The following is a 71,778-nucleotide window of genomic DNA, read 5'->3' as shown; positions in this document are numbered from 1 at the left end:
ACACACACACACACACACACTTCCACTGTTAAGAGTACTACAAGAATACCAAGCTACACAACCACAACAGAAGTTAACTTCTTTCCTGTTCATAGTTTGTCTCCTTCTCTACCAGTGACTTGGATAATCAGATGTTCCAAAACCCCTCCATTTTTGGATATGCTGCAGGCCCTTTCAGCCTATGAGGAACTGTTTTAAGGTAAGAGGGCATTAGATGCCATGACCCCCATCATTACTGGGGAGATTAAAAGTGGTAGGTCAGGTTATTTGAGGACCTGATGAATCATCTGCTCGGTCTCTGGAAAAGCTTTGTGAGACATATCAGATATTCACTGCCATATACCCAGAAGTCTCCCCAAAACCAAGCAGGCTGCTAGTGTTAGTTCAAGACAAGGATAAAAGCTCCAGAGATTACACAGATTTGAAGGGATGACTGTTCTCAACTTTTGGAAATTTGTTCAACAAGTTTACAACAGCCAAGAAACAGCCAACGACAGAAAGGGAAGGAAACTTCTGTGAGGTGATTGCTGCCCTTGGGGAAAATAAATAAGAGAAGAAATGGGAGAAACAAACCAGAAGAAGGGGTTCAGAGTCTCATCAGCATTGTTTGATAGAGCCCTGAGTGTAGATCTAATGGAATTTAGACAAAAAGACACACAAAGCACTCTGTTCCAGTGGGTAGATAGCCTCCTCATAGCTCCAACCACTGAGGAAGAATATGCACAGGCAATAGAAGCCTTTTTAGAGATCCTCCAAGTCCTGGGATACTGAGTCTCAGCCAAGAAGGCTCAGTTGTGTATCTCTCTGTTCACATACCTAGACTACAACCTAGAGGAAGGAAAGCAGATCTGTGAACTCATAGATACATACAACTATGTTTCAGTTATTTTGTAATCCCTCCCCCCATTGAAAAAACAAGTGCAGGAATTCCTGAAGGTGGTTGGAGGCTATCAGGTACAGATGGTGGGTTTTACTGATATAGTCATGCCCCTCTATGCCAGCCCTGGAGATACATAGACTTTGAGATGGACTGAGACTGAGCAGAGAGCCTTCAGACTTTGAGAAGGGTCCTGGTGTCTAACTTAGCCCTGATCCTCTCAGACATTACTAAGCCATTCCACTTGTATGTGGATGAGGCCAGAGGTATTGCCTAGAGGTTCTTTACACAAACCCTGGGACCCTGGAAAAGACTGGTGGCAATCTGTTCAATAGCCTTGACCTGGTTGCAGCTGGATGTATAAGAGCTACAGCTGCCACTGCCCTGCTGGCACAAGAAACTGACAAATTGACTTTGGGCATGAAATGTTCCTGACAGCTCCACACTCTGTTGAAGTCCTCTTAAAAGGAGCACAAGAAATGGATGTCTAACTTCCAGGTGACCTGATACCAAGCCCTGCTTCGGGATTGTCTTAGTTAGGGTTTTACTGCTGAGAACAGACACTATGACCAAGGCAACTCTTAAAAGGACAACATTTAATTAGAGCTGACTTACAGGTTCAGAGGTTCAGTCCATTATCATCAAGGTGGGAGCATGGCAGTGTCTAGGCAGGCATGGTGGGTGTAGGAGGAGCTGAAAAGGCAGGCATGATGCAGGAGGAGCTGAAAATTCCACATCTTCATCTGGAGGCTGCTAGCAGAATACTGGCTTCCACGCAGCTAGGATGATGGTCTTAAAGCCCAAACCCACAGTGACACACCTACTCCAACAGGGCCACACCTTCTAACAGTGCCACTCCCTGGGCCAAACTTATAGAAACCATTACAGGGATCAACTCTACATTTGGTCCCACAAGACATCAACCCTCTTAACCCTGCCAGATGATGACTCTGAGGGTCTCTGCATGACTGTCTTGAGCTATCTGAACTGATCCAGTCTATCAGGCCTGAGCTGCTGACATCCGTTGGTGATTCCAGATGAGTCACAGATGAGAGCAGTTTTATCCAAGATGGGATCAGGTATGCAGGGGCAGCAGTAGTGACCAAGATAGTACTACCTGGACACAATCTTTGAGCAGGGGAACCTCAGCTCCTGAGCTTTTAACTTTGAGTTAAGCACGGTCATGGGGGAAAGACAGGCTATCACCATACACACTGATAGCTAATATGTTTTCACAATGGCCCATCTGCTCAATATAGGGAAGGAGGATTGCTAACCTCGGCAGGGAAAGAAATTAAAAATAGAAATCTTGGTTCTATTGGAATCTATCTGGTTACCCAAAAGGGTGGCCACTGTCTATTGCAAAGGACACCAAAAAAGGTGATACCTCAGAAGCCAGAGCCAAAGAGAGGCTGATCTAGCAATCAGAGAAGTGGTCCTAGAAACAATGGATCCTCTCCAGGTCTTGGAAGTCCTGCTGGAGTCTAGTTTACTGAACCACCTGGAGTATAAAGAGTTAGGGTAGGGGATGGAGGGAGGGTGGTGTTTCTCAGGGAGAAACAAGAACTGGCCAAACAGGATAAGAAAGGATGGTGAAGGCTGCCAGATGTACACCCATCCTTCCTGGGAGTCTAGGGAAGGCAATTGGTTTTGGATCTCTACCAAGCCACCCACCTAGGGGCCTCAGAACTTCTGAACTCCTAAGACCACTACAAATTTTGGAAGCCTGCTTAATGACACTTTTAGATGTGCCACCTGGCCTCAGGTAAACCCCAAAGGGCGAAAGAAGACCCCACAAAAGATCTGGGCTTGAGGATATGGGCCTGTGGAACATTGAGAGTTGGACTTTACTGAAATATGACCTAATGTTTTTGGTTATAAATAGTTGCTAGCATTTGTAGACACCTTCTCTTGACAGGTGGAGGCCCACCCCACCCAAAAAGAGACTGCAGTTACTAAGAAACTTCTTCAGGAAATAAGTCTTAGGTTTGAGCTGCTCCTAGCTTTGGGGTACAACAATGGTCTGGCCTTCACGGCCAACATGTCTCAAAAGTTTACTAAGATATTAAATATTAATTAGAAATTACACTGTGCATATAGACCACAGAGCTCAGGTCAGGTAGAAAGGATGAATAGAACTCTTTTTTTTTTTTTTAAAGATTTATTTATTTATTATATGTAAGTACACTGTAGCTGTCTTCAGACACTCCAGAAGAGGGCGCCAGATCTCATTGCGGATGGTTGTGAGCCACCATGTGGTTGCTGGGATTTGAACTCTGGACCTTCGGAGGAGCAGTCGGGTGCTCTTAACCACTGAGCCATCTCACCAGCCCTGAATAGAACTCTTTAAGGAAATTATGATCAACTTGATCCTGAAAACTTGTGAAAAATTGGGTCAACCTCTTTCCTTTGCTCTTCTCAGGGCCCAATGCACTCCTTACTGGGAGGGCTTCCTTCTTTTGAAATTGTGTTTGGGAGAGCACCCCTATCTTGGTCAGTGATCTATCATTGAGAAAAGACACCACAACCATAGCAATTCATAGAAAAGAAAGCATTTAATTGGAGCTTGCTTACATTTTCAGAGGTTTAGTTCATTATCATCAGAGTGGGGAACATGGTAGGATGCAGGCAGATAGAGTGCTGGAGAGTTCTACATCCAGATCCACAGGCAGCAGGAAGACAAGGAAGCCACTGGGCCTGGCTTGGGTTTCTGAAGCCTTAAGGCCCACCCCCAGTGATATACTTCCTGCAACAAGGCCATAAATCCTCTAATCCTTCTAAGTAGTGCTACTCCCTGGTGACTAAGCTTTTAAGATATGAGCCTATGGGGGCTATTTTTATTCAAACCATCAGAACCTCTCATTCCCCTCAAACTGAGATAATTTCCTAAGCAGAAATATGGAACTGAGTCATTGCACTTTACAGAAAGCTCACCAGGCCATTGAAGGGATTCCTGCCATCTCCCACCTCTGAACCCACCCACCAGTTTCAGTGAGGAACTGGTTTAGATAAAAAGAATCTCTGCTTAGACCCTGGAACCTACCCAGGCATCCTCACCACCCTAACTGCTGTAAAAGTAGCTGGTGTCATTGCTTGAAAAAAGGCCAGGGAGGATGACAACAGAGGGATGGTCACGTGGACCCCAGACCCCTTGAAGATAAGAGTGACCAGAGTTTACTAAACTGTGATGTCGAGCCTCAAACCTGGACATGGAAATTCATAAAAGGCAAGGATGGGAAACTCTACTTTTCAGGTGTATCTCTGCTTTCTTATGCCTCCTTCCAGGAGTAGAGCAATATGGGTCTAGATGAGGGTCAGGAAATCAGGTTGTAGAGAAGACTGGCTAGAAAAAGGCCTTCAGAAATGTATGCCAATGGTGAGTCACCCTACCAAGAACAGTGTGCCTGTATCAAGTCCTCAAATTACTTGTTTGTGCTAACAGTTTGACTAAACTGTGCCACCTCCAACTCACTGGAAAGCCTCACACCCACTATATGTATACTGGTTTATGTTATTCCCCAATGTATATGCTCATAAAAGAGAATCAGGGAGAGTCCATATTTGCCTTGACTCTGTTAATGAAGATTGAACAGCTCCCAATTTTTATTTTGATCCTAGGAGGGGCAGGAATTGCCAGTGCAACTGCCATAGGCATCTTAGCCCTGATTGTTGGAAACCAAAACTTTAGAGAACTGAGAATCAGACCCACATCATTTGGAGAATTCTATTTCCAGGCTGGATTGCTAAACTGACTTCCTCTCAGAGGTAGTCCCTGAGGACTACCTGATGAACTGAAGGATGCTGGACATTCTGTTTTTTCAATCAGGGAGAACTTTTATAGCCTTAGGAGAAACTTGCCGTTTCTATGACAACCAATCAGTGGTAATTAGGGGCAATCTTGACATGGTCATAGAAAACCTCAAAGAAAGGAGATGTAAACCAGATCCTTGGTAGCTATTGGGTTTGGTGTGGAAGCTGAGAAAACTCACGTCAGAGACAAAAGATTAAAAATGGAAGCTTTATTTTTTTTTGAGTGCTCAGGAAGGTGGCCAGTTTGGGATCTGAATCACATCCTCAAAGGGGGTTGTACAACTTTTTTAAAGGATGGGAACATAAAGTGGGGCGGGGGGGGGGGTAGAGTTGGGAGGAAGCTGAAGTGTTATCTAATTGTCTTTTGACATTACAGGTTAGGCAGGGGAGTACCCATTGGAGACTGGGCTATATCCAAGGCTTCAAGGTCCTTAATTCAACTTTTTGCAGCCAGGTCCCCTTCTGGACTCTGGACAAGAATTTTAGAATGATAAGGAAACAACGGAGTGGGCAAGTTGCATTTAGTCAATTAAGGCATAATAGTCAACTGGTTATATTTTATAACTTACCCATCTTGGTTTAGATAACAGCACTTTCTATATCCTTTACCAGTTAACAGACAATTAAGAAAAAAAAAACATTTGGAGAAGTGGGATAGGCTTTCATTACTAGGCCTGGGAATATGAACTTGTTTGAAGGTGGCTGGACTCAAACAACTGTCTCCTTATAAGTTGTCTCTGAGATGTCTGGACTCAGACAACTGTTTATAACAGAATCTGCTCAGCTCTAGGGAAGTCCCCAGCTCCTGTTAGGGCCTGGGACTTTGAATTCAATTTCTTTCTACGATTAAATGGAGTCTGAAAATGAAGTGGTATAGTACTTAGAACAAGTTTTTTTCCCTTGTTACCAACAGTATCAGTCTCTGTTTGTCTGGTCCCCAAGGCTGACCACCATACTCTAAATATTAGTGGTACCATTGATTCATATTCTGATCAGGCTAAGAGTGGGACCCTGCATCAACTGCATAGCCAACTACATCAAATAGAGTATAAACTTGGATAAGCTACTAGTCCTTAGAACCAACTATGTCTGCCTAGAAAAAGACAAATCAACAATTTGACTCATGCCTATAGAACATGTGGAGACTGAGACTGGACAAGAGAGTGCAGTGGTACTACCATCTTATACTTTTGCTAAGGACATTTCAGGTTTAACTTGATTTTCTTGATGGAGAATCCCATGGCAAATTACTCAACTCTATTCCAGGAACCCAAGGTTAAGATTTCTGAGCTAACTTAGCTTCTGTTAAACTGCTTGCTTGTGCAAAAACCTCTCCCTGCAGCTTCAAAGTAAGATATGATGATGTGATTTTTACCTTTAAAAGGGCCTTTTGTTCTAAATGGTCAAAGCTACACTTGGGTCCTCGAATACTTGAGTGTAGTCCCAGCCACTGGAATGAAGACATTCATTTGGCTATAGGAACTGTATTTGAGTGGTCATTTCTGGTGTGCTTCCTTTAACACCACCATCAAATTCAATCTCTTGGTTGCTGTGTTCGAGAAACAAAGTCAGCCACTCAGGTGAAACAAGGAAGGGATGTTCAGTCTGGCTATGGGCTGAGGATGTGGCTTAGTGATTCTGCCACTGAGACCAGTGTACGGAAAGGTCCTGGGTTAAAACTCCAGTGATACAGTCTAGGGGTCTTGATCAGGTTCATTTTCTCTGGCAGTTAAACAATTAAAAGCTAGGAAAACATTTCTATTGAGACAGGTAGCAGTGGAGAAATCTAGAACACAGTTGAAGAAGGTGTTTGGTGGGGTTGAGGAAGCAAATCCATGCAGCAGACACAGAGAAAGAATCTCTGCAAATCTGAGGGGGGACTTGGAAAGCTGAAAAAAACTAGTCTCTTCTAGAGAGCTGGGTTTTTAAAAGTCTCTGAAGAGTTTTTCTTCTTGGATTGATTGAAGAAAGATAGGATTGATTAGTCCACAACTCTTGTGAAACAAATTCTGATCAAGCTTGGATCTTGTTGGGTCAGTCCATCAGCAGAAGGCTTGCTGGTAGAAAAAAAGGTCTAAAAGGCCTTCCTTTAAGCTCCAGGCATTTGTCCCAGGTGAGGAGGATGAGGAAGAAGCCTTAAAAGCTCACCATCTTTAATACCTTGTTTTGGCTCTTCTCTCTGTCTAGCAGGGAAATCTGTCTCCTAGTCTCTCACCAGTCCTGAAAAGAAAGAGTACATTTCTGGAAGCTTCTCAGGATGTTTTCTACTACTAGGCAGAATCATGTAATGTGCTCTTGCTTGTACCAAGGGAGGCTAGGTGACTGTAAGCTTTGTTACTGAGGACAAAATCTGGGCTTTGCCTTCAAGAAAGGTGGGGTAGCTGCACAGCTAAGCCACAGAGCACATGGACACTGCCCATCAAGTGTGATGCTAGCAGGGATGTGAGTTGCTTTCATCTTCCTTAAGGTCACTTTACATTAATGCCCATACAGGGAGGAACAGATTTGGTCTATAGAGGGATTCAGCAAATTATTCATTCATTAGCAACTTAACTAGCATTTTCAAACACTTTATGCTTGTCACAGGGAGACCAATGATGGACAAAATAGACATGTTTCCTAGTCCCTGACTTCATACAGATGATCTGGTGTCAGTAAGAAGAAAAATATGACAATGTATCTGCTTCCATCCTGACAGATGAGACAGGTTTTCTTTTTTTCTTTTTAAAGATTTATTTGTTTTATGTAAATACACTGTTGCTGTCTTCAGACATACCAGAAAAGGGCATCAGATTCCATTACAGATGGTTGTGAGCAACCATGTGGTTGCTGGTAATTGAAGTCAGGATCTCTGGAAGAGCAGTCAGTGCTCTTAACCCCTGAGCCAGCCCAGGTTTTCTTTCTTCCTTCCTTCCTTCCTTCCTTCCTTCCTTCCTTCCTTCCTTCCTTCCTTCCTTCCTTCCTTTCTTTCTCTCTCTCTCTCTCTCTCTCTCTCTCTCTTCCTCCCTCCCTCCCTCCCTCCCTCCCTCTCTTCCTTCCTTTCTCCCTTTCTTCTCTTAAGATTTATTTTATCTTCATTTTTAATTGCATGAATATGTGGAGGAAACTGGACTACTCAGGTCCTCTGTAAGAGAGGTACATGCTCTTGATAGCTGAGCCATCTTTCTAGGCCCCAGGGCTAAATTTTTAAAGCATGTATATTCACTTTCTGTTGCAGGATATTTGATCACATTTTGAACCCTGAGATTGTGTTAGTTACAAAACAGAACAAAACAATAACAACAAACCCCAAAAAAACTGTTTCTAGTTGTGGTGTGGCTCAGCCCTTAGTGTATACCTTTAATCCTTAACAATGAAGATAGTGGTAGTTTGCAGAAAAAAGTACCCCATGCTTGAAAAGTGATGTCTAATTGAGTAGCAGACAAGGTGATGAATTAAAGAAAGATTGGGCAGAAGAAGATATGCCCAGCTTTACTTAAGAGAGAGCAGCACAGAGAGAAAAAGGAAGGAGGCAGTTTTACTGGGACAGTTTTACAGAGACAGGTTATAGAGTGCGAACATGTTAGACACAGGTGAAAGAAAGAAGCTAGAGAATGAGAAGAAAGATTAGAACACACAGCCAAAGTTAATATGAGACGAAGCAAAGCAACTCAGGGGAAACTGAGAGAAGTGAGATTGGATCAGTCAGCTAGGACAGTAGTTTGAGCCAGAACAGCTGAGTTGAACCAGCCAGCCAGAGATCAGAAAGAGCTCGGAAAAGGTGATCATGTTCAACATCAAGTCTCAGAGGCAGAAAGCATTCTAGGTCTAGATTAGATTGTACGGAGGCTAGGACTTCTAGGACTAGGCCTAGCAGACAAAGGCAGTAAGCCTCTAGACAACAAATTACATCAGGTGAATAAAAGTTCCTTTTATACCCTTCTCTTCTGGTCATAATACATAAATCACCTTTTTCATATTAATATGGGCTTGCTTTTACAAATCAAGTCAATCTTCAGTAACTCAGCACCTAGAAGACTAATATGAAAGACAATGTCGAACATGTAAATGCCAGTATCAAAGATTGAAGTCGATGCCTTCAGCTCCATGGTGTGTTGTTTAGCTCATTAGCCCTAGCTGGTGGGTGGGGCAAGAGTTACTTCAACAGCAGGGATAATCCTAACACTGGCTGTGATATGACTTTGTCCCTTCACATGTCCCAGGTCAATTAATTGACTAGACTAATGCTAAGGACCCAACAAACACATTTGCTGGTCTGAATTCAAAGTTAGACCTTACTCTGCTAGAATGGTAAGAATCACATAGGAGTTCTTAAGGTCAAGTTGGACAGCTGTTAACCCTGGTCCTTGTATCTAATAGGGCACAGCTATTCTCCAAGGTAGATGTTAAACTCCCTCAGCCCAAATGCCAAGGCATCCTGTCTCACGTGTGGATGTTCACAGCTAAAGATGGTTGTACAGAGAAGTTGGCATCCAAACACTAGAACGTATTTCCTGAGGAGCTTTTACATGACAGATGTGCTGAGAGGCTGAGTTTGTCAGACCTGGGCATCACATCTCATCTTAGAGGGCCACACGAAGCCTAACCTCAACTCTGCATAGCATGGGTGAGCAAGGCTTGCTCTTTATGGCACACAACATAAGGGTTTAAGTTTAATAGTCAGATAGACACAAATCAGTTTACTTTCACAGGAAGCCTCCCTCTGTACAGCTTCTTAAAATGATCCAAACATTTAGTCTATTTAGTTGTTGGTAATGTACAAAATCATATTGTACAAGTCCTTTGCAAAAGGAGACTAAACTAAGCCAACTTTAAGTTTCCCATCAGGACTGCCACCAGAACATGTGGAATATGATTGCTATCCTTCCTATTGGCAGCACAAAGATGTGGACTTAGGCATCATTAGCTGTCTGCTCGTGAACTGCATGCTAGTGCATTCTGTCAGGTGGGAGGAACAGTGCTGGAGGAAGACTGACTGAGACGAGGAGAGTAGATGCTTCTCACTTCAGTTCGGTACTCAGCGTCCTCTATTTTCACTCTGCACTAGAGTGAAATGCACTAGCTTCCGTTCCTCACAGAAATAGCACCAAGTGGGGACCTGAGACCATTGCCTAAGGCTACAAGAGGGCTCGTGGGAAACAAGTCTGATGACCCAAGTTTGATCCCCCAAACCCACATGATGGAGAAAGAAAGCTAACTCCATACCTATGCCCACCCCCAAAACACATGTAATAATAATAATATTTAAATGTTCACAAATAGCTGATTTGTTTGTTTGCTTATTTAATTGAGACATGGTCTCATTGCACAGTTTGGCGTCAGCTCACTATAAAGTTGGGAATGACCTTGAACTTCTGATCCCCATCACCATTTTTGAGTTAGTGGTTTGTTTAATTCACATGCAAAACTGTTTTCGGTCTTCTTAGAGTGTCTTGACTGACTATGGCAGAGATTGTCCTATCTTTTGTAGTTCTGGCGACTGACCCAGTAGGTATTGCTTGAAAAGCAGGACACACGTTGACTTAATACAGGAAACAAACAGGCAAAATATTAACATGAAACAACTCCCAGAGTCTTTAGGAAAAACTTGGGGCCAGTCGCTAAAGCCTGGCTAGGGAAGAGCAGTTTTACCCATCTAACTTTAAAACAGACTTGGGAGAGGCGTTGTGGGCAGGCTTTCAGGGATTCAGTGAAGATACCGCCTATAGCTGTCTCTTGTGAGACAAGGTCGGGGCCTAGCAAACACAGAAGTGGATGCTCACAGTCAGCTATTGGATGGATCACAGGGCCCCCAATGGAGGAGCTAGAGAAAGTACCCAAGGAGCTAAAGGGATCTGCTACCCTATAGGTGGAACAACATTATGAACTAACCAGTACCCCAGAGCTCTTGACTCTAGCTGCATATGTATCAAAAGATGGCCTAGTCGGCCATCACTGGAAAGAGAGGCCCATTGGACTTGCAAACTTTATATGCCCCAGTACAGGGGAACGCCAGGGCCAAAAAGTGGGAGTGGGTGGGTAGGGGAGTGGGGGGGGGAGTGTATTGGGGACTTTTTGGATAGTATTAGAAATGTAAATGAGGAAAATACCTAATTAAAAAAAAAGAAATAACTGGAACATTTACAGTTAATGTGTTCCTCATCATGACTATATTTAAATATATTTTTCTACCTATTATGTATTCTTTTTATCTGTTTTACACTGTACTTAGGATCAACTTAGTAGTTTATGGTTCTAACTTAGATATTTAAGGGATTAATAAATTTTTTTCTTAAAAAAAAAAAAGAAAAAAAAGAAAACTCAGTCCACAAGGTTACTACTTAAGTTGGTACTGGTAAATCAATTTATATTAGGATGCTCAAAATTCTTTTTGTTTAAAAAATGTTGTAATCTTTCTTGGGACATTTATGAGGTCTGGAGTGGTGACTGCCCACTGGGGCTCTGGTTGTATTCATTGCAGGTAGCCTAAAATGACCTATCCCTGAAAGGAAAGCCTGGTGCCAAAGTCCAGAGGAGAGGCTCTGCCAACGGGACACCAGGGTTCACATGGTTTCAGAAGCCCTGAGAGTTATATTTGAAAAACCACTTAAAGCCTATAGCCAAGACAATAGTGGATTAAAATCGTTGTAACATGTCTTTCATGATTAAAAAGTCTGGCGCCAAAACAATTCTAGAGAAACTAACATCAAAAAGGACAGATATGGAGTATGGAGTATCCAGTTGGCACCACAGGGGGTGATGTAAGGGGTGGGGATGAGAAAGGACCGTGTTGACACCATTTGTTGTAAAACCAACAGGCTCTGCTGTAATTGTTATTACAGAAAGACCTGCGTAGCTGTACATACACAACAGCCGCCAGCAACACGGGAACACGTACGAGATGGACCAGAGCATTTATGGTAGGCGCTGTTCAAGAAGTCTTGAATCTCAGCAAGTGATGGTAGAGGCTAGAAGCATGTGAGTTCTAAGCCAGTGTAGGCTAAACTGTCTCAAACAACCAAAAGAGAAAAAAAAATAGCATTGATTAGAGGAAAGCAAGGCATTTTTAATGTACTCAATTCTCTTTCCCAATAATTATCTTTTACATAAATTCCCAATAACTCCACCAGGACAGAAAGCTGGTTTTGGAGAACTGAAGTCTAAAGTATCTGCACACCTACTTTTTTAATCCAGGATAGAGTCCCAACCGCCCTAATCTCTTCAGACCCCGGCCCCAATCGCGCTAAGCCCCGCCCCAGACTCCAGAGGCTCGCTTCGGACCCCGGAGTTTGTTCTAACGAGTAGCCCCGCCCAGATGCGCTAACTCCCGCCCAAGAGGCGTGAGCCCCGCCCAGCCCGGGGAGTCCTGCTTCAGACTGGGGCCTCCGTTTCGATGGGTAGCCCCGCCCGCCTGTGGGGGCGCGCGGCGCGGTAACCCGGAAGTGGCAGTAGCGTGCGGGGGCGGGGCGGCGCGCTGGAGCGGGCCATGGCCGCCGCCGCCGCGGGCTTTGTGTGCCGCGCGCGAGCCCCGGCCGTCCGCACCTCGCCGGGGCTGCGGGGCTGCCGCTGACCCGCCCCGCTCGCCGCGCCGCGCCCGCCTGGCCCCGCCCCTGGCCTCTCCGCCTCCTCGGCCGGCCTCCAGTTCTCGGCGCTCTCCCCCTGCGCTCTCTGCGCTTCCCTCCCGCCCGCGGCGGGCGCCAGGCCGCCCCGATGCCCGAGCCCGGCCCCAGGATGAACGGCTTCTCACTCGGCGAGCTGTGCTGGCTCTTCTGCTGCCCTCCTTGTCCGAGCCGCATCGCCGCCAAGCTGGCCTTCCTGCCGCCCGAACCCACCTACACGGTGCTGGCGCCCGAGCAGCGCGCTCCCGCTCCCGCGGCGACCCCCGCGCCCGCCCCGGCGGCGCAGCCCGCTCCGGCCGAGGAGGGTGCGGGCCCCGGCGCGTGCAGCCTGCACCTGAGCGAGCGCGCCGACTGGCAATACTCGCAGCGCGAACTGGACGCCGTCGAGGTCTTCTTCTCGCGCACGGCCCGCGACAACCGGCTGGGCTGCATGTTCGTGCGCTGCGCGCCCTCCAGCCGCTACACGCTGCTCTTCTCGCACGGCAACGCCGTGGACTTGGGCCAGATGTGTAGCTTCTACATCGGCCTGGGCTCGCGCATCAACTGCAACATCTTCTCTTACGACTACTCGGGCTATGGTGTGAGCTCCGGCAAGCCCTCCGAAAAGAATCTCTACGCTGACATCGACGCCGCGTGGCAGGCACTGCGCACCCGGTGAGCCCCGAGCCACGGTTGGGGTGCGGGCTTGTGCTCCCGGATTGTTGCATTCGCTCGAGATTGCAACAGCCCTCGGGGATGAAGAGCTCAGACTTAAAGGGTCCTGCCTGCTTTTTCACTGGCCCGCGCGGCCTGGAGTCTTTGTGGCTCCGGTTAAACGCACGTGGCCGCTGTGGGGGTGCAGATATACCGGCCAGACCAACTTGGTTGGGCTTGAGTTGTGTCTTGAGCTACGCGCAGACCCCGAAGGTCTGGTAGAAGTGACCTTGGGGTTTTCAGAGCCCTTGACAGCAGGGGAGAGACGATGACCTCTAAAAGACTTTCCAAGTAGAAAGTGTCCCTGGGGCGATGCCTGTGTAGCCCTTAAGGCTGGGTCGGGTCGGGTCGGGTGTGGGGAGGACTTTGCCTCCTGGTCCCGCAGAGTATGTGGCACCAGGAGATCAGGAAGTTAGCTGAAGAACCTTCCCTAAACACCACCAGTAGCGCAGAGTGTTATAGGCGTGAGGAAATCTCTTGACCTTGAGTTAGCGTTCATAAAACTGGAAAGTATTTATTCAGGGTCTTTTACATGCCAAGCACAAATTGTTATATTCTGAGGACAGACCAGGTGGGGGGAAAAACTAGCTTAAGTTTTACTCTGAACTTAGACATTTGCGGGAAAGTCAAGTGACCTGCCCAGTTTTGGTGCTTGTGACCTTCCCATGCAATCCCCATAGCACAGGTGGCAACCGTACCTGAGGTCCTGTGTGTAATGAGCTTGGATTTCGTTAGAGGAATAAGTCCCCAGAATAAGGACAGTAGGCACTGTTCCTTTTAGAGACCTTTGTATCGTTTTTATGAAACGTCTATTTGCTAGGCTAAGTACATGGGCAGTAATAATGACTTTATTTCCATATGTGTTGCACATATGTTCATAAGTTATCCCTTATGCTTCTTGAGAAATGGCTTGTATAACAGAGAAGTACTTAGTATTCACTCTAAGATGCTTGCTCACATTCTTCTGAGGTCTTGGAGGGTTCCTAAATTGGGGTATAGTGTTTGGAGGATGACGTAGGCAGATGAGGCTGGATTCTATCCTGTTGGAGTGGCTGAGGATCCACAAGTAGTCACATGCCACCTGTTCCCAAGAACAGGTTTCAGAAGTATTTGTCAGAAGCGGGGAGTGGAGTGCTGGTGTGGGATATGCTTCAGCACTCTGGAGGGAGGCAGAGGCTAGAGGATTGCACAAAGTTTGAGGCTAGCCTGAGCTACATGGTGAGTTCTATGTTGGCCAGGGCCATAGTAAGACCTTGTCTGGAGAAAAATATGTGGGGTAGGTGGATGGCTGAGTGAGTGAAGGCTGCTTTGTAGGTAGACATGGTGACCAAAATTTCCCCTGTGCAATCCAGAGGTGGAGGGAGAGAGCTGGCTCTCCTCTCCAAGGCTGTCCAGTCACCCCATAATTGTGCCCACACGTGTCGCACAATCTTAAACTACTTAATCTGCCATAGTGTAGGTATTAAAAATAAATTTTATTACTAGATGTCTCTACATTGAAACACAAAAGTCCTACCTTGAGTTGATGATCTGTAAAAATTCCTATAGAACATTGCTCCTATGTGGACCTTTCTCTTTTTCACACTTGAGTGTGTATGTCTGGTTTACCACATATGTGGGGTGGGGTGCGGTCTATTGCGTATAAAAAGCATTGTTGAGGGGGTAAGTTAAAATTTGAATTACCTGGTAATATCTTTAAATTTTGCTTGTGGTTTATTTACTGTTTTACTAGAACTCATATCTAAAATAAGCACGAGTCCTTTGTTGTTGTTGCTTTTAGGTTTTTGGTTTTTTGTTCTTTTTTTAACTGCTTTTGGAGACTGGGCCTTATGGATCAGAGGCTGGTCTCAAACTCACCTTGCAACTGAGACCGAGCATCACCTCCTCCCTCTGCTTCACAAGTGCTGGTGTTACAGGTGTGTGTCATCACTCCTGGTTCCTAGAATCAGACTTTGAAGACACCTACAAAGCCTCTTATTCTGTGCTTTCCCAACCCATTAGATCAACTGCAGCGAGATGCTCATTCTGCACCTTGATCGTGCTTGCACATCACATACATTCATGTGAGGCTGCATGTCTGAACCAAATGTTTCACACACACACACACACACACCCTTTGCATAACAATGCGTTCTGTTTTATTGGACTTAAAAGAAAAAAGCGTGCTGGGTGTGAAGTGTTGAGAGTATTTCCCAGCGCCCATGTGGATGCTGCCTTCATCCGCCCACTCCAGGATAATCTCACAGCCAACCAGCAGGTCTCCTAACTAGGAGTATAGCATTCTCCGGCCCCATATTTGTAGTCATTGGATTTCTTAAAAGGTATGAGTCTGGCTTACCTGATTCTGAGGCTGATTCCTCAACTACCTTCAGCCTAGACTGCTGTCTGTCTTGTCTTAGAGTGTGCGATCCTTCAGTAACATAGTCTGGAGGAAGCTCAGCTCTGCCCCTTCCCAGCTGTATTGAGGTCCTTGCTATTGAGGCACTTCTGATCCCAGTGACAAAATCCTCCTGGCTGGTTCAGCAACCCTCTCCCGAACATGAGGTCTTCTGTGAGTGGTTTCCCCTCCTCTGACTTTCTGGTTAACCATACTGCACAGACTCTGACTAGAGAGCTTGCTGCCTCCTGAGTGGTCTCTGTCCTGGCCCGTAGATTATTCTCTGAGAAATAAGTTGTCTAAGTCAACACTGGGCAGCCCCAACTCCCAAGCACTTCCTGAGCTCCTGTTTGGAGTTTTGAGAATGTCCTTCATGTTAAGAGTATTGATCCGTACTGGATCCTAGTTATATTAGGAGATTGTAGTGCCCCCATCTTGTGGCTCACGGGTTGAAGACTGGGTTCCCCCAGTACAGTGTTCAGAAGTGGAGCTTTGGTAGAAGTGATGGGGTTGTAAAGACCCAACTTCACCCACAGATTAATCCACTGATGATTCTTAGTCAAGTGGGCTTTGGGAAGTGGGGCCTGATTGAAGGAGTTGATTACCATTGTGCTTCTAAAGGTTATGTTGCCCTGGCCTCTGCCTCTCTTATCCCTGCTTCCTGGCTGCCATGGAGTGGTAGTGGGTGGGTAGGAACAACTTTCCTCTATTATGTCTTTCTTCCTTAATAATCAGCCTTGGCACAGTTCTAAAAGCAGCAGAACCAGCTGAACTTGGATAGACTAAAGGCTTTGAAACTGTGAGCTAAACTACATCCACCCCGTATCTGTCTCAGCCATGAAAAGTAACTAACACACTATTGTACCTGTCACTCAGTCCCTTTACTTGTGCTTGTTATGGCATTGCCATAGCTGCCGGTCCTTGTGGGAAGGACCTCTGTCTTATCTATTCCCAGAAACGAGCACTGGGACTTAAAATATAGAACTCTGATTAAATATTTGCTCAGGGTGTTTCGTGTATAGAATGAGTGCGTGCTCTGTTGACCAGTGGCAGTCAGTCAGTGATGCAGAGTTGCAAAAAGTGGCTACAGCCATTCAACAAAAATAGTGGGTGTTCAAATGGCTTGTGGTCTCAGCCACTTTCAAGCTGTCTTATTGGTGTTCTTTTGACATTGTGGTGTCTGTGTTGAACAAAAGAATTATTCTCATTCTTCATTTGTGCTGTTTTTATCCATTACATGTCTGTGCAGCTCCTATGTTATGTTAGTGATTTTAACAGAGCTGGAATCCCCAGCATGCAGACCCCCACTATATAAAGTCAGCCAATCCCTTCAGAAAAGGGTACAGAGGAAAAAGGTGATTTGATATTTGGGAAGTTGGTTATTGCTTTAAGGATGTAAGCATTTTCTGGGGCGGGAGGAGTGCTGAAGAGGAGGTAGGAACTGTGACTTCACGTGGAAGAAGAAAGTTGGCATGTGACATAAGAAATGGCCTCTAAGTCACTTGGAGGGTCCCAGGGCTAGAGGTGCATCCCCTCTGCAGGCTCATAAGCATTGGAGAGGACACTAAATCATGGGGCTTGTTGGAGCCTGTGGGGTTGCTTGAGTTGGGAAGGCGAAGTGGCTGATGTGTGCAGGGCAGGGTGAGGATAGGGACCCAGGTTCTGTGCATGCCCTGTCAGAAGACAGATCTTGTCAAGAGTTGTAGACTGCAAATGTGTGACAGTGACTTAGTGGGGTTGAACCCAAATAAACAAATAATCCCCAAGAATGGTGTGTAAATTAGGCAGAGAATTTTAGCTGAAGTGTTTTCATCTAGATTTCCAGAAGTGGGATGGTGGGGCATTCATTATTTGGTTTGTGAGTGGTCATCTCTGAGCCTTCCATTTGATGTAGGTGGCAAGGACAGTAGAGGAGAAAGGCATTTGGTAACAGAAAGCAGATGCAGAGAGGGGAAGATGAGAAAGAAGCTTTTTTGTGCCTTGGTTCAAAAAGCAATTTAAAGATCCAATATCTTACTCAGTCAGCAAACTGTTTATTAGCCATTGTCTGTCTGTTTCTCTCTCTAATAACTAATTTTAGAAGCTTGTGGATATATATCCACATACTGTTTGGTAACTTTAATGTCTGCCACTCATAGGCCCTGTGATTTGGAGAATCCTGTGACAGACAGTAAAGCTATGGTGACATAGGTGATGGGGGTTGAAAGGCACAGTCTGTTGATTTTGTGATTAGTACTTAAAATTGGCACTCTAGGTATAATCTGCTCAAGTGTAACAAAGCTCTCCTTTTCTGAGCATAGTGAAGTTGGTAGCATACCTCTTTGTTCTCAGAAGGAATACTGTGTACCAGTTAGGGAAAAAGCCTAGGATTTCTGTCTGTCTTTGATAAGTAGTAAGAAGACAAAACCTGTTTTGAGCACTGTTTGATACAAGGAGAAAGCATAGTGGTATTTATAGAAAGGAAATGTACTTGTCTCCTAGTATCCATGGGCGGTCGTTTCCAGGACCCCATGGATAAAAAAATCCACAGCTCAAGTCCTTAGTAGAGAACAGCACAGAATTTGCATATAACCCACATGCGTCCTTTAAATCATGTCTAGATTACTTGTAAGAGCTAATGCAATGTAAATGCTATGTAAATAATTGTTGGATTGAACTATTTAGGGAATAATGACAAGGCAAAGGTCTTGTTTGGTAGAGATGCAGATTGTGTTTTTTTGATACTTTGATGGTGAAGCTGCAGGTGTACAATGTATGGCCATGGAGGGTCAACTGTCAGAGGGTTGGCTGTCAGTGCTAGCTCACAGTTCCAGCAGTGGGAGACTCCTGTGAGGAAGAACATGGCTCTTCTTCAGAGCAAATGTGTCCAGACAAAGCAGCTTGAAAGCAGTCTGTCTGCACAGAGCCCCCCCCTCTGCTCCCTCTTCCTCCCCATCTTGGAGACTAGGCTTACTACTTGGCCCTGCAGGGAGCAGAGTCTGAGTGCCTGCCTTCTCCCAGGGGAACTCGCTGACTAGTTCTGTTCTGATGGACCTTGTACTCCTGCTGTTGTCCAGTTGCAGGGCAGGGCAGGGCACCTGTTGTTTTCTTTGGTAATGTTTAACTTTGTAATGAAGCCTGCTATTCTTGGAGAGTATCCTAAGTACTCATCACTTAACCTTCAGTCTTAAGGCTGGAAGAGCTGTTGCCACAGCCCTGTAAGGCTGGCTGTTTCAGTTACCTTGCCCTGAAGGTCCCTTGCTACCGTCTGCTTCCTCTTCACCCTCCACCACACTTTTTAAATCATTGTTCATCAGTCATAATCCCAGGTAAGACTCTGAAGTCAGGCTTTAGAAATCGATGAGATCTTTTGGTCACACTTTCTTATCTGCACTGGCTTCATACTAATGCTGTAGGTCTGGTCTAATCCCCACCCAAATACACATAGGAGATAGAAAACAATGACTTCTTTTTGGCACAGTGTTTTAAGTAATTGCCTCCTTGATTTTGAAAAGAAGATAGAGACAATAGATAAAAGTTTTGGATTTGGCAGTCAGTTTTAATTCAGAATCACCACTAACTCTGTCTCTCTTTGTCCCTTTGTGCTGTTGTAGCAGCAATACATAATTTATAAAGAAGAGAATTTATTCTTCCTCATTTGCACCCTGTAAAGTCTAAGATCAAGGCACTAGTGGTGTGGTGAGGGCCCTGCCTTAGCTTCCAACAAGGTTCCTGGAATATGGTAGAGGGGCCGAAGGCTCCTCCTCACAGGGGTTAGAGTTGGGCAGGGTTGATGGGGTTTTGTTTTACATCACATTATCTTGTGCTTGCTTACTGTGCCCTTTCTTGTAAGGCTTGATTCTGTACTCTACCCTTACCTTCTACTCCCTGTGGTTTCTCTATCCTATTTAGCAAAGATGGTGTCCTGTTATGATGAGCCCACTCTGACAGAAGGCATTATTTCTTTCAGGAGGGTGGGGCTATCTTGGTCTATCACTTCCTAAAGGTTCCTCCTAAGAATGGTACAGTGGGAATTAAGTTTCAGCATTGGTCTTGGAGAAGGGCTATAGATCAACTTTGTCTGCTCTCTCTCATATCCAGAACTCCACATTTTCTTTCTGTTCCCTGTTAGCTCTGCTTTCCGTTCAGTTCGGGTATGTTGTACAGAATCTTGGCCTTGAAAAATGTACCATGGTTAATTCCTTAAACCAGGTCAGTGGGGCAGTAGATGTATGTTACTGTTCTTTGTGACCTCATGTGTGGGCATCTGATAAAAACCTGGAAGAGATGGTAGAGAGAGAGCAGCCAAGGAAAATGGGGCTCTTCCCTTTGTTCACTTCTTTCCCTACACTTCCCTACAGACATCAGATAACACTGAGGGATGGCGGAAGTGGCCCGTTGTGTAGATGCCATTCCGAACACTCCATAGAGCAGAGAAAGCAGTAAAGGGATGAGGGCGGATGCCACACAGTGCAGTAGGCTTGTATGTGGCTCAGGCTAAAGAGTCCCAACATGAGATGGTCTAATGGTTTATCTCTTCATTTAGGAGATTTACAGCTGGAACTGGTTTTCAGCTTATGTCAGAATAGGCAAGGTTGTTAGAAGGATAGTCCAGAGAAGCACATTCCTGCCTGCTTGAGCTTTCAGATAGTGTGTTTAGTGATTAAGGGAACAGATTTTAGTCCAACAGACTTGGATTTAGGACTTGGCTGGGCCACTAACAAGTTGCTTGGTGCCATTAGCATGCTGCGGCCTTCTCCAGTCTCCATTGAATAGTGTAACTGATAATGTGGTGTAAATGATAATACCTATGCCAGGTCCTGACACAGCACCTCCACATAGTGAGGCATAAGCATGAGATGCCATTGGTGGGGATTGTTGATAGAACTGTTGGAGTTGCTGCACCAGATGCTCAGATGGTACTGGAGACCAGTCCCATCGGTTGCTAATCCCTCCTTCCCCCACTCTCCAGCTGTCTGTAGGGAGATGTCCAAGTGGAGCCTCACTCTGTGGGAGTACGTTTAGTGCCTAGAAGAGAGAAATTCACAGTTGCTGCTTTGGAGAGCAGTGTGTGATAGTGCTGTGTTCCTACTATGGTGTTTATATACTTGCCAAAGAAGTTCTTTCCAGGAGCGGAAGCCTTACTTGTAATCCAATACCTGCAGTAACTTTGCAGGCTGTCCTTTGTATTGCTACAGCCACAAGGGAGCCCTCTCAGGTGCAGCAGGAGGCAGAGGCTCTGTGGGAAAATCAGGACAGGGGTGAAGCCTTCCCTTCTCTGGCCATTCAGAACCTTCTGGCTGTTCTTTGTTAAGAGGACAACCATAAGCTGTCACTTGCCCTTATCCTGAAGTTAGCCAAGGGACCTGAATCATGTTTCCTTTTAAAATATGAATGTTCCATAATGCCTCTCGCACTTCCTATTCAGGGAGTGTTTTCAGGGCTGTGTAACAGAGCTCATTGATAAGTTCCATGATATTGATTCACTGTAGAGCTAAAGGCCGTAGCACCTTGGTGAAACTGGAAGCTTGTTTCCAGGAAGTCTGGATTGCTCAAGTTCGGGGCTCAGGCGACAGTTAGCTGAGTATCAGTTACATACTGAGTAGCTGCGAGAGCCACTGCTGCTCAGCCCTGGAACTTCAAAGAAAAAGGAACACAAAGAACCCCTGCATGCTGCTTCACCTGACATTTTAAATGCTTATAGTGAAGTGTGGGCAGTTGCTTTGGGGGAAGAGTGGAAAGCAGACCTATTCAGAATATATTAACCAGAGAATGTGTTTGCAGATGGGAAGTGTGACTGCTGGCTGCTGCTGTTATAGTGTTAGGGTTAGAACTCAGAAGGGAGTTCCAGCTTTACCCCAATTGACTTAGTGAATGTCCTAGATGCAACCAAACTCTCTGCAGTGATAACAGTACTGACTGTAAAGGTCCATGATGCCAGAACAAGATCAGTTTATGGATGATGATGATGATGATGATGATAATGATGCGTATGTTGGTACATACTAGTGCATGGTATGTGGGTGGATGCCAGGGGACTTCTTGCTTCCATTTTCATGTGGGTTTGGGGAATTGAACTTGGGTAGTAGAGCTTGCAGCAAGCCCTCTGTGTATTGTGGGATCTCTCCCAGCCTCTATTGTTTTAATTTTTATATACCTGTTAGGAAAAAACTGTTCATATGCTAATTTGTTTCTGTGCGTATTTTATATTATAATTAGGCTAGATGAAGTAAGTTAAGAGCTGAGCATGTCATCTTGGAGTTAATGGAAGAAATTAGTTTTTCTACTAGATTAGGAACTTACTGAGCTAAAAATAAGCATACAGAGGGGTAAGAGTTCAGGCTGCCATTGTGTAGAGTAGATGATGAGTTCCAGCAATCTGAAGGTTCACCTTCTCAGGTGGCACTCACTGGCCTTTTCATGGTGTACCTAGGCTGTGTTCTGTAAACAATGTCTACCCTTGTTCTGAGCCTGGAGAGCCCTTTGGCGCCTTCCCTCCTTCAACTGCTCATACCTGAGCAATTGGTCATTTTCCTGATCTACCACCTCTTCCCCATTACAGCCCTGGTCCCTGGTCCACCTTCCTTCGCTGTTCTCTGTAGGTCTCTCTATCCAGTCCTGGATCAGACCTGAATCTGCATGGTTCTCTTGGCTTGCTAGTGCTTCTCACTAGCAATGGAACATTCTGGCATGCTGTTAAGTGTTAGTGATCGCAGGGCCAATCTGAGGGTATATGATCTAAATCTTAGGGACACTGGGCCTTGTAAGCCTGTGAAGTAGGTAGTGGAGAAGTCTGTATGATGACTGGTGTTTAGCTATTACCCTTTCCCTGACATTTGCTGCAGTTCTTCACCTCGAGTGGAGAAGCATGTCACTGTGGTGTAACAGACTTTTCAAGTTTGGTTTGAAGTAAATGTATACTGTTTTGTTGTTTTAAGACAGTCTCTCTGTAGCCAAGGCTGACCAGGAACTCTTTGCATTCCTCAGCTTCTGAGTGTACTCAGCTGATGGATGATAAATGCATACTTCTTGTTTTTAAGCTCTTTTTTGCTTTGGTCTAGCCTGCAGTCCATATGCTTTGATCCTACTCTTAGTCAACCCAGCCTCTGTGTCAGCCTGTACAATTTTAATATTGTGTGATATCTAGGCACTATTCAACAGCCTGCCTTATGATCTCTTTCCCCATATGATTCTCTCTGACTGGACCATTACACAGCTCATGTCTGTGCTCACCCTTGCCCTTTGAAGTTACCTGGACTGAATTGCTGCAAGGATTTTGAGTTCTCAAGCACCTATCTTCTGTGACTCACCTTACGTCCTGTTGGGTCTGCTTACTGACAGATGTGTCAAGTACCTTCTGTGAGCCTGACATCTGACTAAATACAACAAATCCTGGCCTGGTGATGTCTCTGTTCACAAGTGCTGATGATAAACACTGCTCATGATAATGATCATGGAGTAGAGCACAGAAGGTGTTGCAGAAAAACATCTGGAGACACTGCTGGGAGGACTTGAGAATGAATGGCGCAGTGGTTACAGTTGATTATACAGGGGACTAGGATCTGCTTCATCTCAAGATGAAGCAGTGGGGGAAGAGTTGTGTCCCTGGGTTGGAGTGTGCCTAGCCAATGCAGAGCATCAAGGAAGTCAAGATGTTTGCGGCAGGAAAGTCAAGGGTACCAAGGAGGACAGTAGATGAAACTGAGTAATTCAGGGGTCGCTGGGTTTAGGTAGAGATGTGATGTGATTGGATTTAGATGTTAGGTCCTCAGTGCTCTTGATAAGGTTGGGGGTGGGAGCATGGCAAGGGGAGGCTGCTACTCCACTGGAAAAGAAAGACCAGTAAGAATTTGGAGTGTTTTAGATGACGGGATGAAGTAGTGTGCTCAAAAGTTTGGGTGTATTTTAAAGATAAAACCAACAATATTTGCTGATGCAGTGGAGACTGGGAATGTCAGAAATGACAGCAGGAGCCAGATGTGGTACATTCCTATAATTCTGGCTCTTGCTGGCATTCTGCTAGTTCCAGCACATGGAGGCAGAGGCTGGGGAATCACAAGTCCAAGGCCAGCTTAGGCTACATGGGAAGATCCTATCTCAAATAAATAGATGAATAAATGTACAAATAGTTGAGTTGTAGGAAAACTGGTTTTGTTTCTGTTGAGCTGGGTGGCTAGGGATAGGGTGGTAAGACACCTAAGGAGTGTGCTGTTAGGCTTCTGAGTTTGAGGTACCCGATGCACAAGTGTGCGGTTCAGGAGTGAGAGGACTAGAGGTAAGAGAATTAAGAAAGGAATCCATAGAAAACAATATCTGTGCTGGCTAGTCTTACATGAATTCAAGCTAGAGTTATCTGAAAGAAGGAACCTCAATTGAGAAAAATCGTCCATAAGATCTAGCTGTAGGGCATTTTCTTAACTAGTGATTGATGAAAGAGGGTCCAGTCCATTGTGGGTGGTGCCAAACCTGGGCTGGTGGTTCTGGGTTATATAAGAAAGTAGCCTGAGCAAGACATGGGGAGGAGCAAGCCAGTAATAGTATCTCTCCATACTTCTCCGTGGCCTCTGCATCAGCTCCTGTTTCTAGGATCCTGCCCTGTTTGAATTTTTGTCCTGACTTCCTTTGAACAGCAACATGGAAGTATAAACCAAATAAACCCTTTCCTCCCCCAAATTGCTGTGATGTTTCATTGTAGCAATAGAAATTCTTAACTAAGATAGCACATGAAAGAGTTGTTACTTTTGGGCCAGCAAGACAACTCATTGGGTGAGAGTGCATGCTACCAAGGCTGAATGAAACCTTAGATCTGAGCACTGAAACCCACGTAGTGGACAGAGAGAACTGATTTCTACAAAATGCCATGAGTGCCCCTCCCCCCGCCCCCCAAACACACAGAATCAGAATGGATGAATGTAAAAAGTTAGAAGAGTTCCTACTTTTGCCTGAGATCAGTCTGCTTCTGTTACCATCCTTGCCAGGACAGCCCTGCAAGAACTCTGTTCAGTCTCTTTTCTCCTTCCAGGGTCTCTGGTTGGTGTTGGCACAGGCCTACTAGAGCGGGTGCTGAAGGACAGAGCCCTCATGGCTGGCCTCTTTTTCTTTGGGAGAGAATGTTTTGGGATTAGATTGTGTGTTCTGTCTGTCTGGGTAGCCATCCCTGGTTTTCCTTGTACAGTTTGGCCCTCCCAAAGCCCGTAGACGTCTTGTGTCCTCACTTGTATTGTTCACTGCAGTTTTGACAACAGTCTCCATGACTGTATGCTTCCTGACTTCTACTGGATCAATTTTGAAAAGGCCTCCCACTGACCTGGTGTGCTCCTGATCTTTTTGATGTGTGAAATGCCAGAGACCTGTAATTACTTTCACAGGATTAAGGATGGCAAAGGATAACCATTTTAATTTGCTGGATGCTTGTCTGTCTCTCTATCCCCTCTGAACTAAAAGTGGGACAAGTGTTTCTTGGGGACTTTTGCAAACTTCTTAAGTCCATTCTTATTTTTGAGTTATCCTCTCAAATTTACATTTAACAAAGATCTGCAAAGTTAATTAACACCCCAAACAATTGAAATCTATTAATCTTTTAGGAGTTAGTTTTCTCTTCTGTCTTAGCTTTTATGTAGAATAAGAGACTTCTGCTACCCGTATATTTCTGAAAGGGACTCACCCCATCCCAAAGGTGTGGCTTCCTCTCTAGAATCCTCTGGCACTTGGTCCCATGCCACACTTACATGTGCCTTGCCAGCATAGCAGACTTCCCAGTCCACTCTCTTATCACACTGATTTTGTCCCTGCTGGGTCTTGTCCCCTCCCTAGTCCTCTGAGTAGCTTACGTGTCTGCCTTCTGGGAATGTGACCTCCATGAGGAAAGACACAGTCATAGCTAATTGTTCTTAGACTAAGTAGGTGCCCAGAACATTCTTCCTGCAGAGCTAGCCCTACCTGTTCTGATGGCATTAGTGGATGGGCTAGACAGAGTCTGAAGTGCTGGGTTTGTGTTTCGGGCACTTGGCCTTTTCAGATTAAAGGTCCGTAGGTCTTGATCTCCTTAATTCTGGCCACAAAAGCCCCAGTCAGGCCACTGGTTCAGTTTTAGTTTTCAGTGAAGTCCCTCTCCAGGGTTAGTGTGGAAGTATAACCTAGCTCTGGGAGGTACAAGGATCTGGGAAAATTGAGGTCTTCTCTATAGCCTGTAATACAGTTCCTTAAACCAGTCTTAATGAAAGATGAAGCTTTCAAAAAATAATAGCCACCCCCACATATACATTCCAAAAAGGAGGGATGACCAAAGTGCTTAGAGGAGACAGGGTGTGTGTGTGTGTGTGTGTGTGTGTGTGTTGCAAGTCTAGCTACTCTCGGGGAACTAACTACCATCCTTAATATGTGTATGTACAGCCTCCTATTCTGTTCTGTAATACTTGTGATAATGGTTGTGGTTATTACAGATACTGTCAGCTAACAGTGACAAGAATGCCGTCTCACTAACTGCTTGACTGTTGGTTGCCTCATCCCCTCTGGTCTCGGTGAGATCTTGGTGCTCCCCTTTCCCATACCATATTGTTTATGGAAAGCCACTTTATTTGGAAAATCTCAAAATATAAGTAAAGTAAGGAAATGTGGGAATAAACCCAATGACATTAGTATTCCTCTCTGAGCAGTTATTAACATCCTGCCATCCAGCATCCATCTCCACTCACGGCACCAGGCTGTTCTTAGTACTGTGTGTAGGCTGTTCTTTTTCAAAGGAAGAATGTAAAAGCATTGAAACACAGCCATGCTGGCTGTCTGCTTGCTGCCAGGATCCCATTGTCTGGTCTGGCGGTGAGCAGGTGTGGCAGCCCACTTTCCTCAGCATACAGTAGACAGTGCTGGATGGCAGCTGGAGAGTGGGCTTCATGTGTGTGGACTAAAGGGGCTTTCAAGTGCATGTAATACCAGAGAGTTAGAAGAGGGCTGTAGGTTATTGGCTGATTTTTTTTTTTCCTGCATTAGTCATGTAAAGATGATGGGTGGATCAGTGACAGTTGGTCAGAACCCTAGGGGAGCAGTGGCTTCTGGGTGACTACCAAAATACACAGCTGTCAGCTCCTGTCTTTGGGCCTCAGTGCCTCTGTTTTTTGTAATAAGAGTTTTGTGCCCATTCTGCTGAGGCAGTATTTGTGCCGAAAATAACTATTTCATCTATTATACATTTCAGCACACTACATCCATGAAGCAGGGATTTTGGCTGACCCATTTCACAGGTATAGAAACTGAAGACTACAGAAAAATGAATGACTTGATTTGGATCACACTGAATTAAACAGCAAACCAGAGTTTGATCCCAGATGGGCTGACCCTGGAGCCTGTGTTCTACATGGTGTGTGTGTGTGTGTGTGTGTGTGTGTGTGTGTGTGTGTGTTGTGCGGGACAATCACGCCTAAGTATAAGGCAAGATCAGAATTTAGAGTTCTATGTGGGAATTATCATCCTCCCTGTCTGCTTCATTTTGCTGTGCCTTTGGGTGTGCATCAGTTGTGTAGCCTACAGGCTCAGTCTCCTGCTCTCATTTCAAGTTCAAAGGCCAGTACCCTAGGATTTCTTTTCCTGAATTGTAAGATTTGAGCACAACAATAAAATGTTTAGAAATTTCAGTCTTTCAATTTCAACAAATTGAGTACCTGGTGTGTCCCTGTAGGATGTAGACCTAAACGCCAAGTAGGGGTTTACACCGCACATACTTAATATTTAATTGGCATCTGAAAAGATGATTTTGAATACCTTCCATACTATACTGACTTCCACTACCCCTTAGGAACTCAGAATTGTTGGTTGTGTACCAAACAACGTTCTGAAGACAGTACTTTCTGGCTCTGGAAATTGCCTGGAAGAAGGAAGTAGCTTCTCTCAAGAGTGGTTGTTTGGGTTCCTGAGTAGTTTTTGAGCCTTGTGCTTCAGGTTCCTTTTCTATAAAATGGGTTCCTTTTTAAAGAGTTGTTTTTTCCCCTGGTGTTGGCAAAGTTTGGTAAGTTGTTTGGTTTTTGTTTTCTGTTTTTCGACTGAAAAGAAGAGAAATGAGTCACTTCAGTGTATAGCTAGTCCTCAGCAATGTGAAAGATAGAAACCTGGTGTTTCTAAGGGAGTTGCAGTTTTCAAAGTGCTCCAGGTACCTTTGATCCTGAGAACAGTTCTATGGAACAGCAGGAGGGGGGCTGTGCACTTGGGGAGTTAACAAGAGGAAGCCAGCTGGCAGTGGGTTAGCTGAGCCAGGGGCTGAGGAGTGTGTGTCAGCTGTCATCATTTCTCCCAACTTTTAAACAGTCCTATGACCCACCTCACTGAGTCTATTGGTAGTTGCTTCCAAGTAGTGTCTTCCAAGTTGGACCCTTTCCTCCTTTTAGAGCAGTTGAGTGTGCTGCCTCACTTACTGATATTCCTGTTCTTGGTTATGATTAATGGTTAACTCAGTTAACTTGTTTGTTTATTTTGAAATGCTCTGTTGCAGCTAAGGCTTTGAAACTATAGCAAAGCCACTGCTGGAACAATATCATTTAAATAAGGACGGGGTGGAGGGGGTGGTATTTAAAACATCAGTTTGATTTCTTTATGGAACTTAAATTAGCATCTCAAGTCTCTTCCTTCCTGGAGTAAAACGTTTGTCTTCAGCAGCAGTTGCTTGGAAGACAACACTGGGCAGTTCTGGAGTGACTTACTGACCTGAGGACTTGGCTCCCAGTGGGCTTGTTTGGAGACCACAGGAACAAGTAAGACAAGTTCTGTGACCCAGTTGGAGGAGTGATTCATAGCTTGTTAACAGTTGGTACATTGGTCTCAAAGTTTAGACAGTGATGGCCTCATTTGCTCCTAAAGCAAGGGGGGTTCTAGAGACCTGTCCAGACAGAGCCTGAAGAGAGCTGGGCAGGATGGAGCCTCTCCCCCATCCAACTCCCTGATCCCACTCAAGTTTAGTCTTAAATTAGCCAGAGAGATTCAGAGGCGTGGTGAAACAGACTGTACTCTGTAAAGGTCTGTACTCGTCAACAGGCTTTCAGATTTTGGCTCTTCCATTATTAAGAATACCATTGTAACAGTCACATGATCCTTAGTGGGGTGATGAGGATGGTAATGATGTAGTAAACTCCTAATGCCAATGGCCCAAGAAGACATTTTGACTCCATAGCAAAGTAGGAAAGCAGGAAACAAAGACAGCACCAGTTCCTGGAAAGCCAGATGTAGAAATTACCACTTTTCTGCTTTTTATTGTAATAATTGATTGCTGTTTATAAACTTATTAACTCTTTTATTTGGTAAGAAAGGGGCAATTTGGCAAATATAAAATCTAGACATCTAGGCTACACTCATACTGACCTAGGACTTAATTCCTCTCATAAAGTTCTGATGCCAAGTTCAGAATTAGTTTTCATTTCCTCACAATGCTGGAAGTAGACCCTGTGGCCTTGCTTATGTTAGCAGGTGTACCAGGATTGAGTCATACCCCCAACACAAAATTTGGTCAATCAGATGATCAATTGTTGACACTTTGTATGACCCCATCTAGCTATCACCCCATCTAGCTGTCAGTTTATGTTTGTATTTGTTTAAAATGCACTAGGTTTGCCATGAGCAAAGGTAGAGAAGTGGCCATCCATCTCCTGTGGTTCGAATCCTGCTCTTCTCTCCTGCCTCCCCGCACAGTGTGCATCTCTACGAATAGTGAGTCAAGCAGAACTGCAGACAGTGTCGGGGCGGCTTCATTCATTGAGTGCTGAAGACAGGTAGTCTTAGTTATGGCTTGACTTTTAAGGATGGTTTTGTAGCTTCTTATAAGTGTTCCTTAAGTGCCCCCTTTTCTCTTTATACTTGAACATGCACTCTTATCTAGAGGCTAGTGATCGTTTACTGTACGGGCTGTTTGTGTTGGGGGAATCAAAGCTAAATGTGCTGAATTCTTTTTATCTTCACTGTAGTCATTTCAAGCACATGTGCCTTATACCTATTAATTTTATTTAGCACTTTTATCTTTCCATTTGGAGCTAAGGATATAGCTCAGAAGATGGAGCGCTTGCCTACTGTGCACAAAAAAAAAAAAAAAAAGCCCTGGGTTCAGTTTGCAGTACTGCATATGTTGGGCATGGTGGCACACACGTGTGATTCCGGCACTTAAGAGACAGACTATTCAAGGAATTCAAGGCCAGTCTTAGCTACATAGTGAGTCCCAGACTGCTGTGGGCTGCATGGGTCCCTGAAAACCTTATTTGGCGCCTGGCATATTTCTTTCCAAGTAGTGGATATTATACCTAGCAGGATTCCTAGGGGCTCCTAGGAGTTCTGGGACAGCTGTAGCAGATGAGTTCTGGTTCTGCAGGTCAGGTGTGGGGGAAGCAGCTTGCTCTGGGAAGGTGGGGACTCTGCATGTTTAGCAGTGTCATTGTACTTCACACCTGTGGTGAGACCATCCCCAACTGCTTTTCTCCTATAAGAACTCTGGCCAGAACAGGTCCCTAACTTAGTGTTTAATTTTCTAAAACCAGCTTTGAATATTTTTGAAACACTGATATTAAATACTTTCTTTAAGACCAGACATGGTAGCATACATCTTTAATCCAGTACTGGGGAGGCAGAGGTAGGAGGAACTGTGAGCTTAAAACCAGCCTGGTCTACATAGGGAGTTCCAGGCCACCAAGGGGTACACAGTACAACCCTGTCTGCAAAGAAAATAAAAGATAAATAAACATGTTCTTGTAATTTTGAGTGACAAGCTTCTTCCATAATCTTTTGCCATTGATCTTGTTAATGACTCTGTCTTGATTTTTTTGATGAGAAATTGAAATGTAATGTAAATGCATTAGCGTCTGGTGACCTGGGAGCTAAGTGACAGCATTGCAGTGAATAGTTTGCATCTTTTGTCACAGCTTAAGAGACACCTGATTTATGAAGGACAAGGTGTAAGGTAAGAGAGAGAAATAGTCATTTCGGGGACCTGTCTGAACCAAGCCTCTTTAATTTCCCCCTAAAGCAGTGACCAGTGAACCCAGGTAGTGACACCATCCTCAGAATTTTTACCTGAGGACATTCACATAGGTTACGTCTCAGTAACTACAGAATATCTCTAGGTACTACACTGATCAGTCAGTGCACCTGTAGTAAGTGCCAGGAGAACTGAGTGACATTTTGAGGACCAAGTTTCACTAGGAGAATGCATGTATATGATGCCAGCAACAGCACAGAATGCAGTGGGGACCATGGGTGCTCTTAGTTCCCTAACTCCTCCCCGTAGCAGCTTCAGATAGTTACCAGCATTCTGTACAGGAGTTTTAGTATCAGCTCCTGCCAGGCACCCCAGCTTTTGACAATTATTTTTGGGTCTGTGCTTCCTGTGTGGGTGATTTTAACTAGGGGATTTAAACTTATTGTGTGTGCATTTGAGGGGGTCACCTTCCTGCACCCTTACCTCTTGCTTGGCTTCAGTTCAGCTTTTATTACCACAATATGTAGTTTATAAACATTCACATCCTTTCTTGTATTATCCAGCGACTTCTCTTGGGTTTCCTTTTAAAAAAAAATTAAGGGGACTGTTGAGATGGTTCAGTGGGTAAGAACACTAACTGTTCCTCCAAAGGTCCTGAGTTCAAATCCCAGCAACCACATGGTGGCTCACAACCACCCATAATGAGATCTGACACCCTCTTCTGGTGTGTCTGAAGACAGCTACAGTGTGCTTATGTATAATGATAAATCTTTTTTTAAAAATGTGTGTGTGTGTGTGTGTGTGTGTGTGTGTGAGAGAGAGAGAGAGAGAGAGAGAGAGAGAGAGAAGAAGAAGAAGAAGGAGGAGGCGGAGGAGGAGGGACGGGCAGACAGACATGCACTTGTGGAGATCAGAGGATAACTTGCTGGGTATGATTCTTCATGTGGATTCCAGGGTTTGAACCCAGGTCATAAGACTTGGCAGGAAGCCATCTGGCCAGGCTTCTTTTGGCTTTCTGTCATTTGAATTGCATTACAAAAGTCAACAAATACCATTCCCATTGGCATAAAGATGTGGTAGGAAATGTCTTCGTCTTGGGCCTGATGAAATGGCTCAGTAGCTTATGGTGCTTGCTGCCCAGCCTAGTGACCAGAGTTTAGTGTCCAGAACCCACATGGTGGAAATTGAAAACCAAGTCCCACAAGTTGTCCTTTTTAACACATTCATACACATGATACACTAATGACTGTAAAGATGAAGAGGAAGACAGAAACGATGTCTTTTCATTACACATCAGGTTTCTGCGCTTTGGGCCTGTCCAGTGAAGTCACTTTCCTTTATCTTCCTAGATTAGTACATATATCATGTATACTCTCAATGGGAGGTTAACAGTATGCCTGTGTGCTTTTTGAATTTCGGTCTTCAAATAACTTTTCTCCGTGCTGTTTTCTTTTCCTTTCCTCGTACTTTATGATTGCCCTTTTTCTCTCTCCTCATCTAGCCCTCAGATAGCTTTCTGAGATAGGACACGCTCCCTTGTGCATAGAGTGCACAGAGAAGTCAGCCGTTACCATCCCTAGCTCCGGTGAGGTGTCCACACTGGTCCTCCCCTGCCTGTCATGAGCCTTTGTATTTCTCACCACGGCAGTGTATGTCTGAAATGTGAAATACGTACTTGTGGAGAATGTAAGCATCAGATGCTGGTTCTTGTGTGTCCTGTCAGGAGCTAAGCCAGCACCAGCCAGGCATCCTGTATGTGCCACCTGCTCCTCAGAGGATCCTAAAGACAAGGCAGCCTGGCTGACCAAGGACCAAGGCAGGCAACAGGAAAGCTGGCCTCCATGGCCTGGATTCCGATGCATGTTCAAAGGCAGGGGAGGGTGAAAAGCCTTTCCTATAGTCAGACAGCATCCCCAAGTCAGCTGTGGCCAGCTGTTAAAGAATGTGGTTTGCCCAGCCTTGGTAAACATTTGAGTAATGTGGGCTTTCTGTTGGGCTGAAGGGTAGAGTTGCAAAGTCTAGGAGCATTAGACTAGTCCTGGAGTCTAGTTCCAGAACACTGCTGGGGGCAGACACTCATTGCTGAGAAGTGGCCGGGTCCTTCTTAGGGAACTGCAGCCTGGCTTGTACCTTTCATATCTTCGGAGCTGGTGTGTGTCCTTTTCAACTTGAAAATTTAACAGCGATTTGTGATGAAATGGGTCTAAAATACCTTTATGTGCTTCCTCTTCATTCTAAGTAGAAAATGAGTGATACAGTCATTTATCAATGACTCTGGATCATCATTAGGAAACTTGGTTTCACTGTGTAGTTTTTGATTGATTGCTAACTTAATATCTTGTCTCAAGTGAGGTCTATTATACATGGAAATAAATGGCAGTAAGGGGGAAAAACAGAATAAAATGAAGCCAGAAGTGCTCCTGTGATGACCTGAAGTTTGTTGAGTTGATGGGTGTTTCTACATGACAGTGCCTTGGGGTTTGTCTCCTGTCTTCCCATTCTTTCCCCCTTCCTCCTCAGCTAGCCTGCTTGCTTTCTCTCTCTCTCTCTCTCTCTCTCTCTCTCTCTCTCTCTCTCTCTTTCTTTCTTTCTTTCTTTTTCTTTCTGATTTATCAATTTATTATATGTGAGTACACTGTAGCTGCCTTCAGATACCCCAGAAGAGGGCATCAGATGTCATTACGGATGGTTGTGAGCCACCATGTGGTTGCTGGGATTTGAACCCAGCCATCTCTTTCGCTCCCTCCTTAGCTTTCTTATGTCTTCTTTTCTTGAAGGTTGAGCCTTAGTCTCTCAGTTCTTTCTTGGAATCCTTATGGTGAGTTCCCCTGGATGGGAACAAAGTAACATCCCTTTAGTTTGCCAGTTTTTTATTTTTAAGATTTATTTATTTTATGCATATGAGTGCACTATTGCTATCTTCAGACATACTAGAAGAGGGCATCGGATCCCATTACAGATGACTGTGAGCCACCATGTGGTTGCTGGGAATTGAACTCAGGACCTCTGGAAGAGTAGTCAGTGCTCTTAACCAGTGAGCCATCTCTCCAGCCCAAATGATTCTTTTTGTTGTTGTTGTTTTGTTTTTTTGTTTTTGTTTTTGTTTTTTTGAGACAGGGTTTCTCTGTATAGCCCTGACTGTCCTGGAACTCACTTTGTACACCAGGCTGGCCTCGAACTCAGAAATCCACTTGCCTCTGCCTCCCAAGTGCTGGGATTAAAGGTGTGCACCACCACACCCGGCTGCCAGTTTTGATTATGAGTTGCATCATCAGCCTGTACCCAATGTTTCTCTCTGTACTAGTTATATAATCTCCATTTTTATGTTCTTTTGCTCTGGAACTTTACAGTCAACTTATCCAAGAATCTTGGGGAAAGGCCTGGTGGCGTGATTTCATTCAGAGATGTTAGTGTCTGTGAGTCTTATAGGTTGAATTAACCAACAACCACCCATAATGAGATCTCACAGGGATCACAGGGGTGGGGGTGAGGGCAAGAGTAGGACTCAGTTAAATGGTTATCTTAGTCAGCTTGGTCTGTGACTCTGTCTTCTGTGGGTTCTTGGTGGTTACTGATGCAGGAGGCCCACCTTGGATGGGTAATACTGGGCTGTATATGGAAGCTAGATGAGTGGCATAGAAACTAAGCCAGCAAGTTATTGTCCTCCATGGTTTCTGCCTTGAGTCCCTTCCCTGACTCCCCTCAGTGGTTGACCTGCACTTATAAGCCAAACAAACCTCCTCCCCAAGCTGCTTTTGCTTAGAGTGCCTTATCACAGCAGCAGAGAGAAAACTAGAATGATGGGCATTGGGCTCCAGACTGGCAGCCATATCCAGATGAAGACCATTGAACGCATCAAGACTTGTCCCAAATAGTTCTTAATTCAGAATGTTTTAAATTTCTCAGCTATTGCAGACCCTTGTAGTAGAGATAACTTAATGTAGTCTCTGATGTCCTGAGGATGCTGGGCTGCTGCAGGCAGGAGTTGCTGGGAATGCACTTGGCACATGTCACCTTCCCCACAGTCTTTTGTGCACTGAGTTTCATATTATAGTTGAGGGTTGCTGTGAATGGTTTGGTTATGAAGATGGTCAGGGGAATCTTAGTCAGTTACATTGCCTCAGTAGTTGGTGCTCTCATTGTTTTGTATGCTGGCTATCATGTGATTTCTTTTGATTCAGGATTGTTCAGAGAAGGTTTTTGTTGTTGTTGTTGTTGTTGTTGTTTAATCCTGGATTTCCCTTACTATTGGTTAACTACTTCTTTACACTTGTGCTGGGCATTCACACTGCAGTGAGAAAGGGCGCTGTGTTGTTCATTGATTCTTGACCTCAGTTCCTTTCAGCACATGTCTAAGTGGGTTTTTTTCTTACAGTCTGTCCCCATAGTTGTCTGGTGCTAGGAGTTGAAGTAAGTTCAGTCTCAGGTTACAATTAGCTCTCTTCCAGTCTTGCAGAGGAAGAGAGAAATGTTAAATTGAAAATGTAGAAAGAAAATCCATTAGCTCGCTTATAAACACCATTTTGGGCATGAAGCGTTCTTAAGAGCCTTGGCCTTATTGCCTTTATGAAGTCCTTCCTTCCAGGACAGAACTGAATCACTGAATATAGTCTGGTGTGCAGAGTATTTACGCAGAGACTGGGGCAGCCAGCTGCAGGAGGGTGTGTGAAATTATCTGGCTACTTGAGAACTTGAACATGAGAAATTCAAACTATGTGTCTATTTGGCAGGTGGTACCTCCGAGCTCCGCTGCACACGTGATCAAGTACATTCTCTGTGCCCTGCCAGCCTTCTGTGCTGTGAACAGTTCACATTTCTAGAGCCACTCTCAGTCCTTCGGCCAACCATCGCTGTCATAGCATTGCATTCTTTTAAAATTAGAGCACGGCCAGGTTCCCAAAATAGTTGCAGTAGCTGGGAATGCTGGGCAGGAGAAAGGGAGAGTGGCTGTCACTGAGTGCTCCTATGGTCCATGAAGCCAGTGGCCATGCTGCTCTCACAGGCCATGCTTTAACTAAATTGCTCTGTTTAGGGTGGTCTCCTAAGATTTGCATGCACTTCATCCTTAGCATCATGAGTGTGTTGTTATGGCAGAGGCCCAGGTGACCTCCTTATGAAATCCTTGGCTGTTTGCATTCCTGACTTCATATTACTTTGCACTGTGTAGCAAGGCTGCTCACCACAGCCTTTACTGGTCTTTTGTGAAAACCTGTCGCTCTGAACAGAGGCTTGGAGTTTTGGAGGCAGGCACCAGACTTGAACTCAGAACCATTGACCAAACTGGTGAGAGTTGAGTATCTTGGTTTGTATACTGGAGCTGGCAATGCCAGCTTGTTGTTAGGACCAGAGACTAGGTGCATAGAATGGATTCTGCTCTGTGCTGGGCATTTGCTAATGACAGCAAGATCAAGCCACTGTGGTAACACTTTGCCTGCATGAGCACATATCTTCCTTTCAGACAGATACTAGTGACCAACGGTGTGCAGAGATTCTTGCAGAATCAGGCTGTTGTTCACATGAGACCTGAGCTGGAGGTAGTAATGGTACCTGGGCATTGGTCTGTTGCACTTGGTCTGACCTGTACAGGTTGAGCTAGTAGGGGAGCAGTGCCAAGCTATTGTAGCTGAGAGGAGCAGGCATGGGCAGTCAGTGCCTAGGATGTTATTTAGGATTAGTGATTTGTGAGCAACCGGGTCCTGGACATAACTTAGATGTTGATACATCTAAGTCATTGAAGCCCCTTAAGCAAGTGTCGGGGCCTTCCAAGGTTTGAAGAAAACTGAGACTGTTTTTCGGAGATAGAACCTTATCTCCTAGGTGATCAAAGGGATTATCTAAAAGCATACATTTTCCCAAATGCATGCAGCGTAGGTTGACGCCTCTGAGTGGCAGCTCTGGGAAACAAATTGGCCAGACTTAAGAAGTCTTGTGTTCTGGTACTGAGTGCAGGTAACACTCATGATCAGCTCATTGGTCCGATGACCTCCAGGGGCAGTCTCCCTAACCTGTGAGAACTGCCTTTCTCTCAGGTTCCTGAGAGGTTTGGTGGGGAGGGCCAGGGTGCTCCACTCTGGTGTTTGCCTTCCATTCTTATGTTACCTTTCTCATGAATGTTGCTTTGTGCTGGAGCATAGTAGATGTTCTTAAATACTTTAGCCATATATTTCCTCATATTTTTAATCTGAGGAATTCTAATACATTTTGGAAAATATGCTTATTTCAAGATAAGCATGCAAATTTATGGAAAGCATTTGCTCTTGCTTTGTAGATTTTATATTGTTTTGATTTCCCTGACACCCCCCCTCCACTTCTATCTTTAAGACCATATCATAAACACTTTTTCTTCTATGCATTGCTTTTATGGGAGTTCAAACAAACTGGTAAATTAGCAAAGGGGAGCAGTGTGTCAGAAATAATGATGAGGGGACATTCCTAGGTTGGGGATAGATTTAAAAGTTTAATATGTTGCAGTGCCCAGAGGTATCTTGGAGGGGATTTCACCAGGATTTGAAGTCAGGTGGATTTAGAAGGAAGGAGCCAGCAGAGGAAGCCACCAAGTCCCTGAGAGCAGATGCATGGCAGTTACAGATAAGCCTTGCTCAGACACAGTAAATTCTGCGCTCAAAGCAGAGGGAATGGCCAGGGCCACTGTCTCTCTGTCTTGACTCTCCTATGCTATCTATTGTCATCCCGGCCTTTAACTTCTCAAGTCTAGGGTATTGGCCTGAATGTCCCCTGTCTTCATAATCCATGAAACCCACTTATGCTGGCCTGTGCGGTCCTCTTCTGATCCTGTTGGCTGCAGAGATGAGGAGCCACCTCCTGCCCACTTTCCAGGCAACTGAATGTGGATGATAAATGCATCTGTTACAGTCTGAAAGGTTTACAGTGACAGAACAGTTTCATTTCAGAATATGAAGTATGTTTGCATGTGGAGCAGACTGAACATTATTAGCATGTAGCTTGTAGAAGTATCACCATTTATGAAACAACTGAAAACAGGACATAAATAATATTTCATGTCCTGCCAAAGAAGAGCCATCATTACCACGACAGAAAAACGTAATGCACGGGTGTGACCTGCTACCTAAGAGTTTGTGAATGTAGCCAGCATAGTGGTATTTACCTTCACTTCCAGCACTAAGGAGGTAGACGGTCTCTGTGAATTTGAGGATAGCCTGGTCTACATAGTTAAGTCTCAGGACAGCCAGAGCTGCATAGTGAGACCTTGAAAATAGAGAAACAACAACAGGTGATGAATGTCTTATCCTTGAGCATGCAGTGCTGCGTGCTTGTCTTGCTTGCCACAGCAGTCCAGAGCCTGCTACGCCTCTGGGTGGTTGGCATTTACTCCCAAGGAGTGCATTATATTGTGAGTGGTTATGGTGAAGTGTGTGGAATGGAATGTGGTTAGCTGGAAATTTTGAATTATTGATCATGGTACTCGGTGTTCTTAGTGGCCAGGAAAGCCTTCTGTTTATGATAAGTAAGAAGTAGGATTTGCTTCATTACGTTTATACATGGCATAGTATTTTAATTAAAATAGAACATTGCAGTTACCTCAAGACTTTATTTGAGGCTGACTAGGAAGAGGAAATGGAGGGTCTATGAGTTGAGCGTCAGAGTCACAGAGTTGTATCTGCTGTTTGCAGGGTATAGAGATTGGATTTGGCACACAAAATCCTAGAGTCCTTGACAGGAGGGAGAGATGGCACATTAGAATGCAGCCATCCCTGTAACAGCTGCCCTTGAATGTTCAAATATAGAAGTTGGAGTCCTGTTACTGTTTTAGTCAAATGAAATAGACCATTGAGAGAAATGCTTCTGTCCTCCGTGCATTCCCACTTAATGCATAACTTCCTTTTGTGGTTCCCCAGGGAGTCCTTTTACCTCCCAAAAATAGGCATGGTAGACATGTACCTTCTCAAGGAGGAGAGGCGATGGATGCCTTCCTGGCATAGAAGGTAAAGTGATGTTCACATAGCAGTATTTAGGATCTCAGCTTTGGTATCACTCACCACTCAACTTCCCTGAGCCTTTTATGCCTCCAACCCCTAAGTGAGAGAGGAATACTCTTTCTTCCAGATTGGTAAAAGAACATAGCAGGGTCACATATTTTATAATCTTCTCTTTCTCTTGGTTTTGAAACAGTCTTCGCTGTTTTGTCCAGGCTGGGCTGCAGTGATCTTTCTGACTTGTCTTCTCTATCAGAGAATTACAAGGATCACAACTCCTGGCTATAGAGTCCCCCACCCCACCCCCTTTTTTTAATAGTACCAATAAACTTTAATGCCGTTGGATTTACAATAAAAAAGACAGGTTTTTTGTTTGTTTTTTTTTAACTGTGTTTCTGTTTTAGCTATCATTTCTATCCTTACTTTTATAGGAAATTCTCATTTAGATTTGGGGGAACTGGTCTTCCATTGTAGAATCTAAGACAATAAGGAAATAAAATGTTGGTTAGATTTGGGAGGAATGGCCACATTATTTTCTTCTTAAAAGTTGTGGTGTATATATTGTAATCTGATCTTGTTTAAGACAGTCTTAAAATGTAAATCAAGCTGGCCTTGCATTCCGAGCAATCCTTCTGGCTCTGCTTCCTGAATGCTAGGATTACAAGTGTGCACTAGCCCTTAAAATTCATTATTTATCACTTTTAAAGTGTTTTTAAGGAGAGGTGTAGTAGGGGCACACACCTTTAATCCCACCACTTGGGAGGCAGAGGCAGGTAGATCTCTTGAGTTCCAGGTTAGCCTGGTCTGTGGAGTGAGTTCAAGGACAGACAGGACTACACAGAGAAACCTTGTTTTGGAAAAACAACTATTGTTTGTGACACAGGGTATATCTTTGTTTTATCCTGGTTGACCTGAATCTTGCTAGGCTGGCCTTAGATTAAGATGATCCTCTTGTCTCTGCCTCTCTACTGCTGAGCTTCTAGGTATTTACCACCATGCCTGGCTCCAGTTCTAACCACTTTTTTATAGGTGGTCCCCTGGCACTGAGCGCCCTGACATTGTTGTGTAATGTTAACCCCTGTATATCACTAGGACCCTTCCTACCTCCTTTCCTCCCCAGAAAAAGCTAAGACTCTGCTGGTAGATGGACTTATTCTACTGTTGGACCTAGCAGCGCCACCTGGGTATAATGTGCTGCATCTTTTGAGTTGTGGGTGAGTTTATGCTAATGAACAGTGTTGAGCAATCGTCCACCACCTCTTGTAGGGAAGACTCTGGCACACAGCGGGAACTAGAGTTGGAAAGCATAACCCCCAACATGTCAGTGGTGGAGGTGGAATACAAGCAGTTGTTGACCTGTCGAAGCTGTGTTGATACCAGCTCAGTTATTACACCTGCCAGGGAGGTTGTAATTCACAGGATCTGTGGTTCTTTTCCTGCTTAGTTCCAGCTCTGAGTCCCTTAGACATCTGACTTGGTAATCACACTCTCAGTTAACTCGGCACCCTTGCTTAGAACTAGTGTTCCTTATCTGTAGAACACGCTCTTCTGTCTGCAGTCTCTAAGGACCTTACTAAGCTGCCCTGTGGTTTGATTTATTTCTATAATTGATGATGTGAATATTGTATGCTTTTAAGAAAGAGGGAAATGGGCTGGACGTGGTGGCGCACGCCTTTAATCCCAGCACTTGGGAGGCAGAGGCAGGCGAATTTCTGAGTTAGAGGCCAGCCTGAATTCCAGGACAGCCAGGGCTACACAGAGAAACCCTGTCTCGAAAACCAAAATGAAAAAAATAAAAGGAAGAGGGAGATGGAAGATTTTGGAATCAGAAGGAAGAGTGGAGAACAGAAAGAGACAAAGAATAAGGAACACATTTGGAAGTTTGACTTAGGAGGAATGAAGCTGAAAATACCACTGAGGAGAGGCCAGTAGGTAGTGTCTGCACACAAGTGTAGTTGCAGATGTCTGCAGCATAGTAAGGGCAGCTGGGCAAGTGAGCCAGTGTGCTAGCCTCAGCCTGGGTAGTGTTCTGTGCTAACTGGGGCCACAGGAAATCCTAGCTCGGCAAGGGCTGAGATTGGAAACAACACCAGTGTAGAAGGCACATGGGAGGGAGACAGGACTATGAAAAAGCAAGCTTAGAACTTGTTCACTTCTGGGTGTGTAGAAGTTAGTCTTAAGAATCTGGGTAGCCAAGAAGCATATTCACCTCAGTAGTAAGCAAATATGCTTTCACCGTTAATAAATGGTAAAGTTGTAAGTCTAATAAAAATTGTTAAATAACTTTGTGTGTATGTGTNCAAAAAAAAAAAAAAAAAAANAAAAGTCTGGGTTGCCTGCCCTGACCATCTGTGCTTCGTTCACCTCATTTGTCCCTCGCTGCAGACCAGGAGTCATGCTTCTCTGTGGCCTGAGAAGCAGGGTGGTGGAGTCCTCCTGCTGTGGTGCAGTGGAGATCTAGGATGCATTCCTGGGATTACTAGTTCCCAAATGGGTATTGCCTCCTGCTTTGTTCTGCACAACCCACCATGGTCAGGACCACATGTATGTGACTGCTTCCCAGAGTCTGTTGTTCACCCAGCTTCCTCAGTCATGGTCAAAGTACAAGATTGGGTGTGGGTCCTCAAGCTGTGGTGTTAAGAACCAGGTTCACTTGTACTGTTACTTGGCTTTCCTCTTAGTAATTGCCAGGAAGGCTGTGTGGTGACAGAGATGTCCTGCCTTAGTCCAGGACATGATTCAGTTAATAGTGCAGACACCTGAGAGAAACCTGGATGGACCAGTTTTACCCTGAAAACCACCTGTGAGACTACCCTGTCCAGACCCCATTGACCATCCCAGGTGCTGTCTGTACTCTCCAAAGAGAGTAAGTCATAGGTAGCCTCTGTCTTCTCTCTGACCATTCAAGGACTTCCTAGTGGAAACCGTTTTGTTGCAGGAGCTGATGGGACATGTAGCATCCCAATCTTGCTAAGGCAGTGCCACGCAGAAAAGCTTCCCGACACTGAAGGTCTCCCACAGCTATTCTGAGACTGCATAGAGTAAAATCAAGGACTTAGATGTTCTAGTTCTGAGAAGTGACTTTCTACCTTGCCAGTCAAGGGGGCCATGACGTTGTTTTTTGTTTATTTGTTTTTTAAACTTTGTCTTCCCATGGGAGAGCTTTCATGAAATCTGTAAGTTATCATTCATTGGGTTTTCTAAGGTGGACAAAGGTAACACTTAACCACCAGCCTCTGGTCAAGTGCCCATGCTAGGATTTTGCATAAGCCAGCTTCCTAGGCCTCTGTGAACCTAAGGGCAGCTGTGTTCTCACCTGCTTGAAGGTATTTGTGCAGCTGTGGGGGAAGTGGCATTTTTTTCTGGCTATTCCAGCGTGCCAAGAGTCTGATTATCATTGGGATAATTAAATGCTCAATTATATTTAGATGAATTCAAGTGAGTGATTCTATTTTAATTGTAACAGATCCAAAGACAGTTAATTCTATATTCTTTAGAGCTGTAGTTTTCCTCTGAAAGATGGTTTTTAAAATATTAAAATTAAGTCATGTCAGGCTTTATTTATTTTTGCTTTGACAGAGAGTTGGAGCAGGGAACAGTTTTGAATGTCAGAAAAATTGAATTGTCAGAGAACTCTTTCCCTTAGTCTCTATTTAGAAAGAAATTGCAAGCATCTAAGCTAGAAGGGTTCTTTGTAATGGGGGTAGAGCTTTATGAAAGGAAGTACATGCCTCAGAGATAAGCACTGAGAGCAGCCACGTTGATAAGCATTGTACTCCAGTGGGAGCCTTCCTGTAAGTTACAATTTTTTAGAGACTCTGTCTCCTGTGCATTTCATTTTATCATTGCAGATGTGATCTGGGCCACTTGATCCCTCCCAGAGACTCCCAGAGTCTCTGCCGTTAGCAATACTGTGACCAGAACATTCCTTATCCGTGGATTCTGCATGCATGAACTCCACCAACTACAAACTGGGAATATCTGGTGGAGAATTAGTCTATAAAGTTCCTAAAAGCAAAACTTGAATTTGATATTTGTTGAGTAGCATGCTAAAATCCATATGAGTAGAGTAACATGTATGCATCCTGCCTCTTAGGACTCTTTCCTCCAGCCCCCATTGAGCACTGTGGACTGCTGTGGCTAGACTTGTACTGAACATGTAGGCTTTTTTTTTTTTTCTTGTCATTATACCATAAACAATATAGTTAGGTATTATAAACAGTGTAGATATGATTTAAAGTGTGGGGGTATGCATAGGTTGTAGACATGCATTACACTGTTTTTTGTTGTTTTGTTTTTTTGTCTTTTTATGAGAGGCTTGATCATCCTGATACACAGAATGAGCTGAGTTTGTATTCACATGCACCAGGCTGCTTTTCCAGCCAGCCGGCTTCTACATTGTATCAGAAGATAGGATAAGGAGAACTTTGCACTCAAGAATGGTCTTTCTAGCATATACATCAGACAGTGTATAGGAGAAGATTGTTCCTTATAGCTGATCTTGAGAAGTTATATCACTAAAATTCCTGTGTGGGCTGGGGCTAAACAATATCTACCCTTCCTGAGTTCCCAGTGACAAACCAGGTTACAGTCCTACCAGAGTACACTCTGAGTAACCAATGAGTTTATTAGGCTTAGTTACAGAGCCGTGGGTAAGGGGCTATAGGTAGGGGCAAAGGTGGCCTTGAAGCAGCCACACTGGAGAGTTTGTACCCAGCAGCACAGTTGAACTCATCGAGATTGTAGTAGTTTCTCACTTGGAATACCAGCTAGAGTATTCCATAGTTTCCTATCTTCAATATCTTCCCAAACGGAACTTCCTACTGAAGCAAACACAATTATATCTAGATCTAGTGGATCTTCTTTACAACGCCTCAATTTAGCCAGTTTTTTCCAGCCTTCCCTTTAGTGTAATTTGACCCTCCCCCCTTTTTTCCCCACCCTTCTCTGTTCCTTCCTTTCATGTACACAACGATGTAAGCAGCTGATTTCTACCCAGGGCCTTCTCCAGACCACAGCTTACAACCAAGTTCCATATTCTGGGTATCTTGTGCCTGACCCTGAAGTCCTCCCATGCTGCATCTTCACTAATTTCTGGTAGCCCCTTCTACAGCCCCAGGCCCCTGTGTGAGCTCCCCATCTGGGGCCCGGCCCTGCGGGGAGGGGTGTCATTCTAGCCCTGCCTCACCTAATTGGCTTCTAACTGCCTTCTTCCTGGAGCTTTCCCCAACAGCCTCTACCTGTGTTTGGACCAAACCTACCAGCTTTACTGTTCATTTTGCCTTCATTTGTACCTGGGTTTCTATCTTAGCTTGAATCTGTTTACTTTTTATTTCCCCCAAAGACATGTGACTCAAGAGCACATAGTTTACATCCCGCCCTTTGTAACTTGGATCCAACAAGGCTACTTTTCATAGTTTAGGTGGCCTGTTGGATTTTATAACCAGTATAGGGGGAACTTGTGCTTATGTTCCTTTTTGTTTGTTTTGTTTTTCTAGACAGGGTTTTACTGTGTAATCCTGGCTGTCTTGGAATTCGATTTGTGGACCAGGATGCCCTTGAACTTGAGATCTGCCTGCCTCCGAAGTGCTGGGATCAGAGGTGTGCCCCACCATGCCTGGCTGTGCTCACATTCTTAAAGCTTTCAGCAGGGATAGTTTACAAAAAGTAAATGCCCCTTTCAAGTAAATTAACTAAAAGTTAGAAAAGAACTGTAGCTCATGGCAGTGACCTGTAAATCTTTTACTTTCTAAAGTGGCACCATGCAGCCGAGTCTCGAGTGTTTCCTGTTTATCACTGCAGTAAACACCTGGGGACGCCAGCGTGTGAGGCTTTGACAAGTCTCGCTGAAAACCCTCTCAGACATACAGAGGTGCACCTTGAGAAGGGAACTCAGCATGCTTTATGTGGTGGTTGTCTTTTCTCCTCTTCTTCATACTTAAAATATAAAGCTTGTATTGATTGTGCTTTCTGTGCTAAGAAAGCCCCCAGGCAGAGAGAGGACCCACGCTGCCTGTGTCTGGCCAGTTTGTGCACCTGCTTCCCTTGGCTGTTCTTCTGCTCTGCAATTTTGACCTATAGTAGACAAGGGCTTCTTCTTACCCTCAGACCCCATCCTTCAGTTAGCATCCCTGCTACCTTGTCTATTTATCTTCATCCTATGACTTAAGAAATTTCCCCTAGGAATTCTAGCTCTGAAATATTTAAAATGTTGACTTCAAAGTCAGTGGAACTGTGCCAAGCACACTTCTGAAGATAAACGAGGAAGCTTTTGACAAAGGACAAAGTCAAGGTCCATTAACTCACACAGGATGGGGTGTCTCAGGGAGGCTGGGCTTGTGCTCTGTTGTACAGAGAGAAAAAAGCCTTACACTGAAACAAAAACAAATGACTTTAACCTTATAGGGAATGATTCCCATGGGACAGGGCTCCTTGACACACTCAGCCTCTGCAATAGGTCTTCTCGCCGGCCCAACTTCTCTTGATGCAGAGAGGGTCCTGGTGCCTCTGGCTCCAGACCACTCCTGGATTTCATGTAGCTTGGGTTACAGAACTACAGTGGACATTTGGAGTGGCTGAGAGGGTGATGTGCAAGGGTGTGTCTGCACATCATGCTGTTGATTACAGAGAGTGGTACACAGGGCCATGACTCCTCATACGCTGACTCTGAGACTTTGAGCATTGTTTCAAGAAAACTTAACTGTAAGACCAAAGTTCATATGCTTACTGGGTATTAATGTGACTTTTATTCCTGTCCTCTTTGCAAATCAGAGATTCTGCTCCTGTCCAACATGTCCAAGGAGATGTCAGACTTTTCAGTGAGTTTTAGCTCATAGGAATATTTGTATGTGTGGAACTTAGTTTTAAGAAAATAGCCTTTGGGTCTGGAGAAATGGCTTTCTTTGTAGGACCTGAATTTGATCTTTAGAACCCATGTGGAAAAAAACCACCACAGGCATGTTGGTGCACACATGTAATCCCAGAGTGTAGGAGACAGATAGTGATAGGCAGAATCTTGAGGCTTACTACCCAACCAGCTTAGCCTACTTGGCAAGATCCAGGCAAACAAAAAAGGTAGGTAGTGTCTCATTGTCCCCCCACCCCCATCGTGTGTGTGTGAGTGTCTCAGTGAGTGTGAGAGGGGGCGTGTTTGTGTGTGTATTTCTATATCTTGTACAAGTAGCCTTTGGCTATGATCACATTTCGTTCAAAGTTGGAAATGCCTCCAACTGATCCCTGTAACTTAAGGTTGTGGGCTTATACTCTCAAAGCAATTCAGGGCTTGCAGCAGAATGGCTCATCATGTGCCCCTCACCGCACTTCACAAATTAGCACAATGAGTAACTCAGACAAAATGATACTGCAGGTAGACTAGGGGCATTAGGAAAGTGTGGGAAGTAGGTGGAACTGAGGGGAACTTGGAGGGTCTGCAGGGCCCAGTGGTTTGCAGTGATGCAGAGCATCAGGAAGAACGTGTGTATGATCAACGAGAAATTGAGCAGCCCATGACAGAAAGACCACTTGGAGAGAAGAGGTAGGGATAGTTATCTGAGTCAGATGTTATGTACTGAGAACATGAGACACAGACAGGAATGAGCAGTGTGAAGGTCCATGTAGATAGAACTGGGAGAAGGACAGAGCTCTGACGCAGTCACTGGTCAGGTGCAAGTGGTATCCGAGTTCTGCCCTGGGCAGAGGGCAAGGCCAGGGTGGAAGCTGGAAGGCTGGCAGAGTTGTGTATCATTAGCATGAGTCAGTGAAGCAGGGGACTTGAAACTAGGACACCTGCTTCCCCATACTCACGAAATGATTCACAGAACCAGGAAGAATGGGACAGATTAGAAGTCAGCAGTCCAAGCGCCCTGGGGAATGATGGAGACAGTGCCAGTAAGATCTCCAGGATAACCTCTGGGAACAGAACCAGATTCTTGCGACAGAAATGCTCATTACCTTGAAAGCCTCAATTACTCTTGGAAGCACACTTGTCTTATCATGGCGCCCCTGCTTAGTTGCTCACAAGATGCCACCATGTGTACCCACCAGCTCATATAGGCAGTCACTCTGGAAAACATCTCAGGGTTGGGCTTAGTGACTAAGTGTGTGTGCAATAGAAAGGGAAGATAAAAGTAAGAACTTCCCTCTGGATCCCAGCCCATGGGCGAAAGGTATGGGGTTGGAGAGAGAAAAATATTAAGATGAGGAAATCCGTATGAAGGGTCACCCTGGGGAGGTGCCGAGTGTGAGGTGCTGAAAGCTCAGAAGAAAATAGCAGTACAGATCGGGGCGAAAAATCAGGCTGTCTCCTCATCCACCCAGCAAATAGATGTTGCACAGCTGTAATACATCTGCTACCGTTGGAAGCCGACACTGGAGAGTTCTACATGGAAGTAATTATGAAGAGATTCTAGAAGAGGCTGAAAAGAGAGGCTGTAGGATTCCTGAGAGGAAAGAGGCATGAGCAAGAAAGCAGAGGGAAGACCCAGCAGGAAAAAGAAATGTAGCTAGTGTGAAATCCGGTCCCAGGACAGCATTTCCCAGGACAGATGTGGACCCAACAGCAAGTTCTGACTCAGCACCTTCCTCACTGGAGAAGAGGTGTCATTCACCCCTTCCTGACCAATGAACACACAGCTGCACTGAGCCCCTACAGCCCCTAGGTCTCATCTCCATAGAGTGGTGGCTTTCTGAGTTGTTGGCTCTTTTGAGTCCTGAGAACTGTACAACCTGTTACCAGTTTGTTGTGTTGTTGTTGTTTTTTCACAACTCTCATCTTGGTTTACTAGACATTTTCTTCCTTCTCCTTCTCAAACTGATGGTGCCAGATACCTACTTAGCAGATGGATGCCAAGTGGCTTAACCTTTGGATACACTCGTGTGTCTCTAACTGGTGCCAAGGTTTGCTTCTTGTGTTGGAGTTTTGGACCTCTCCTCTCCACACATGCACACTTCCCAGCTCCTCTGCTGACTCTGTGGTACTAGGTGCAGCAGCTGCCTCAGTTTGCCCTGAGCTCCTTCCATTTCCTTCTGTGAGTCTCCCTGCTGGCCTGCAGCATAGTGTTGCCCCTTGACATTTAAACAAAACAAAACAAGCCCTTTTTCTTGAGCTGCATCTTGATTTCTGTGTCCTCGGAGAGAATGGGCTCTGAGTCTTTACTTGTTTCCCAAAAGAAGCACCATAAATTCCCTTCTGTTGCCTGAATGAGGTATGAAAAAAAGGGAAAATCATTGAATTTTACCAAAAGCTGAAAGTACACCATAATTCCCACGTCTCAGTCTGCTCGCTCACAGGGCCCTGTATATTTACGTTTTAAAGGAGCACTGCATTATTTTTGTAGGCTGCTTTTGTTGAACAATCTGTCTGATGTTAGCTTTTCTACAGTCAACTATTTCTCGGCCTCATGTTTCATTAAAACTGACCTTTTTAGAAACTGGAGAGACGGCTCAGTGTTTCAGAATACTGGCTGCTTTTCCAGAGGATCTGGGTACAGTCCCCAGCACCCACATGACTACTAACAACTGTCTAGACTCCAGTTTCAGAGAATCATAAGCTGGCAAATGTCCAGCTTCATGACCAACAGGATGGATACTGTAACAAGACACATCATTGCTGCTCTGCACCCCGTGCAAGGGAGGCTTCTTCCCAGATGAGACCCTTCCCTGCCCCATCATCACTGTCCTTGAGGGATTCAAGTATTTCTTTCTCAGTATCCCATCAAGTTAACAATAACAATGTTGTTGTCAAGTGAATAATATGCAGTAACATTTCATTTTGGTGGGTTTACACACTTTACCCCTGGTATCATTAGTGTGACCAGATAATGTCAGATTGCCAGATTGTTTCTCTAAATTTCTGTAGCAGATTATACTCCTTCAATAAGGTAACACACTCTGCTATTCAGTCTTGTCATCCGTATTCCATTTCTCATTTCTGTGACAAGAGCAGCATGACACCTAGAGGAAGACTGGGATTATGTTGGCTTCCGGTCTGAAGACAGGGAGGTCAAGGAGCGACAGCAAGAGCAGGAGGTGTTGGGTCTCCAGGCAGGAAGGAGCAGAGAGCTGGGTGCTGATTCTCTCTCTTAACGCCTGCCGAGATTCTGGTCTTCCAAGACTCCAACCCATGGAACAGTGCCCTCTTCCCCTAGAACTGCTACAGAACTTGCATGTGGTCGGAGATGCTAGGGTTTCCTAGAGGACTCCAGACTCAGCCAAGATGACAGGGATGATTAAATGGCACACTACCTTGAAGTTGTCAAGTCTATAATTTTCCTCAGTCTTTTGGATATAAAATAATTATTCATTGCTCTCATGTGTATCTTCATGTGCTGTTGTGTGTCTCTCTGTGTCTGCCATGTTGCACATGTGTCAATCAGAGGACAATGTAGGAATAGGTTCTCTCCTTCCATTGTGTGAGTTCTAGGGATAGAAATCAAGTTCTCAGCCTTGAGAATAAGCATTTTTATCCATTGAGCTAGCTCTGTCTGTCCATTGATATTTTTTGTAGGCTAATAAAGGGATGTATTTTGTGTCTGCCTCCTGATTTATTCTACTTCATCGGAGAGTGTAGCATTCTTTCACATCTTCACCTGCCATCACTTCCCACCAGCATGCAGGGAGGGGAGAAAGGAGAGCACACCTTTCGATGCAAAGCTACACCTGCTGCTTGTTCACTAACATCTGCCCTTGGCTGGAGCGGCCAGAAGGCTGCGAGTGCAGTCCTGTTCTACATATGGTATTTACCCAACCAGAACCTTTACAGAGGCACATCAGGAGGCCACTGCTGAGTTGAAATCTTGAAAACATTTAGTCCCAAGAAGAGGCTAAAAAACAATGTGATTGCTTTCAAATTAGCTATCTTTTAGTGAACTGTTCTATGATAAATGACAGTGTCTTTCATATTATTAAAATTTCACTTGAAGAGCTGTTTGCCAAACCTTTTTTTACTTTGACTTCAAAAACATGATTATAAAAAGGAATATCAGGAAATGTAAGGACTGAGTAAAACCTTACCCGAAGCTCATTTGCATTTGTTTAGGTGAGTAGCCAGGGGCAAAGTCATGGCCGTAGTTTTACAAATATGGAAGTCAGATTTGTAGTCATTTAATTCTGAAATAGGCCTCTGTTTGATCTTGTAAAATTAATGTTCACTTTATGCTAAAATATACAAGATAGGTGGTAGCAGTTTTAAGCTAATTCCTGTTGGAGTTTTATGGGCTTGAAGTACCGTTGTGCTCCCCCTACACACACTCGTTAGCTGATGCTGTGTTACCTCTGCTTTCTTTAGGTATGGTGTGAGTCCTGAGAACATCATCCTCTATGGACAGAGCATTGGCACTGTCCCCACTGTGGACCTGGCCTCGCGGTATGAGTGTGCAGCCGTCATCCTCCATTCCCCACTGATGTCTGGTTTGCGTGTTGCTTTTCCAGATACCAGGAAAACATACTGCTTTGATGCTTTCCCCAGGTGAGCTTATAACTGGACAAGTGAGAAGTCGACCAGTGTTCAGAGTCCATGTCTCTATCAACTTCTAAATATTGGTTGCATACCCCTCTGCCAGGCCCCTGGGCATCACTGTAGACGTGAGGCAAATGTAGCACACTGAGACTTCAGACTTCAGGGCTGCTACACATTAGGAAGTCTCCAGATGATGGATAAGGACCTTGAGTGTGCCAGTACCCAGGACTAATTGATTCAGCTGTAACATGCAGCATGTCCTGAAGGAATTTCCAGTTCAGTATTCATTTATTCAGAGGGACCTGAATTGCTCAATTACTGAAGAGCTATATACAAGAGGTGTCAAGAAGCAATTAGCCCTGGTATAGACCCTGAACTAAAAACAAGCACACATGAGAAATTTCTTTTTTTAGTCAGAGAATATGGATGAGGGGAAAGTGACACTGTAATCTTTGTGAGAAGAATAGCAAGGTAGCCCTGGAGATGGTTGAAACAGCCATCCCCTCTTCCTGATCTAATACTTTCAGACTGTCCCTGCAGAGATATCCTGCCCTGGGAGACTCAGTCTTGGTCATCCTAAGACTCTCCTGCTATCTGACCCCTGCTGTTCTCTAGCTCCTCCTAATGGAAGGGAGAACCAATAAATATAAAAGCTGGGAGCAAAGTGTTTGCTTTGCAAGAGCCTTCTTGGCTATTTGTTTTGGGTTTTGCTTTTTAAGAGATAATGTGGGAGGTATTTTTAAAGTATTTGCCCCTAGGCTTTCCCCACAGTGCATTGCAGAAGCCAGCCGGCTTGTATTGCACTTTCCAGGAAGAGCAGCAGCAGGAGTAACGCAGGGTCTGAATGAAGATCTGGGTTGACCTATTAATTGCCACTGTCTGCTCTCGCTGGAAAAGAAACGACAGCATTTCGCTGCATGACGTGGTGTTCCAGTGTCTCATTTCACAGGAAGAGACTTTTGTTAGCATCTTAGCTGATTTTCAACATGTGTAGTTTGTACCAGGCTTCACTGAAACTCTGCTTCCTGGGAAAGGGACACTGCATTTCTGGTGGCGTGGCTGCGAATGCTAAGTAGGGTTGACATGAGAGGCAATTTGTGTAAAGACATGTTTTGCATGTTTGTGGGAAGTTACCCTGGCAACAAAACGGTGAGATTAGCTTATATCTTAAAATGTAGCCATTAAAACTAGTTCCCTTGTAACTAATTGTAATTTATTAATTAGTAACAAACCAACAACAAATGCTGCTTGTCTGATTCACCAGGCACTGAAGGCTGGCCCTGCAGTTAGCCTTCCCAACAGCTTTGAAAAGTTGATCCAGTTACTGTATTCTTTACAGATCAGGCCAAAAGCAGTGACGTCACTGGCTTCGTAAGGTTGGAGACAAAAGGGCCATTGCTCCCTAAATTATTGATGGAATAGATTTCAAGCCATTAATGGCTACACTGGCCTTCATCATTAATTGGATTTGGCAACATTTCCTTTTATGATGTTCCTTGCTGTCAAATGGCAAAATGTTGTCTTTCTCAAAGGGATGGTTCCTTCCTGTGTGTGTGTGTGTGTGTGTGTGTGTGTGTGTGTGTGTGTGNGNGAGAGAGAGAGAGAGAGAGAGAGAGAGAGAGATATTGAGAGATTGAGTCCTGGTCATGCTTCAGTATTGGTTACCCTCTGCCTTTGCAAATAGGGCCAGACAGTGGCTTTCAACTTCAGATGCCCTCCCTCTCCAGACAGTAAGAGATTCCCATAAATGGCAGCATGGGATGTGATCTCAGGCATGTCATAACTGTTGAGTAAATACATTTTTTTTAATTGAGTGCAATTGAAGGCTTATAAAGCAAGGCACTTTAAAATTAAATCCAGGAGAAGTGTAAGTTTTTGGTACGATTCCTGGCCTGCAAAACTGCACATGGCCACAGAGGCTTTGATCTTCACAGGTCCTGTGGCTGCTGGGGTTTCTGGGGTGCCTTTTAGCAGTTGGCAGCTTCCTGAGTTGTTCATAAAGACTGTGTGACAGTCACTTGTAGACCTTTGGAATGTGTAACTGATGTTAGCCTTCTTTATTATCTCCCTGGCCTGGTGCCTGTTATTTTGTAATTTTCGAGCTTCAGTTCCCTCCCTGATTAAACAGAGAAAGCAATTCCTCGTGGGCCCTTTTTCATAAGGATTAAATGAGACTTCATGTGAACTGTGCAAAGTGTTCTGCTATGATGGATGTTAGCTGTTACTTTATCAGAAAGACTCCCACAAATAGCCCCATTTGTGTCCCGCTACAATCCTGACGAGGATCAACTATAAAACGGAGTCGCAGCAAGCAGGTCTTGGGCAGAAGGACAGATGGAAAGAGGTGTTTATTCATGGCTTAAAGGGCCATCACCCCATCAGAGCAGTGGCCCGTTCACCCAGCCTGACACATGCTGACGGCCCTTTCGCTCCTCCGTGGATGTGTTTTCATACCTAAAGCAGAGTCTTTAGAAGACCCATGAGAATTCATCCTGTGAGAGTGGATCTCATTTTTATAAGCAGTTGGGGTAGAATCTAAGCATCACATTAAACTTTTGATGGAGCTGGGTTGTTGTTGTTGCTTTTAATCAAAGAGTCCTCTGCTTTTATGAAATGGGACTTGTTTAAAAATACGGTTTTTTTTTTTAATATGTGTGTGTTTTGCCTGCATGTATGTGTACCACGTGTGGTTGATACCCAAAAAAGCTAGAAGAGGGCATCAGATTCCTTGGAACTGGAGTTACTGATGATTGTGAGCACCATGTGGGTACTGGAAGTCGAACCTGGGTCCTCTACAAGAGCAATAAGCACTATAAACCACCAAGCCATCGGTTCACCTGGATTTGTTTCCTAAGGAAGAGTTCTGAGAATTTGAGGAGTATCCAGTCCCACTTTACAGAGCAAGTGCTTGCTTGTTTATATTTTAAAATCTTCTCAAAATATGAATTAAAAATATTAGTTGCTGTTTTGCTAGTCTGATGGTTTTAGTTGTTTTTAATAAAGCTACTTTTAAAAAAATCACTAAATGCAATATAGTATTCTCCATGGGATGTTCCCATGGAAAGAGACAATTGTGGAAAAACAAGTGAAACCCAACTAGAGGTGGGAGGTTTTAGTTAATAGGAAGTACTAAAGTTGGTTTCTTGGTTTTGACAAATGTATTTGGTAATGGCTGTTGTTAGCCCGATGGGAAATGAGTTAGGAGTTATGGGCATTGGTAATATCTTTCTTTGCCAGAAATCCTAAATAATTCCAAATTTAAAAAACATATATGTGAAAGGAAAAAAATGTTAGAACAACAATGGGAACGGCAGGTGAGCCATTATAGTATGTCAGTGTGAGTTTTAACACCTGTACCTGGGCTTCATTCCTATTGATGAGGGCGGGGCACAGCTCTGTGATGTCCAGCTGTGGATGCTGATGCGCTTGTCTGGACAGCACTTCTCCTGTGAGTGTGACTAAAGGAGTCTTTCTCTCCCCTCCCCTTCTGTTTTGCAGCATTGACAAGATATCTAAAGTCACCTCCCCTGTGTTGGTCATTCATGGTACTGAGGATGAGGTCATCGATTTCTCCCATGGCTTGGCGATGTATGAGCGCTGTCCCCGTGCTGTGGAGCCCCTGTGGGTTGAGGGGGCTGGGCACAATGATATAGAGCTCTATGCACAGTACCTAGAACGACTAAAACAGTTCATATCTCACGAGCTTCCCAACTCCTGAAGACAGCGGCCAACCTTACCTCATTACTGTGAAGCGAGGATCCTTGTTTGCACACGCTTTGACTGGATTTAACAGTGATACCCAATAACCACAGAGAAGGGCCCAGCCTTTGTGTGTTCTTCTTAAAGAGCTAACACAGTCTGTCTTTTGTACCTAATCTCCACCTTCCATTAGGCTGAGCAGCTGGATTCTCAGCTGCAAGACCTTGCAGGAGTGGGAACGAGAGCTGACCATGAGGACTGGTTCCCAGGGCTGTAGACTAAAGTGTGATCAAGTCCGTCTCCCTTGCTGTCTGTCACCTCTGATTCCCCCACCGGTACAGGATCACCTCTCATCCATGTGCCGGTGTTTGACCTGCGGCGCTTTCAGCCCTGGTGCCATGGGTGAGATTCATATGTGAAGCTATGGTAGTGTAACTGGAAACTGTCGTGAGAAATCCTCCATTAACTTGTATTAACACGCCAGTCTTTCCCACACACATGCATTGAAGAATGATTTACTGGAACTATCACTAACAGCTTCATCAACTGTTATCATTTAAATACAACTGGAATATTCTTAAACAACAGGAAACTGGGGTTTTTTTAAGTGTAAATTTATTACTAGCCAAGAGTTTTAATATTTTGATTGTCTGGTCTAATAGAGCCTGGCCGACTTTCCTTCTGTAAAGTCCTCCTTGTCGGCTTTCTTAAAGTCCTGTACATATTTGCAATTACATTGTGCACAGATTCTTAATGGATAGATTTCTTTTGTCAGGCTACAACAACAGACTGCAGATTCCTTGTTTGTATTGTAAATGATTGAATACATTTTGTTAATATGTTTTTATTCCTATGTTTTGCTATTAAAATTTTTATAACATTTCCAAGACAAAAATTCCAAGTTTCTGCTTTGAAGAATTTAGGTAATTAAATTACCCTAAGCTGATCTCTTAGTTTAGGAGTTATTTGGGTTTTGACACTGGAGTTGTGCCAGGTGAACATCAGAAACAAGATGCTTAAATCATTACACTAACTTGTATTGGTTGCGGGGATTGGGTTTGGGGTCGTTTGGTCTTATTTTAGGGTTTTTTTTTTTTTTTCAAATTTAAAAGCCTTAAATGTACTGTAAGCCTCAGATCGTTGTACAACTGGATTGCGTTGGTTGCCAGTTTGTGTGCTGTTGCCTGGATGCGGCACGGTGGTTGGTAATGGAATAAAGGACGCATGGATCAGAACGCATAGGCTTATGTGCTCCTTCCTTCATCTCGCCATCAAAAGAAATAGTAAGACGCACCTTTCATCTCGACTTAAGAGAGCATCCGTGGGGCATCACTGTGGTAAAAGGGCTGAGACACAGAGCAGCAGTAAACATAGATGTACATCCCTAAGTGGGACATGCAGTAGGCCTGCTACAGAGACAAGAGCCGAGAGGACTCTCGTGGCCACTCGGCTGGGAGAAGACAGAGAACCTGTTCTCTGGGAAGGATGAGTCATGGGAATACCATAGGTCCTTTTGGCCTTTTGATCACCTTCCCAGAGAAAGGATACTAGCTTTCACCTCGAAGTATTTCTTGATCGTACTTTAAGAGGCTATAGTGGTTACCCAGCATGGCACATGCTTTAGTTCCAGCACTTGGGGACAGTGAAGGATATGGATGTGCACATCCAGTAACAGGCAAAGTACCAAAGCTGCTGAGAAGTCCAGAGCACTAGATGGAGAAAACACCCCAGAGGCCTCTTTTAGAGAAGCTAACCTAGGGGTTCTAAGCACCTGACTTCTCATCCTGTTTGTTGATGGTGCTTGGATCTTTAATCCTCTTACCTCTCCTTGTTTCACCTACTACACAATTGAATGGAGTTACCAGTTCATCATCTAAATTTCAGCAGTTGTTATTAACAAATAGGAAACTACACAGTGGGCAGGTATCAACTGAGAGGCCTGTTTCTATATTATTGCTTCATATTCATTCAGTGCAACTTTTCCCAGAGCCAATGTGTGTGTGACACAGGAGCATGGCTCGTGAAGGAGTGGAATCTTGAGGGTGAGGGTGGGGGGCATGTCTTGAGCCCCTGAGACTTGGCTAAGCTGACTGTAGGCTCCCTCCTGAGCATGCTCCACCACTGCTCAGATGGGTACCCACCAGATCTGCTGTAGTTGCAGAAGTTTCTCTCTGGGAGACTTAAATTGTCTTTCTCTATAGTTAACAAAAGAAATCAAGAGGCTATGAAAAATCCCTTCATAGACAGGAAATTGAGTGTGTTATTTCTAATATATGAATTTGTGCTTTCCACTTACAAAAACCATCTTAAATCCAAAGATGGGCTTAGAAATCACATTCAGAGTAAGGTACTGTGACCAAGTTCTGATGATGATCATCCCTGAAATCAAGAAGTCAGTTCCTTTTCCATTTCTATGAAGACATAGACTAATCCAGGGAAACTTTAAAAAGCAGATAATTGGGGGCTTACAGTTTCAGAGGGTTAGTCCCTGACCATCAAAGTGGGGAGCAAGACAGCAGGCAGGCACAGTGCTGTAGCTGAGAGCTTACATCTCTTCAACAATCAAAAAGCAGAGAGGGAGTTAACTGGGCCAGAGTGGGCTTTTAAAACCTCAAATCCCACCGTTAGCGACATTCCTCCAGGGCCTTCTGCTAATCCTTTCCAAACACTTCCACTAACTGAGGACCAGGTATTCTGCCATTCAGCTGAGCCTCTGGGCGCTGTTCTCATCCAAACCACCAGTGAGTGAGTGATACAGATTGGGATGAATGTAGGTTTCTCCATAGGAAAAAACCTCAGATCCTAATGTAAAGAACTGTTTTGTCATATTCTTTGTAAGCTGGAGAGTAAGGGTGTTATCGTCTCAGAAAAGGTATCTTCTGCCCAAATGAAATCATTCTTATAACAGTACAGGCTGTGAGAACCATTTGAAGCTTGGAAAGGCTGATGGATTGTCAAGATACCCCTTTGAGGTACAGTTCCCTAACTCTTGGAGTTTAGCAGGGGAGTGGGGAGTCCACAGACTTCTGAGCCTTCAGAGAAGGAACCACAGATGTGTGCTGTGTCAGAGGACAAAGCTAGAAGCATAAGGTTCAACTTGAAAGCCTCTAGGCTACTGGCTTGTCTGCTCCTGAGGACAGTGTCAGGGACCTGGGAACAGCTTTTCTTGCCTGTAACAGGCTGGGGTGCAAAAAGGTCTTTTCATAGCAAAGATACTCAATTGAGATGTAGCTTCCTGAAGAAAATGGGCTAACAGTGGAAGAACTGGTAAAAATGAAAACAAAAAAACAAAAAAAAAAAAAACCTCTCCAAGGCTCAAGCAGTTCACACAGATAGTCTTTCACATTATTAAAAGGAACAATGAATTCATGCAGAGACATACAGAGACCAGAGTAGCGCTCCCATGCAGAAGCAAATGCGGAGAGTGGGACATTAGGCATTCTATCAAGGTAACACAGTGTGTTCAAGCTGTACTTGTTCTGATTACACAATCAAAATGCAAATACTTGTTAATAAGTAAAATCTCAAAAACACAAACAGTAATGGATTGGGAATCAAGCCCAGGATTTTGAACTTAGTAGACAAATGCTCTACTACTGACCTACATCCCAGTCCAGCAATAGTAACTTGAAGTTCACTTTTTAATTGAAATCTTAATAAAGTATATCTTTATTAAGATGATTTCTAAATTTTGACAGTCATATCTAGTAAACCAGGCTGGCCTTAAAATGGCAACCAATTCCTCCTACCTCAGCTGAGACTCAGGTATGCACCACCATGGGGTTTTGTTTGTTTGTTTTGTTTTATGTTTTGGGGTTTTTTTTTGTTTTGTTTTTTTGTTTGTTTGTTTTGGTTTTTTGAGACAGGGTTTCTCTGTATACCTCTGGCTGTCCTGGAACTCACTCTGTAGCCCAGGCTGGCTTCAAACTCAGAAATCCGCCTGCCTCTGCCTCCCAAGTGCTGGGATTAAAGGCGCGCACCACTACCACCCGGCACCACCATGGTTTTTTAATTAATTGAAAAGGAACCAAAACCTTAGGTCTGTGTTGAGCATATATTGGTTATATTCAAGTTGTTTGCTCTGTAGTCAAGGATTAATGTTGCTATCAATGCTACAGTATAATGACAGGAATTCTAACCATGTGTTAAGCCTGGAAATGGGAAGAGACTGCAACAAACTCTAGGGGCAATTGCACAAAGATGTAAGATTCATAAGAATGATGACCTAGGCTTTCTATTTCTGTGATAGAACTCCTTGGACAAAACCAACGTGAAGAGGAAGAAGTTTATTTGGTTTATATGTCTTGAGTCACAGTCCGCTGAGGAGAACCAAGGCAGGAACTTGAAGGCAGGAGCTGATGGAGAGGCCACGAAGGAGTGCTGCTTATTAGCTTGCTCTCCATGGCTTGCTCAATGTGCTTTCTTGCAGAACACAGGACCACCAGGCCAAGGATGGTACTGCCCAGAGTGTCATGAGTTCTCCCACATCAATCACTAATCAAGATAATACCATATAACTTGCTTATGAGCCAATCTTTTAGAACCTTTTTTTTTTAATTAGAACTCCGTGTTCCGATTTATGTCTGGGTTTGTGTCAAGTTAACAAAAATCAATCAGCAAAGGTGACAAATAATAATTGACAAAAAAAAGTTACTACCAGAATTACTAATAATGAGTTAGAAAAAGTACTCATAAGATCCTGTCTTAAGAAACCAAGCCACCCTCCCCACCAAACACACACACACATACACTCACTCACTCACTAATATTGCAGATTTTGAGGATTGTATAAAGGCTGTGGAGGGGTTGATGAGCCTGGATCTACTTTGAAGACTCAATGAGCCCCAGGAGGGTTGTCAGGGCTTTGTGCAGAAAGGAATGAGTGTCTTGAAGTAAGAGAGTTGAGTGAAGAATGCCCAGAGAGCATTAAACAGTTGCTAATTCTGTGTGCAGCAAGCCCGGGTTGGAGTTCTTTCTGCATAGTGAGCTTGTGACCTTAAACAAATCCCTTCCTAGGAATCTCTGAAGTGATGGTAAAATCTGCCACAGTCAAGAAAGGATTGAATGATATTCTGCAAGTAGAAATGCCTAGCAAGAAGAGACGGAAACTTGTACCCATGTTAAATAGAGGTCCAGAGTCTGAGTTTAAAACAAAAACGAAATAAGAGACTGAAAATTCTGCACTGAGTTAATTTGTCTGCCTGTGTCCTCCTGCCCTGCTGCATAATCATTGCTGTGCTCCCTAAGAACTTCCCATCTGACTGCTTCCAGCTTCTTCACAGCTGGCCCTGTCTGCTGTTGTCTGAAAGTATGTGGAGATGGCTCTCAGCTTGCAGACCTACCTGGACAATTAGCTGCTCGAATCCCTCCTGTACCATAGCACTTCCAAGATGGGCTGCTCCAGGCAGGACCTAGCTGTGTGTAGCCCAGGCTTAGCCCATATTCGGAGCTTTCAGTTTTCCTATTTATTCATTCATTTGTTCATTCATTGGACTGTAGATATGTCTTACGGCTTAAGAACACTTGCTGCTCTTCTAGAGACCATAGTTTGATTTCTAGCACCCATGTGGCAACTTACTGTTGTCTGGAACTCCAATTCCAGAAGTTTTGAAGCTCTCTTCTGACCTCCAAGGGCATCAGGCATGGGCTTAGTGCACAGGTATATGTGCAGGCAACACACCCTTACACATAAAATAATATTAAAAAATAATGAAAATAAATTAATCCCTCCCCAATTTCTATTACTGAATTAAGAAATAATTATCTTCAAGACCTTAAAACAAAACAAAACAAAACAAACAGTTTTGTTCCCTTTCTCCTAGGTACATTTCTCTTCCCTCCCATATTCCAGAGGGAACACAATCTCGAATACCCCCCTTTTCATCTGCTCACATTTCTGTGTAGCCAGAACATCGGTGACACATTGGAAATAATGTAAGAAATTCAAGAAATTAGTGGAAATGTTTTTAACATGCCATTCTGCATGTTAAATGGGGCACCAGCATACAGAATTTGGCACCAAGTGGTGCCTTTCCATGTCTGCTGGTTGAAAAAAGTTTGTCTTCCTCTCCCAGGGTCTGGGACTTGACCTTTCCCCAAATTCCCCATTTCATTGGTTTAAGACATAGAACCTTATATAGTGAATAGTTTGGGACGTGAGCCTGCTCCCGTTTTTATTATGAGCCTAGTCACATTACAGACAACTGGTAATTCTCCAGCATTCAGAGCTCTAGCCACCATGTAGGGAAGAGAAGGCCCAGAGCCTCCTGTAACCCTGGCGACACTAAGCACACCTCATATGGAAAATAGACTAGTACAATCTTTCCCTTACTGGCATGTTCAATGCTGTGCTATGCCTGGCCTGCCCGTCTGTATGTGTGTATAACAAATGTCCCCCACAGGCTCGTGGTTGCCTGCTCTATTTCCAGTTGGTGGTGCTAACTTGGGAACCTATGAAACCTTCAGGAGGTGGGGCCCAGATGAAGGACATAGATTCCTGGGGAACAATCCTTGGGGTGTATTATCTGCAGCCACTTCCTGTCTCAGCTTCCTAGTTAGCCATGACATGAACAGCTTTCCTCCACCATTTGCTCCCCACACCCTTATGTCTTCCTCTAAGCACCCAGACCCAGATAGCCAAAGACTGATCTCTTTGAAACCTCTAAGCAATGCCTTGCCTCCCTTTCATGGTCTGTAGGCAAGATGCTTCACAGGCTGCATTGGGACAGATGCTTCCCAGCTGGTGCTGATGTTTTGGGGAGCTACGGAATCCTTAATAGACTCTGAGACTGCTTCCAGCCCAGGCTCCCTGCTTGCTGGCTGATGCCATTACCAAGCAGCTGCCTCCAGCACTGACCGTCTGAGATCAAGCCACATTGGTTGCCATCCTTTCCCTGCTGTGGTGGACAGTATCCCTTAAACTATGAGATAAACCTCTCAGCTCTTAAGCTATTTTGGTCAAGTATTTTGTTTACAGCAACAAAAAGCTAACTAATGAAAGTGGTGATAGTGAACACCTTTGTCTCATTCCTGATTTTAGAAGAAATGTGTTTTTTTTTAAATATTTCCCCATTCATTACAATATTAGCTGTAAGTTTGTCATAGCTAGCCTTTTCTATGTTGCAATGTGAACAAAACATCTTGTCTCAGGTTCTTTGGGATTTCATTATGAAAAGCCATAGACTTTGTCACAGACCTTTTCTGTGTCTTTCAAGATAGTCATGTGATTTTTACTGATGAAAAGTAGCTCGTGGAAGGATGGGTTCCTTTTGACTGAGGGTTGAGGGTTTAGCCCGTCATATCGGGGAGAGTATGGAAGCCCTATGTGTGTTATCCGTGTCTAGGGAGAAGCAGAGAGAAGAACTGGTGCCCAGCTTGCTTTCCCCTTTCTTCCCTACTCCATCCAGTCCAGGATCACACACAACTGTAGGATGATGCCACCCACATTCGAGGGAAGTCTTCCCTCTGCATTGAAACCTCCCTGGAGACACCGTCGAAAGCATGCCAGAGGTGAATTTCCATGCGACTCCAAATCCAGTCAAGCTGACAATAAAGAATGACCGTCATTGGTCTTAGTCAGGGTCCACCACTTTGTATTGATCTTTATTTTGCTTGAACTTGACAATTCCTATAACATTAATATAGTAATTTGATTTTTAGAAGTAAATTAACTTTAATTCTCTAGACCAGTGGTTCTCAACCTGTGGATTGTGACCCCTTTAGGGGATGGTATCAGAAGACCCTTTCACAGGAATCACATATCAAATATCCTGCATATTGGATATTTCTATCACAATTCACAATAGTAGCAAAACTACAGGTATGAAGTAGCAACACAATAATTTCATGGTTGAAAGTCACCACAGCATGAGGAGCTATGGGCTCCTCTACTAAAGGGTTGCAGCATTAGGAAGGTTGAGAGCTACTGCTCTAGACTCTTGACTGCCCTGACCTGTGGAGCCCAAGTAATGGCTAGCCAGGCAAGATGCTTATTGACCACCTAACGTTCTTTAACTCACGACTCACTGGGCACCCTCTAGCAATGCTAGCTGCCGACCAGAAAAGAAAACTCTTCCACTTCCTTCTCCATAAGTGGAAGAGGACTTTGATTCTTACAGGAAGCCCCTTTGTAGACTCACCCCCTTAATACAGACCTTCTCTGTCTCAAGTAGCTTGCTCTCTTGACTGTTTTTCTTTCTTTCTGACTTTTCACCCAGAATGAAAATGCTGTGTGACCTTTTTGAATGATCTTTTAAGGCTTTTTTTTTTTATTTTATTTCAGTTTGCAAGTATATTTTAACAATGTTCGTATTTATAGTGTCTTAGTTAGGGTTTCCATTGCTGTGAAGAAACACCAAGGCAACTCTTATACAAGACATTTAATTGGGGGTTGCTTACAGGTTCAGAGGTTCATTCCATTATCATCAAGGCAGGAAGCACAGCAGCATCCAGGCAGCCATGGTGCTGGAGGAACTGAAAGTTGTACATCTTATTCTAAAGACAAAAAAAAAAAAAAAAAGAAGGCTGGCTCCCACTTGGCTATGAGGAGGGTCTCAAAGCCCACCCCCACAGTAACACACTTCCTCCAACAAGGCCACACCTCCCAAGTGCCACTCCCTATGGGCCAAGCATATTCAAACCACTACATATAGTCATCAAGGAAACTGTTCTATTCTCTCTCTCTCTCTCTCTCTCTCCCCCCCCCTCTCTCTTTGTGTGTGTGTGTATCTATGTCCTTATCTGGTTTGGTTTCAAAGTGATACCAGCTTCCTAGCACAACTTTCAGAGCATACCTTCCACTGCTGTTTTATGGACCTGTTGGAGACATATTGGTATTGATCCTTTGCTGAAGGTCTGTAGCATCCAGAGTGATTCTGCTCAGTTTGGGGCTATCATTTTATTTATTTTATTTTTGTTTGAACACTTTCTATTACTGTGTCAATCTCATTTCTCATTATTAATCTGTTTAGGTTGTTTGTATCTTCTTGACTCAATTTTCATAAATCATTTCTATCTAGAAACTTAGGGGTTTTTTTTCAAAAATTTCAAGTTTATTCAGTGCATGCTTTCAGAATATTCCCCAATGAATCTTTGAATTTCAGTTGTATTTGCTGTGATTGTTCTTCTTCCTCTCATCATATCACAAGTTGTATTAATTTCTCTCTCTCTCTCTCTCTCTCTCTCTCTCTCTCTCTCTCTCTCTCTCTCTCTCTCTCTCTCTCTCTCTCTGTCTCTGTCAGTTTCGCCAAGGGCTTACCAGTCTTGTTAATCTTTTCAAGTAACCAATTCATGTTTCACTGATCCTTGCATTAATTTTTTAGTCACGTTTTATTGTGTGTCAGTTAGCTTTCCATTGCTGTAACAACATCTCAGATAAGCCACCCCAAAAGAGAAATTAATTTTGATTTAGTTATAATTTAGTTTTGATCTAGCTTTGGAGATAACAATCCACATTCATTGGCTCCATGCTTTTTGTTTATGTGGTGTGGAAGATCATTACAGGAGTATGTGACAAATCAGGAAAACAATGAGGAATACAGTGGAGTCTCATAATTCCCTTAGAAGTCACCCTTTAGTGGCCTAATCTCACACTATACACCACCTCTCAAAGGTCTTGAATATGTCCTGGTAGCACCAAGGTGAGGGCCAAGTCATTAACATGAATAGAACTTGAAATGAGATGAACAAGAGCCATTTTTGCAGATACTACTGAAATCCAGGGGATCACTGGGGACTATTCTGTAAGCATACACTGAATAAATTTGAAATTTAGAAGAAATGGCTAAGTTTCTAGACGTAGCACCTGGGCTTTGGGGATGCATTCCAGATCCAGACTGCAGCCCCTGTTAATTCATGTAGCTATAGCACATGAGTATTTGTTGCTATTCTATGAATATATTCCAATTTATGCTATGGATGAACAATGGGCATTTCATTTGAATTTCATGTTTTTCTTATATTTTTGGTTGTGAGCCTAGCCTTTAATGGCTGAGCCATCTCTCCAGTCCCAGGTTTTTTTCTTAACAAACAGGTTTTGCATGTCTCATGATTTAAGACTTCTTCCTGATGGTCCTTAATCTTACTAATGTGTTGACATTCCCAAGCTGCATTTGATTATGTTGGTGCCTGAATCCTCACCCTCACAGATTCTGATTTGGTTGCTGTCTCAGGGTTTACTGCTGTGAACAGACACCATGACTGAGGCAACTCTTGTAAGGACAACATTTAATTGGGGCTGGCTTACAGATTCGGAGGCTCGGTCCATTATCATGGTGGGAACATGGCAGTGTCCAGACAGGCATGGTGCAGGAGGAGCTGAGTGTTCTACATCTTCATCTGAAGGCTGCTAGCAGATACTGACTTCCAGGCAGCTAGGACAGGGCTACTAAAGCCCTCGACCACAGTGACTCACCTACTCCCACATGGCCACACTTCCTAATAGTGCCAAGCATATGCAAACTATCACAGTTGCTCTGGGCATGTGGACTTTTAAGCAAAATACCTCCAGATTCCCAGATAGACATGTAAAAGTGAAAAGGCTGCCCTAAAAAGGGTTCCTCGTCTCCATGTGCACTCCCATTATGCAGATTTTGACTTAGTACATCCATGATGATTTGAGACTACACATTTCATAGAATCTCCCAGATGATATTGGTCCACTGCCAAGAGTGGAGTACAGCTGAGTCTTAGGGATGTGCCTGCAGCCCCACTAGAGCTATGCCAACTCATTTTTGAAAGCCAGGGTGCAATGTCTCCTCTCCACATTGGATTGGAGTTCTAGACTTCACCACTTGTATCTGACTTGGTGAATTTTGTCTAAATATTAAATATTATATCCCTGATCACTCAAGAGAGAAGAATATTTCAAAAATCACACGGGACATTTGACAATTTTCTATTGAGAGGGAAGGTATCCTTTGGGCTCAGAACCCCAAAGACCAAGTTGTCAGACTAAGTTCTCAGTACAAAGGAGATGTCTTTGCCCAGAGGGACAGAGGACAGGGATAAGGGACAAAGACAGGAGGTAGAGGATGAGAGAGAAGGAGAAGGGAACAAGAAAGAGGGATAAGGGGCATTTGTCCTAAAGTGGGTCAAAGGACTGGTTAGAGAAGAGACAGATGTGGTCATTAGGAAAATGCTAGTTTATAAGGGTAAGGGTGCATGGGGAAACCCTGTGTTAGGATGAGGTGTTTGATTCTAATGGCATGTTAACTAGGTGAGCCAAAGGAGACTTTTGATTGCTGGGCTTTAATACTTAAAGAGCTGAACCTTGGTAGTTAGCCTCGGGAGGAGGAAGTGGCCAAATAAGGGAATAGGGATTTTGAGGGCTAACTTCAAGAATGTAATCTTAGGATTTTAGCAAGGGAGAGGGAATCAGGGAGAAGGGCAGCCCTGCCAGAGCTATGCTTGCCACACTCAAGCTGGCTAAAATCCCTTCGTACACAGGGAAATTGTCTGTCTGAGGTCCTTGCCTAGTCACCTGGTAGCTTCTTTTTTCATAGTAATTCCTCATTAATTCTAGGTACAACTCCTTTATTTAGTTTATGTAAATATTCTCACTCAGTTGTCCATCAGAGGAAATGCACTTTGTAAGCTCCATGCCTCAGAGGCGTCTCCATTGGCACACTAGTCCCTGGTTAGGAAGGATCCTCGTGAGGTGCACTTAGACCCCTCCTGTGTCCCAGGTTCTCAAGCAGCTTAAGAAAATCTCAGGCAATGGATAGATTGATGAGACTAAGTGATTACTCTTCAAGCCACATGTTGTCTGCCACTTTAGAGGTGACTTCTGCCCCTTTCAGTAAAAACCCCAGGCTGTTTCTTAGAACCAAGACCATCTGACATATAACTAATGTATAGAAAATGTATAATACGGTCTTTTAAATATTTTTTTATTTTATATGCATGAGTGTTTCTGCCTGCATGTTTGTCTATGCACCATGTGCATATTATTACCTGCCAGAGGTCAGAAGAGGACACCAGAACCTCTAGAACTAGACTTGCAGGTGCTTTGTGAATTGCTATGTGGGCACTGGGATTCAAACCCAGATCCTCTAGAAGAGCAGCCAATGTTCTTAAGCTTTCTCTCCCACTCCATATATAATCTTTTAATCAGATCTTAGAGTGATTGACATACCAGGTTCAGCATTTTGCCTCTCACTCAGAGAACACATTCTGACACTCTTGTTCTGGGGGTTCAGTGATATCTTAGTCAGGGTTTCTATTACTGCGCAAACATCATGACCAAGAAGCAAGTTGGGGAGGAAAGGGTTTATTCAGCTTACACTTCCCATATTGCTGTTCATCTCCAAAGGAAGTCAGGACTGGAACTCAAGTAGGTCAGGAAGCAGGAGCTGATGCAGAGGCCATGGAGGGATGTTACTTACTGGCTTGCTTCCCTGGTTTGCTCAGCTTGCTTTCTTATAGAACCCAGGACAACCAGCCCAGGAATGGCACCACCCACAATGGGCTGGGCCCTCCCATCCTTGATCATTAATTGAGAAAATGCCTTGGCCGGGCATCGTGGCATATGCCTTTAATCCCAGCACTTAGTAGGCAAAGTTCAAGGCCAGCTTGGTTTACAGAGTGAGTTCCAGGACAGCCAGGACTACACAGAGAAACCCTGTCTCAAAACAAACAAACAAAACAAAACAAAACCCAAAACAAAAGAGAAAATGCCTTACAGCTGGATCTCATGGAGGCATTTCCTCAACTGAAGCTCCTTTCTCTGTGATCACTCCAGCTTGTGTCAAGTTGACACAAAACTAGCCAGAACAAGCGATGAACAATTTACACATTCTTTTGGAGCTTATTCTGATAGAAAAATGGCAATAAACAATGGAAAAATCAAAATCCAATGTTGAGTGTGATATGCACAATGAACAGAACACTGGGAAGAGAGGAAGGCATCCCATCTTTTAGCATCTGAGGGTAGAGTAGTGGATTGACAGGCATGTGTGGAGTCTGTTACCTCAATCAGCATTTCAGTCCCCACCCTGCAGCCAGCTGTCTGTGGAAGGCATGCTTTTTAACCTCTCTGTGGTGTTCTTCCTTTGGTAAGCAACTTAGAATAGCACTATCTTCCATCTATCTGAAAGCTAAGAATGTCTTCAGACAGCATCTGGGAGCAGTGGCAGAGAGCTTCTGGCTTTGCTCTAACCCACCTCTTGGATGTTCCTGCCATGGCATTTGAAAAGTATCTTGACTGCAGTTTTGTTTTGTTCTGTAACTATAAAACTACATTACACTCTTTGAACATTAGAACATTAGAATCACTAACGTAGGCAAGTCCTTGGAAGTCCTTGGTCTGGGAATTCCCTAGTATGAATGAGATGGACCACAATTCCAAGAGAGAAGATGGGATGATAAAGAGGACGGAAGGAAGAAGTAACTGCAGCATCCTAGAACCCACTTCTCTGACCACAGTATGTAGATGGAGGATATCACACTGTCACCTCCAGCAGCCTTGCCACCACGGAGTGAAAAGCCCTCCAGAGCCTCACCTCAGGTACTCAGATCCACCTGGTGCCTTGAGAACCCACAGAAAAGAATTTTAGGTCAAGTCAGAGTGAAGCAAAGTCAGCAATTTTGTTGGTTATTAGAAAGGACAGCTGCACTTTCAAGGAGTCCAGGGCTGATGTTGGGAGGAACCTATCTAATAAGTGCTTCCTTCAGAAATGGCTTTTGCAGTTTTGTTGTTTAAAGGAGGTAACATATAATAAAGGCTGATGGAGAGAAAGAATATGTTGATTTGCTTATTTCAGCACAAGAAGGCTTTAAACAAGTATTTTATTTATTTGTCATATGACAGTGAGTATGGAGGTCAGATATCTACTTGCAGGAGTTAGGCTTCTCTTCTCCTTCCACCATGTAGGACTCAAGGATTGAACCAAGACCACCAGCCTTGGCAACAGTTGCTGTTTCCCACTGAACCATTTTTTGAGCCACAGGAATGTTTTGTGTGTGTGTGTGTGTGTGTGTGTGTGTGTGTGTGTGTTATTGTGGGGTGACATAAGAGTAAGCTTCCTGGGCAGGCTTACATATGAAGAAGAAGACTGTAACAAATAAAAGGACATGGATAGATAATTAGAAATTGAACTATTTTTGCTGTACCTAGGTCATGCAGAGGTTAGACCATGGTTCAAGAGCTGTGTAGTATCCTCTAGCCAGCAGGCTACGTAAGCCAGATCTCCACAGGTAGGTGAGTGACCCTTTTCCTGTCTCATGTCCCATCCACCATTCCATGTCATTCTAGCTGTGACTCTGAAATGCATATAAATGCTGTAATAAACCAGGCTGTAATCTTACTTTAAGGTGTCCTTAGATCCACTGGTTACTTACTGTCCGTGTGAATCCTGTCACTGCCCCAGTAGAGATACTCAGACTGAATTCTGGGCCAGCAGCAGCCGCTTCACTGGCACTTGGGAATGCAGAAGGCCAGTTCTTGGCCCCACTCCAGGCCGACTGACTGAGAGAGTCGGGGCTGGACTGGGCGTGTGGGCTCGAGGATGGACTGTGTTTGTTTTCCACTGATTTAATTTCATCCACAGTGAATCTGAGAATCACTAAACCAGATTATTTTCTATCTCATTACAAACGGGGTTCTCTGGAGCATTGATGGCTCTTGAAAGTCTCTGGTGACTATTCTTAGAAAGAAAGACACACTGTTCTCTGGTCATAGAAAGAGGAACGAGAAGAACTGGTTTTTCATTTATCGATTTAAATGATTTACTCTTTGACAATTTTATATGTGTAAATATACATGCTGGTCACACTTGTCACTTCACCCTCTCTTATCTGCCTCCTCTTTGTGTCGTTTTTGCTTTGCTCATATTTTGTGACATCTGGGTTTTACCAGGACCTCCCTGTCTGGTACAAGTGTAGAGCTATCCTCTGGAGAGTACATAGCTCACCAATGGTTGCACTACTGGTGACAAGGACTGACTCTTCCTATCCCTGAAGCCATCAACTGCCAAGAGCTCTCTGGAATGGAGCTTGGCCCCATGAGCCTCTCTCCGACCCAGGACTGAATACTGACAGATGGGATTTTGTGCAGGTAACTAGCCACACCTGTGAGTGCATGAAAGCAATGGCCATGTCATGCTCAGAAAATAGGGTTTCAAGGCCTTCCTCCACACAATCTGGCCCTTATGTTATCTCCTCCCCCTCTTCAGGGATGCTCCCCGAGCCTCGGCAGGGCTAATATGAATGTTCCATTGGGACTGAACGCTCAGAGGGCTTATTCTCAGCACTCATGCATCTTTGCACTAACCACCATCATCAGCTGGTGGTGTAGAGCTGGTGTTTAGAGCTATTTAAACAAATGATAACAAATACTGGTGTGGATTTTGGGCGGTGGTGAACCCTTAAATACTGTATATGGGAGTGCAAATTGGTGCAGGCATTATGAAAAGGAGTGTAGGAGAGATGGTTCAGAGGTTAAAAACACATACTGCTCTCACAGGGAATTCAGGTTCGGTTCTCAGCACCAACATGATGGTTCACAACCTCCCATAATTCCAGTTCCAGTGTCTCAGTGACAGGGAACCTCAGTAGAGGCTCCTGGAAGCCAGCCTATGAGTAGTATCACCCCGTCTATGTTTTCTACAGGTCTGTTATTCCTGAGAACCCTCTCCTAAGAGATTTTCAAGTCTGCATCTGAGCCTAGTACTTTGCTGCTATCCTTAACCCTTCCCTTGCTTAGCTCCAGATGTACAGAACTGGCCTCTTCATAGCATTCCTCATGCCAAAAGCTGGGTTCAGTCCACTTGGGACATCTTGAGATTCACAGGGATTGACAAGTGTCATAAATACACCAATTGTATCATGCAGGTGAGAAACTGCAGGTGGCCTCATACACCAGCACGCCAGCAGGGCCCTAAGGGCCATAGGATATCAGTCTAATGCTATTGTTTATGTAAGTTATATTTATTGTAGGCCAGCCAGAGGGAAATAAGTTACCCAAGATTGATGGGTAGGCAGTTTAAGCAAAACTTGTTCTCTTGGGAGTGCTTAGTGTGTGCAAGCATGCATGGTGTGTGTGTGTGTGTGTGTGTGTGTGTGTGTGAACCTATGTGTGGAGGCCAAAAGTTGATGTCCACTTTCTCCTTCAGCTGCCTCTCTACCTTCTTTGTTTGAGGCAGGGCCATTCTCACTGACCCTGCAGGCTCACTGATTGGCCTGACCAACTGGACGGTAAGTCCACGGGTTCCTCCTATTTCTACCGCCTTTACTGCATCAGCATAACAGGCATGCACTGCTGTGCCCAGCTTTCTATGTGGCTGCTGGGGATACACACTCAGGTCCTTATGCTTGCCCAGCAAGCACTTTACCAGCTTAGCCATCTTTCTGGACCCTCTAGAGCACACTTTCTTTGCTTTCAGAGAAGGAACAGGGCTTTACAGCACCTAAAATCCAGTATGATGCTGTGTCAGCAGTGAAATCATGAGGAGTGTGAGTGCCACCTCAGGCTATTTCCACATCTTCTTCTTCTTTCTGCAAGAATGGCAAATATTTTGCTTACACTTTATGTACCATACTAAGGCTTCTCTCTCTCTCTCTCTCTCTCTCTCTCTCTCTCTCTCTCTCTCTCTCTCTCTCTCTTTTCCTGTTTTTTTTGAGACAGAGTTTCTCTGTATAGCCCTGGTCCTGGAACTCACTCTGTAGACCAGGCTGGCCTTGAACTCAGAAATTTGCCTGCCTCTGCCTCCCAAGTGCTGGGATTAAAGGTGTGCTCCACCACGCCCGACACTAAGGCTTCTCTTTGGGAGGATTGTATGAATCCATCTTAGGGTTTTACTGCTGTGAACAGACACCATGACCAAGACAATTCTTATAAGAACAATATTTGAGGTTGGTTCAGTTCATTATCATCAAGGTGGGAACATGGCAGCATCCAGGCAGACATGGTGCAACAGGAGCTGAGAGTTCTAACTGTTCATCTGAAGGCTGTTAGCAGAATACTGACTTCCAGGCAGCTAGGATGAGGGTCTTAAAGCCCACACCCACAGTGCCACACCTTCTACAGAATCCTTGTAGAGAAATGTTGTTGTTTGATGTAGCGTCTACTTGGGTCATCCCTGTGCTAATTTCTGGTCAGAGATGGGGTAATATGGATCACTATTCCAGACTCACAGCTGGAGAGGAGGAGATGGACAAGACACGCATGCACACATGCATACATGCACACCTCTGGGATTCTATAAGGACCTTCTACAGGCCTCTACTGAAGCAGCATAGAAAGACAGGGAGGGGGGAAAAGGGGAACACGGGAAGAGAAAGCACTCCTCACCCTTGAGTATGACTGAGAGTCAAGAATTCCAGCACAAATGATAAAATGTGCTTTGAAGAATGCCTACACAGAGACAACATCCTCTCTCTATAGAAATGTTTTCAAATAAGAATGGCAAAAATGTACTGCACCGTGCTTCAGGTCTACATACAAACAGATTTCATTCCCAGCATGAAACCACTAGGTTTCCAGGAATTTTACAAACAAGACTATGCATTTTTATTTACAGTAAGAACATCTCAACTTCTCCTGTAACTCTTGTGACCCAAGGATTTTTTACTTTATCAGTTGTAAACTCAGCCAGTGCACCTCAGCAGCCACCTATGATAGCCTTTAAAACTTCTCAGCAATGCTGTGAGGTGCGACTTCAGAAGCCACAAAAATCAGATACATGTCTGCCATTAAAGTCAACTCTCCCTGGAGAAGCTCATTCCCACACTTGCTCTGCCTTGTCTTTTCTCTGAGTGTCTCTCTTTCTGTAATGCCACTCTTTTTTTTTTTTAATCCTTTTTTTTCCTAAGATTTATTTATTTATTATATGTAAGTACACTGTAGCTGTCTTCAGACACTCCAGAAGAGGGCATCAGATTTCATTACGGATGGTTGTGAGCCGCCATGTGGTTGCAGGGATTTGAACTCTGGACCTTCGAAAGAGCAGTCGGCGCTCTTAACCACTGAGCCATCTCGCCAGCCCTGTAACACCACTCTTAAATATATGTTAAAAGCTCCACCCAATAAACTCCAGCTCTGCTTTATACTGGGTCATCCTGAAGTGCTTTTCTGATGTGAAGTCAAGAATCTCAGCTCTCCATGGAAGTTTCTGAAAATAACTTATCAAGCACACTGGTGGCAGTGTGCAACTGTGTCCCCAACTTGAACTCCATGGCCACTGACACCAGGAGAATTCAGGATGGGGAGATAAGAATATTTCTCTAGGGCTGGAGAGATTAAGTGGTTAAGAGCACCAACTGTTCTTCCGAAGGTCCCGAGTTCAAATTCCAGCAGCCACATGGTGGCTCACAACCATCTGTAATGAGATCTGATGCCCTCTTCTGGTGCATCTGAAGACAGCTACAGTGTACTTAGATATAATAATAAATAAAT

The 71,778-nt window shown here is 44.3% G+C and overlaps 1 protein-coding gene across 1 annotated transcript; it reads left to right on the top strand.

The window, feature by feature from the left end:
* Window positions 1-12,230: 12,230 nt before the first annotated feature.
* Abhd17c (abhydrolase domain containing 17C) lies at window positions 12,231-54,622 on the top strand. The gene is made up of 3 exons (XM_021168725.2): window positions 12,231-12,939; window positions 49,518-49,697; window positions 53,187-54,622. Exons 1-3 carry the CDS (start codon window positions 12,377-12,379, stop codon window positions 53,404-53,406), a joined length of 963 nt encoding a protein of 320 aa, XP_021024384.1. The 5' UTR covers window positions 12,231-12,376; the 3' UTR covers window positions 53,407-54,622.
* The last annotated feature ends 17,156 nt before the right edge of the window (window positions 54,623-71,778 follow it).

This window comes from Mus caroli, chromosome 7 (genome assembly GCF_900094665.2).
Source record: "Mus caroli chromosome 7, CAROLI_EIJ_v1.1, whole genome shotgun sequence".
NCBI lineage: Eukaryota > Metazoa > Chordata > Mammalia > Rodentia > Muridae > Mus > Mus caroli.
Note: the sequence above shows the minus strand (reverse complement) of the source record. Positions and strands in the feature narration are given on the sequence as shown.

What these genes read in the sequence shown, in the direction of transcription:
- Abhd17c (XM_021168725.2), top strand. Translation starts at nt 12,377, where the DNA reads ATGCCCGAGCCCGGCCCCAGGATGAACGGCTTCTCACTCGGCGAGCTG. An exon ending in TGGCAGGCACTGCGCACCCG is followed by an intron (nt 12,940 to 49,517) that starts GTGAGCCCCGAG and finishes TGCTTTCTTTAG; the next exon opens with GTATGGTGTGAGTCCTGAGA. An exon ending in TGCTTTGATGCTTTCCCCAG is followed by an intron (nt 49,698 to 53,186) that starts GTGAGCTTATAA and finishes TCTGTTTTGCAG; the next exon opens with CATTGACAAGATATCTAAAG.